Here is a 69660-nt window from a genome sequence, read left to right on the forward strand (position 1 = left end):
TTAACCCACCCCCTGAAATACAGTCGCAACCTTCTTATTTTTGCCTGCCATCTTTCTAAAGGTGTTTGCCCCACCCGCATACTAGATCAAACCTCATTTACCATATTGATGAAACCATCACGTAGTAACCAACCAAGTTCAAACTTGAACGGTGGTGAGTTATTGAACATAGATGGATCCCCCGTATTTAGAAACAAGGGTGTGTGGTCTGAGATTTCACGGGTTAAAGCTTGAACAGTAGAGTGCAGAAACTTAGACTCCTAATCTGTACAGATCAAAACTCTATCCAGTTTTTCATAGGTTCGGTTTTGCATGTTGTTAGCCCAAGCTGTCGGCCAGATAGAGCCAATTCTTTGTAATTAAATGCATCTATAATTGCATTAAATAAGAAAGACCATCTGTCATTGTAATTCAAATTATTCTTCTCACGTGGTCCCCTGATAATGTTAAGGTCACCACCTAAAATAATCGGTAAGGTTTCTTTAGTACATAACTGGACCAGTTCTGTTAAAAAAGCTTCCTTAAACTCCTGTTGTGCCGCACCATATACCGATACTAAATTCCATTTAAAGTCATCCTCTTTATTTCTAGACCTGAGTTCAAACTCCTGTGTCGAATCTTTTTTTCTACATTTTATTTTATCGTTCGAAACGCCAGGAGGCATGGGGTTTTTTGTTTTTTAGCCCTTTTTGCGAAAGATTCTCACAAATACGTTTCTAGTGAAACCAATTCCAAAAATGGACCATTAAGCTTGGTGCCATCCACGCTGGCGCCAAGCTTACACGTCTCAGCGCCAGCCATCCTGGCGCCAAGGTCCATGCGCAGCTGCTGACGCGGGCTAAAAAGTAAAAAAGACGGACCAACATGCCACTAGAACGACCTTTAGGAGGTTTTGCATGCCACAAGAACTCTTTCCCAGCAAAAATACTAAAATTCGAGAAGGCACTTCTCCCTGTTTCCGATAAGGCAATAAAATCCAAATCTTTCTCTTTGGTGAGATCGGATAGGAACCTATATTTCTTAGAATCCCCTAACTCATTATAGTTCCAAAAGATTCCTTTCATTTGAACTAATTTCCTTTCTTTACCTTTTATTTTTGGAACCCGACTTTCTACTATGAAGAGAGGTCTGTAGAGCAAAATCGGTCTCACAGCCCTCATCACTCACACCCTCTACTAGATCCCCACATAAGTGTTCCAAAGTGATAGGATCTAGCTCTTCATTTCCTAAGGATTCTTCCCCATCTTGTATTAACATCTTTTATTCAGAACTAGCAGCATGTTCTATTTCCATCAACCTTTTTAATTCAGTAGACTTTAGATCGCTGAGGGATATGGGTACCCCATGGGTCTCCACCGACCACGATACTAGCCGGTTCTGACAAGTGGGCCCACCCGACCAGAGTGTGCGGGCTAAGGACATGAAGATACTTGGAGTACAAGTTAAGTAGGCCGGGTGATTCAAATCAGTCAGGATATTGTGGGATACATATTGTAATCCGACTCAGATCACCTTCCATGTAACGGCCGAGTAGATTAGATTCAAACTGACTTGTAACCCTAGGTTGTTAGCCTATATAAGGTGGCCAAGGGTGCCTCCCAAAGGCATCCAATCCAATCTGTGAACCACGCACTAGCGCAAAGTAATACAAACCACCAGAATATAGGACGTAGGGTATTACTCTCCGGAGACCCAAACTTGTCTAAACCCTCGTGTTCTCGTGATCACCTTCGAGTTCTTGATCTCGCGATCCTCTCTGTCTACAAATCAACCACTTGGGTAACCCCGGCGGACTGACAGACTACTAAATCCGACAATCGCTAACAAAGCTAGAAACATCAATTGAAGACTCTAAAGATATACCCACATTGTTGATGTTCGGAAAATATTAGACTCATCAAAAGAAGTAAATGAAATATTGGAATTGTCATTACGACATCTAGGTTCTTCCTTGCTTTCAGCTTTGAAGCCTTTTCCAGTGAATCTCCATCGGACGCCGCTGCACTCCGCTTACTGCTGCGGGTGGGCGTGGCGTATGCATTGGCTGGGAGGTTTTTTTATTTGATTGGCTGGTGGGCAACAATACCTTTTTGCCCATGAGGAACTCCCGAAATTGGCTCAGCCATCCAGGAATCATCCGGTCCTGTTTGGGACAGTAACACCTTTGGTGTAGAAATCCCTGAAGTGAGCTGTACAGTCTTGCCAACACCAGATTGCGGTGTATTTGCTGATGCGCTCATGTCGGACTTGTTTCCCTTTTTCATTTCAGGTGGTATATCTTTTCCTTGCGGACCTTCTGGATCCACATCTTTGTTCCCGTCACCACCATCATCCTTGTCAGTCTTAGGGTCAATATCCATATTAATAGGCAAAGGATTATCTGCATTTTCCTCCATCTCAACTCTAAACTGCAGCTCATAAACAAAGTCCCCAATAACCACCTCCACCAAATCAGGGATGAGTTCCGGGTCTAGTACAGCCACCTTTAGTCTTGCAATATTATTTTCATTTGTAATTTCATATCCACCATCTTTGTGACTCCAAGAATAGAGCCCACAGCCCAGATGATAGGAAATTCCCGAAGTTCTTTAGATAAACCTCGAACTTGAATCCAAACCTTTGGTATTTCATATTTATATTCCTTTGTATCATTGCTTTCCTCAATCTCCATGGTTGCCTGAATAGTTTTGGCTTGCACAGGCCCCCACAACACCATCCGTTGTAATTCATCACTGGATGGGAATGTGGTTCGAAATTGATTCTTGCCCTTTTCTACAACAGTCCATGTCCCCTTGTAGCTAGGTAGAAGATAGTCTAGTTCCACTGTGACTTGAGTCACAGTAATTGAACCTTCTGTGACCTTCACCATTGCCACCTTGTTTTCAGACTGTGCCTTTTGTTTACCAGCATATGGAATGTAATAAAAACCGAGCCCCTCTACTGCATAACCACACAGGCTTGCTGTAGGTTTGGCACCCTTCTGATAAGGACAAGCCTTTGCGACATGATTGTCACTGTAGCACATATCACAGCGAATCACCGTAGTGCATTCTATATTAACATGACCCTTTGTGAGGCAACGATAGCAATATGGCTTTCCTTTACCTTTTGTTGTTACTTGCGTGGAATTCCCAACATCAGCATGTATCTCTATGTTCACGTTAGCCATCTCAATTTCCTTCCCAGCCGTAGCACTCCCACCAGAAGCAGTACCAGCGCCTGCACTTGCATTTGTCGGGTGGGCAAACAGGAGCCCCATCTGCTGCCTCCTGCGTCCCTGTCTGTTGCTGCTGCATGACGTCGGAAGAACCGGCCTGCCAACCAGCCGCGCGCCCACGGCCAGCAAACCGGCGACCAGCATCGCCGTAGCCATTGTAGCCCGCTTGAAGACCTCCGTGAAAGCCACCATGATAACCGGGGGCGTCGAAACCACGGCCGCCGTGATGGCCATGCCATCCACCACCGCCCCGACGTCCACGTACCCCGTAGCCGTGATTAGCCAGGTGACCCCGGCCTCCATATCCGCCACGTCCTCAGGATTGAAACCCGGGGTGAACCCTGGATTAAAACCCTGGCCGCGCCCTGCGGCAAACTGGACCTGACCGCCACGTCGTCCGCCATGGTGTGCTTGACGACCGCCGTTGGCAGGTACTCCCGTATCCAGCCGTGATAGAGTGAAAAAAAAACATATGTATTGCATCACCTACATCCCTCTAAAATCATGCCTCTCACACATAAACCACCCAATGCATTCCAATTCCTTTGAAAGTTCAGAATCAAAACCAAGAAATCTTCCAATGACACATCTTATCAATACACGTACATTAACAAAATCACATAATAAGGTAGACTCATAAACTCATGACTGCATTAAAATCATATATGGCGGTTTGTTCTGATCCAGTTTATTGTGGCCGCAGGCCGTGCAAAACAGGGGCTTACACTGCGTATATACAGGAAGCAACGAGCTCACATGCGTGGTTGACAAAGGGAGATCGGAACACAAAATTCTTTCAAGATTATGCCTCAGGGAGAAGAAGGAAGAATCATGTAAAGAATTTGAGGGATGATGGTGGTGGAGTTGTGGAGGGGAGACACCTGAAGCAATTTATTGCTAACCAATATCAGAATCTCTTCTTATCTCATGCAGGTGGTTATGAAAATGTCCATAAGTCCAGGGGCGTGTCACATCGGAGATGAATGAAGTTCTGCTTGCACCCTTCACAGGTGATGAGGTGTGGGCAGCCCTGGAAAGCATTGGGACTTGAAGGTACCGGGTGCTGATGGGATGCCGTCAATTTTCTACAAGCGGTTCTTGCAGCTGCTGGGTGAAAGGGTGAAAAAGGAGATTCTTGATGTGCTTAATGGTGCTGATATGCCACAGGGTTGGAACGATACAATCATTGTGCTCATTCCCAAGAATAAGAAACCAGAAAAACTAAAAGATTTGAGGCCAATCAGTCTATGTAATGTTCTGTACAAGCTTGTTTCTAAAGTACTTGCTAATCGACTCAAGAAAATCTTGCCAGATATTATTTCTCCATCGCAAAGTGCATTTGTTCCGAGGCGCATGATCACAGACAATATCTTGTTGGCATATGAATTAACTCATCATGTGAATAATAGACGGACAGGGGCTGGTGGTTTGGCTGCTATCAAGGTCGATATGAGCAAGGCCTACGATAGAATTGAATGGGCATTCCTAAGGAAAATGATGCGAAAGTTGGACTTCCACGAGCGGTGGACTGAACTGATCATGAAGTGTCTTACAACTGTCTCATACGTGGACTGAACTGATCATGAAGTGTCTTACAACTGTCTCATACTGTATTAAGGTGAATGGTGAGTATACTGACAGTTTTTTCCCTCAAAGGGGTTTGCGTCAGGGTGATCCATTGTCGCCTTATCTATTTGTTTTGTGTGCTGAAGGTCTCTCAGCTCTTTTGCAAAATGCAGAATCTGAAAAGAAGATTGAAGGGATCAGAGTGTGTCGTACTGCTCCAAGGGTCTATTTTTTGCGGATGATTCTCTAATCCTAATGAAAGCAAGAAGTATTGATGCCCATACACTCAAGCACATCTTGAGAACATACGAGTTGGCTTCAGGTCAGGTGATAAATAAAGATAAATCTTCCATTTTAATTAGTCCAAATACAAGTGATTCTGTTGGAGGTATGCCCTAGAGGCAATTATAGATATGATGATATTCCATTGTGTCCATATTTTATATTGTGTTCCTTGAATATCCATTAAAGGCTACTAGAGTTGATTTGCAATTATGTGAATTGTGTGTGAAACTCTTTACTTGTATGGTTATTCTAAAAGTTATCCCTAGTCGGAGTTCATGTGAGGACACACATGAATATTAGACTAGCACATGTATTAGTTGATGACTATGTTTCACAAGTCATGGACATGGAGATGTCAAACTAAAAATGTGGGCACGTGTAGAGACATTTGCTACGACTGACCCAACACGAGTTACATAGTTCTCTATTTACACAACGTGTACGCTTTGTTCTTAGACCTGAGATTGTCGCATGTACTCAAGATGTGGATCGACTTACTTAGGGGCTATCAAACGCTACACCGTAACTGGGTAGTTATAAAGGTAGCTTTCGGGTTTGTCAAGAAGCATATTGTGAGGCATGGTCAGTCAAGATGGAATTTGCCCCTCTCTATTTGAGAGAGATATCTCTGGGCCCCTCGAGTGATTGGATCCGGAAATGCATGGCCATGCTACGTGAGGTTAAGAGTTAATCTAGAAAGGGATTTCGAATCACAGCATCAAGAAAGAGTGGTCGGCTTAGAGCTAGACCAAATATCGTGAGGCAAAGGAAATAGCATGTATGTGATGTTGTGATGGTTCGTCTGATATGATCTTCGTGTGCGTATAGGAGTTAGCATATCTTGCTAGAGGCCGCTACTAACTATTGGCCGAGTAGGAGTACTCGGGCTATATCCATACATATATAAACCTATAGGGGTCACACACTTAAAGGGATGGAAGCCCAATTCGGATATGATCGGAATTAGATCAGGTTGAGCAGTACTAATGGGTCTCAGACCCAGAGGCTCATTAGGAACCCCTATATATTGAGGGGGCGCCCTAGGGTTTAACCCTTTTGGCCGAACCACAGCCGTGCCCCCTCCCATGCCCTCGCCATTTTTGCAACTCGCGGACCTAACAATCCGGCTTGCAACGCTTCCTCCCCGCACGTGTGGATACCTTGGAGGTGTTGCATCTGCAGCACTTGGACGAGCCGCCATACGAGAGCTCCGACGAGGAACCTGACGAGCCGACGAGGAACCTGACGAGCCGGCGCACGAGGAGGACGCCGCTGCACGTGGACGAGCTGCTGAGGAGCTGCTCGATATCGACGTGTGATCGACTACACTGCCCCGACGCGCTTCATCAACTTCCGCATCTGCACGTCTAGTGGTAATCCCGTTATCCATATACGGCAGTTTTACTGGTTTATGCGGTAGAAAAAAAATTATTTTGCGCTAGCGTAGGCTAACTCGTATTCCTACAGATTCCACAAAGCAACAAGTACGATCGATCCTATCAATTAATCAAGAAGCAAGAAATGAGAGATATTTGGGACTCCCAGTTTCAGTAGGCAAATCAAGGAAAAAAGCTTTTGAGTACATCAAACATAAGATTTGGGCACGCATCCATGGTTGGCAGGAAAAGCTACTGTCCAAGGTTTGGAAGGAGATTCTTGTGAAAGAAGTTGCGCAAGCGATACTGACCTATGCTATGTCATGTTTCGATTTAACAAAAGGTTTATGTGATGAGTTGAGCTCGATAATCGGTCGATATTGGTGGAGCCAACAAGACAAAGTGAACAAGATTCATTGGTTGGGTTGAGAGAAGTTAACAAGATCAAAGAAGAAAGACGGCTTGGGTTTTCGAGATTTACATCTGTTCAATTTGGCAATGCTTGCACGACAGGCATGGAGGCTCTTAACCAACCCTGATACACTATGTGGATGAGTTCTGAAGGCAAAATATTTTCCAAACATGAATATCAGGCAATGCACAATGAGAAGGGGTATTTCCTATTCTTGGCGCAGCATTTTGCAGGGAGTCAAGCTTCTCAAACAAGGTCTAATTTGGCAAATCGGGGATGGAGCAAACACAAATATTTGGGCTGACCCATGGATTCCTCGTGGTACTACAAGGAGACCAATCACGCCGCGAGGATCATTGCTTCTTACAACAATTTCAGACTTGATCGATCCTATTACAGGGAGTTGGAATGAACAGCTACTAAGGGATTCTTTTTGGCCGGAAGATGTTAATGTTGTCCTGACAATTTCAAATGATGTTGAAATGACTGATTGGCTGGCATGGCATTATGATCCTATGGGGAGGTTCTTAGTGAAGTCAACATACAAGCTTGTTGTGCAGATCTAGGACCAAGAGTTGGGGAGAGATGCTTCTACTTCGATGGCCGCGAAAAGTAATGATAATGTGTACCAATGGCACAAGATATGGCAACTGAAATTTCCAAATAAAGTCAACATGTTTATTTGGCCTTTTGCCCATAATAGTCTCCTAGAAAGGCAGAACTTGGTCAGGAGAGGAATTGAAACTGACACCATTTGTCCAGTATGCCATCGCCTTGATGAAGATACTGCTCACTTATTTTTCAAATATAAGAAAGTAAGAGGGTTAGAGAGCCATAAATTTGGAGCATATACGTGTTGAATTAGAGCTATGCACGTTCGGAAAGGATACTGTCATGAAAATTTTCAAACTAGAGCAGAAAGAACAGAACAAAGTGTTTTACATGGCTTTGGTGTTGGTGGACTGCACGCAACAAAGCAAATGCAGGTGAAAGAATGTATTAGGAAGTATATGTGTATTTTAGGATATATTTATCCTTTCCTTGTACACTTGATGTATTCCTTGTACTCCAAACCATATTGGCCATAGAGAGGTCACCCCCCTCATTAGGGAGTGTGGTGTTTTCCCATCTACTTCTCTATATGGTATCACGAGATTAGATTATGGGCCTCCTCTCCCTGTGCCTTCCCTCTGCTCCACGCAACCCTAGGTAGCGCCCCCCTGCTACACCGCCACCACCCACCCTCCGCTGCACCTCCCCAACCGGCTCCCCCCCCCTCGGTCATGCGCCATGTCCTCCGCCGACTCCTCTGTGTCCGGCGACACCACCGCTCCTGCTGCTAATCCTATGCTGCCTCTTGCTGCCAACAGCAGTGCATCTATGCCACCACCTGGCACCGGCGGCTCCTCTGGCAGTGCGCCCCAAGCTCCTCCTGCCGGCATCACGCCCGGCAACAGCGGCGGTGGCTTCATCGTGTACCTGGCGCCACCGCTCGCCGTCCACCCCTATGCCACCGTCTCCATCAAGTCTTACGTTTTCGTGACGCTGACGATGAAATCCAACGCCTACTCCAGATGGGCGTCCTTCTTCAAGTCCATGTGCGGCAAGTTTGACCTCAAGTCGCACATCGATGGCACGGTGGCGCCCCGTCCCCAGCACCCTGACTGGGATCAAGCGGATTGCTGCATGTACTCCTGGTTCTTCAGCTCCGTCGATGACTTCGTCCTCGACCTCGCCATAACCGACGATGATCAGACTGTCCGGGATCTTTAGCTCACCATCGAGGGCCTCTTTTGCGCCAACAAGCAGTTTCGGGCGATCTTCCTCAGCCACGACTTCCACTCCATGAAGCAGTGCGACTCCTCCATCGCCGAGTACTGCAGTCGCATGAAGACCCTCACCGACGCCTCCGCGACGTCGGCCATCCCGTTCAGGACTCCTAGCTTGTCCTGAACCTCCTCTGCGGCCTCAACCTACGCTTCTCCAACACCGCCGACGACATCACCAACTCCACCGCCAGCTTCCCATCCTTCACCCAAGCGCGGGACATGCTCGCCCAGAAGGAACTTCACCTCGCCAACGAGGAGAAGATCTCCAACTCCACCGCCCTCCTCGCTGAGACCTCCTCGTCCTCCAACTGTACGGGCGGGCGCGCATCGGCTTCCAGGTGCCCCCTGGCGGCAGCAGCTCTCACGACGACGGGCCCCCACAGCCCACCGGCCCGTGGTTCTGTTTCAATCCAAGGGTCGGCTCCAACGACGCCACGGGCTTCCAGCAGGCTGGCGGTCAGCATTCGTCGGGCGGTAGGGGCTGGCGCGCCGGCGCCCCTGGTCTCCTCGGTCCCTCCTCCATAGGCTCACGCCGCCTACGCCCCTGTTCAGGCACCCACTTAGGCATCAACCTGGGACCAGGCGGGTCTGGTTGCTGCCTTGAACTAGATGTGCGCTACAGAACGGCGGTTGGGTGGTTGACTCAGGTGCCTCCGGCCACATATCATTCTTGGACGGTATTCTTCTTTCCCACCTCCCTCCCTCTCACTCCTCCATTACTGTTGGTAACGGTCACACCCTTGCTGTCATGTGTCGTGGCAACTCCATCCTTACCACTCCCACCTCTCACTTTCGTCTTAATAATGTCCTTGTTGTTCCTTCTCTAATTCGTAATCTGCTTTATATTTGTCAGTTTAATAAGGACAATAACTGCACCATAGAGTTTGACGCTTTTGGTTTTTCTGTCAAGGATTTTCTAACCAGACGCGTGATTCTTCGACGCTATTGATTCTTCGCTGCAATAGCGTCGGTGATCTTTAAACCATGCCTCCAGTAGCCAGCTTTGCAGCACCCCACGCTGGCCTCGCCATCTCCTCCAGTTTGTGGCATCTCCATCTTGTTCATCCTGATCCTACCGCCATCGCCACCCTTAGACAAACTTCATCCATTGCTTGTAATAAAGATAGTAATACTCTATGTCATTCATGTTAGTTAGGGAAACATATGCCATTACCTTTATCACATTCTAGCTCTCGCAGTTTTGCTCCTTTTGAGTTAGTTCACTGTGATGTTTGGACTTCTCCCGTAGCTAACATCTCTGGTTACCGCTACTACCTAGTCATTTTGGACGACTTCTCGCATTTTTGTTGGACGTTTTGTCTAGTTCACAAGTTTGAAGTCGCCTTACACATCACTAATTTCTACGCCTATGCTCACACGCAGTTTAGTCTTCCTGTTCGCAATATCCAAGCTGACAATGGGATTGAATTTGTCAATAAGAATCTCACATCCTTTTTGACTTCTCGGAGTATCCACTTGCGCCTCTCGTGTCCCTACACTTCTCCCTAAAATGGGAAAGCCGAGCATGTCCTACGCACCCTTAATAACATGACTTGCACATTGCTCATTCACACCTCCATGGCCGCTCCATACTGGGCCGAAGTGCTCGCCACCGCCACCTATCTTCTGAACCGGCCCCCCTACTCTACCGTTTAGAATGACATCCCCTACCACCTCCTCTACTCCTAGCCTCCCGAGCACTCCTATTTGCGTGTCTTCGAATGTCTTTGCTACCCCCCAACCTCTCAGCCATGGCACGCCACAAGCTTGCTCCTCGCTCCACAGCCTGTGTCTTCCTCGGTTATCCCTCCTCTCACAAGGGGTACCGCTGCCTTGACTTGTTCACACATCGAGTCATCATCTCTCGCCATGTTGTCTTCGACGAGTCCGTCTTTCCCTTCTCCTCCCATTCTACTAACCCATCGCAGCTCTACTTCCTTTTGTTGACCTCCTCTGATGTTCCTGCTTCCACCTCGGTCGCTCCGACATCAGACGTTGCCCTCACCAGTTCTTTTGCAGGAACTCACAAACAACGACCCCGCCATCCTATTCCACGGGCCGACCGTGTACCCCTCTCAGTATGCAGGCAGGTCGTCGTTCTCCACCGCGCTCCTAACTACTCCAATTGTGGCTGCTGCGCTTTCGACCGCACCTGCGGCTTGCATGGTCACGCCCTTGACTGCTCCGATCACGACCATGCCACACGCGGGTGCAGCCCCGACCGCCACTGCGTCACACGTGGGTGCGGCCCCGACCGCACCGTCCGCACCGGCGCGCGCTCCGATCGGTCGGGCGAGCGCCCTGACCTCACCGGCGTCCACCCCGACTACACCGGTGAGCACCCCGCTTGGTCGGGCGCACACCCCGACCGCGACCGCACCGGCGAGTGCTCTGATCGGTTGGGTGACTGCCCCGACCACACCGGCGAACGCTCTGATCGGTCGGGCGTCCGCCCCGACTGCACCACCGAGTGCTCCAACTGGTTGGGCGAGTGCCCATAGTCCTCCCCCCATGCCCGCAGCGCCCGCGCTCTCCTCGTCGCCACCTGCCCCTCCACGCCATGTCACTCGGTCTGTGACTGGGGCAATCCAGCAGCGCCACTACTACGGCATGACAGCCTCGACTTCTTCTCCGTCCTCTCCGATTCCCGTGAACTATTGCAGTTCCCTGGCTGACGCCAACAGGCATGCCGCCATGGTCGACGAGTTCCAGGCCCTCATCGACAACGACACCTAGCGCCTAGTCTTGCGGCCGACCGGTGCCAATGTCGTGTCGAGCAAGTGGATCTTCCAGCATAAGTTCCATACTGATGGGTCCCTTGCCTGGCACAAAGCGCACTGGGTGGTTCGTGGCTTCTTCCAGCGTCACGGCATCAAGTACGATGAGACCTTCAGTCTAGTCATCAAACCGGCAATGCTACGAACTGTCCTCAGCATCGCCACTTCTCGTGCCTGGCCGATCCACCAATTGGACGTGAAGAATGAGTTTTTTCATGGACACCTCGCGAAGACTGTCTACTACCAGCAGCCTCCCGGCTTCATCGACCCCGCCACCCCAGATTACGTCTATCTCCTGCAGAAGTCCTTGTATGGACTGAAGCAGGCCCCGAGGGCGTGGTACCAGCGGTTCGCCTCCTTCCTTCGATAGCTCGGCTTCATCGCCTCCACCTCCGACACCTCCCTCTTTGTATACGAGAGGGGTTGAGTATTGCCTACCTGCTGCTCTACGTCGACGACATCGTCCTCACCATCTCGTCCTCGACTCTTCTTCGGCATATTATGTGGTGTCTTCACTCTGAGTTCACCATGACAGATCTTGGTGACCTACACCACTTCCTCGACATCTCCATCACACGTTCCTCCCAGGGCCTATTCCTGTCTCAGCGACAGTACGCCCTGAATCTTCTTCAGCGTGGTGGCATGGCTGAGTGTCACTCTACAGCGACTCCCGTTGACACTCATGCCAAGCTTTCGGCACACGACAGCGCCAAGCTCCAGGACGGCTTTGAGTATCGGAGTCTTGCTGGGGCCCTTCAGTACCTCACTCTGACTCGACCTAACCTGGCGTATGCTGAACCTGATCAAGCGCTATGTGAAGGGCACGCTCTCCTCCAGGCTTCACATCGGCACTGGCCCTGTTCAGTCTCTAACTGCCTACTCCGACGCCGACTGGGTTGGCTACCCGGACTCTAAACGCTCCACCTTCAGCTTCTGCGTCTACCTCGGCGACAATCTGGTGTCTTGATCCTCCAAGAGCCAGACCACGGTGTCTCGTTCCAGTGCTGAAGCGGAGTACCGAGCTGTGGCTCATGTTGTGCCAGAGTGTTGCTAGATGCACCAAGATCTTCAGGAGCTTCATGTCCCGCTTGCTTCGACCACTATTGTCTACTGCAACAACGTGAGTGGTGTCTATATGACAGCCAACCAGGTGCACCATCAGCGCACGAAATACATCAAGATTGATATTCACTTCGCCCGTGAGAAGGTGGCCTTGGGTGAGGTTCGGGTCCTCCATGTGCCGTCCTCTCATCAGTTCACGGACATCATGACGAAGGGCCTGCCAACTCCTTTGTTTGCTGAGTTTAGGTCCAATCTGTGCGTTCTGATCCTCCCGCTTTGACTGCGGGCAGGTATTAGGAAGTATATATGTATTTTAGGATATATTTATTCTTTCCTTGTACACTTGATGTATTTCTTGTACTCCAAGCTATATTGGCCATATATATAGAGGTCACCCCCACCCCTCGTTAGGGTGTATGGTGTTTTCCCATCTACTTCTCTACAAAATATCTACAGTAGCTCAAATAAGCAGCTCCATAAATATCTACCTGATGAAATTTGAGAAGCTGGCCAATCAGAGCATAAAAAAGATAGGCACTTCATGTTCTAGATGGAAACCTCTTCCTGTATACTATTATAAGATTAATGTAGATGCTTCCTTTTATGATTCTTCAAAGTAGTGGGGTTGGGGCTTCGTTGCTCGTGACTGTGGGGTAATTTTCTGGAAGGGGGAGCAGGGAACATCCCTAGAGTCGCTAGTGCCTTGCAAGCAGAGACTTTGGGAGTCCTAAGAAGTCTCCAACGAGTTGTCGAGCTGGGAATGACAAGAAGTATATTGGAAACGGATGCAGCGGTTGTGGGAAAGGCCATCATGTCATCAGAACTTGACCGAAGCCCAAATGACTGCTTGTTTAGACAAATACGGGAGCTTATAATGTCTCATTTTGTACACTGTATTGTCACTGTATGCCCCCAGAACTTGTAATAGCGTTGCTGACAGCTTAGCTAGCTATGGGTGTACTTTGGAGCAGAGCTCCTCCAGATATATGAGCCACGCTCCAGACTTTGTATCAGCTGTGGTTTCTGGCGACCGGTCTAGAGCCCGTGAGTAATGGAAGATAACCTTTTCGTTAAAAAAAAAGAAGAGGAAAAAAAACTCCGAACAGGAGGGAATCCCCACCTCTCGAGTCTCGACCCCTCCTACCGTCGTCGCGCGTCGTCCGCGTCCTACGGCCTACGGCGCGTCGCAGGTAACTCGCCGTCTTTATTGATCTGTTCTGTAAGCGCGGAGCCGGGGTACGCCGTGCTACTCGGCTGCTCGTTCCCCCCAGGCCGGCGGTCAGGCTTCGTACATCCGACGAATTTTCTACTTGTGAGTTTGAGATGAGGAACTGCCGAACTGCATCACATGCGGTCCAACTATCCAAGGCATTCTCACGGCAGCAGTCTCTATTCTACGAAACAATCGGCGAAGGGGATCAGGAGTTGAGAACGAGTGCACCGCTGGTCCCTGATCCAGAAATTTTTCTTCCTCTTCCTCTGTAGAACTTTCTGGAACCTTCCTGATTCTATTTTTCTTCTCTTACTACAAGGTCTTGTATCCAGTATCTGGGATCACAAAAACAATACCATAATATATTGCATCACACAACACAGTATAGAAGGTCTGCATTTCTTACCGATGCTGTTCTTAGAACCACGCATTACGCCCATAATGATACACACAGTTTATACAGACATAATAACGTCATACATAATCTTATTCAGAGTTTCAGACAGGGGCCAACCCAAGGCACCCTTCACATACACTACTACTCCTGACGTAAAAAATTTAGAGGTCCCGAGACAGAAAGACAGACCAGATCACGGATCGCGTTCTTCCCTGTTGTGGCCATAAGACGTCAAATCCCAAGTTCATTACGTACTATATCGAATAGTATCAATCCTACTGAACACTCGCTATCCATCATAGCTCGAGGAACACGAACTCCTCGATCGCCGGGATGCCCCCGATCTTCTCCAGGGTCTCCTTTTTGGGCTCCTCGTCGACGCCGATGGCCATGATTGCCTGCTTGCCGCGGAACGTCCGCCCGACGCTCATGAAGCTGATGTTCACGTTCATCTGGCCGAGGATGTTGCCGACCTTGCCGATCATCCCCGGCTGGTCGATCTGCCGGCACAGGATCAGGTTGCCCTCCAGGCTGACGTCTACCTCATAGGGCCCCACGAGGGTGAGGTGGGGCACGCCGTACTTGACCCGGCCCTCCAGGACGATGTCCCCGCCGTCGCTGATGGCGCTGGCGAACTTAGACTGCACCTGCGAGAGGCGCACCTGGATCGACTCCAGGGGCGCCTCGGCGGTCGGGCTGTCGTGCGAGACGCGCTCCTCCGTGATGCGGAGGCCGCGCTGCTTCGCGGTGTAGTCAGCGTTCACCAGGTTCACGAACGTGCTGGACACGGGCTCCACAAGGCCCTTGGTCACCATCGCGCGGAGGAGCCTCGTGTCCAGGTCGTCGGGGCCACGGGCCGTGGTGTACACCACCTTCACGCCCTTGATGCCGCTCTCGCCGGCGACGAGCTGCACGGCCAGCCTGCCGAGCTTCTCTGCCAGGGAAACGTAAGGAGCAAGCTCTGACATGACCTGGCAAAGGCAAGAAAAGTATTAATCATCTCCCTGTACAAGTGTACATTCACAATTGAACGATGCCGCACTGACACGTGACATGTCGCAAGAGAGAGAAGCTTTTCTCACCTCAGCTGGGACCATGGGCGCATTCACCGCTGTCGCTGCGAGCTCGCCCCTCAGCGCACCAACCACAGCTTCCGCAATCTCGATAGCGACGCCTTCCTGAAATTTTGGCGAGTTCAGTGAAGTTAGTACATCATCCGAGACAGCGACAAGTGGTTTGCATCAATGCAGTGCAGGGCGTGTTTTTAGGTAAAGATGCAGACCTGGGCTTCCACAGTACTTGCTCCAAGGTGGGGCGTTACTGTCACGTTCTCATGTAACACCAGCTTGCTGTCCTTAGGTGGGGGCTCCACGGTGAAGACATCAAGAGCCGCCTGTCGACATTGGCAAAGAAAAAAGCTCAGCTTTCAGCTGAATCTATCTTCACATCAATGAGGTAAAATGACACTTGAATTGAAGAAACGTCTGACGATCACCTGAGCAACTTTGCCTGAATCAAGGGCCCTCACTAGAGCATCTTCATCGATCACTCCACCCCTGGCCACATTAATGATCCGAACACCAGTCTTCATCTTTGCAAAGGACTCGTCGTTGAAGATCTTGTTTGTTGTTGGTATCAGTGGCATGTGGAGGGAGATAAAATCGGCTCTTGCTATGGCCTCATCGAAAGAAACAAGCTCAACTCCGATGGCACGCGCCCGATCTGCGGGGGCATAGGGATCATGGGCGATCACATGCATCCCGAGCCCTTTCGCTCGCCGTGCTACCTCTGAACCAACCTTGCCGAAGCCCATGATGGCAAGGGTCTTCCCAACCAGGGAAACCCCCACGTACTTGCTTCTTTGCCATTTACCTGTGTGAAATGAAATATATATATATATATATATATATATATATATATATATATATATATATATATATATCAGAACATTTCTTGGAGAGAATGATTGCAGAGTTGCTTCAAGACTTAACAGGGCATTTCAAGAACAACAGCACAACAGATTTTCTTTTTTTGGCGATGGCATATATCATTTAGTTAGCACAACATGATAGAGTATTTGCTTTTGTATTATTCCTCAGGTCGCAACACCATATAATTAGCATCCGCAACATATAAGCACTTCCCAGTAATGGTTTCAAGTTGGCAAAACAAAAATCATCCGAACCAGGAAGCAAAAAGAGTATCCTTTTGTTTAAAGTAGTCTCCAGAAGTCAAGATATTAAATACTGATTTGGCTTATACAGTTAGCATTATTGTCTGGAAAGTTTTAGTAAATAGCTATAGTCACTTTCCAAAAAGATTAGATTTGACACAAGCGCTTATAGGGATCATATTCTCCACTAAACTGAGGCACCAGGTTCTTTTAAAATAAAAGCTCGATAGGGACATATTACCGACTTGGCAACGTAGTTGTTGGTAGATTCCTCAATAAGCAATCAGCACCTGAATTTGAACCATTTTTATCTCACAGTACACCTTGAATGTCATGATTATTACATGTGTAAAGGTTTGTTGCAATAATGCATTCGAAAGGAAAGAACAATTTGAGGTTCCAACCTCAATCTCCAGGCACACTAACAGCGCAAACACTCAGCCTATCCTGAATTATAATGCATCTCTTTTGGTCAAATTGATAAGGAGGTACTTGTTACCAATGGTAAATTGGTAGGTTGTCATTATCTGAAATGGACTTCACAGGACTTAAAATGGCAATGGACTCTCAATCAACTGCAGCAGCAATCAGGCCAGCATTACAAACAATTAAAGCGATTGAATGTTTCAGTGGGTTAACGGAATCTTAGAAATTGTCTCTTCCATTCGCTAGCACACCCTCTTGTAGGGTCAGTTGATTAGCTGAAGTACAGTTGTCCTTACATGTGTGCAGTATTCAGTAAATAGCTCATCATCAGATCTGTAGTGGACACTTGTTTGGTGTTGGTGGTACTAATGGTCTGTTAGTGCGGTAGAGTGCTATTTGAGTACTTTATTTATTCATTCACCGGAAGCAAGATCCCTCAAATGCCTTGACAATAAATGATCTTTTTTCTTTGTGAAACCAATAATTGAATCTTTACATCAGGCCCATTTCGCTGTAGTTCCTCCACAGCAGGGCAAGAACAGGCCCATTACTCATTTACTCTATACTAGCACATAACACACGTGTTGTATGGACTTGTTTCAGACTTGATTCGCTGTGAGATCTGACTATCTGGGCACAGCCGCACAGGTAGAGAAACTGCCGGAAACCAGATTCATTGAACCTGCCCGTCTTTCAGCCCCATCCAGTGTTATCGGTCTAGAGATTCGAACCTCAATAAGCACACTGTCTAATGGGGACCACTGGAGGGTTAATCACCATGTGGAGAAATCAAGGAAAGGAATCATAGGCTATTATACTCATGAGAAGCACGTGAACCCAGCAAGCTTGCAAAGCTGGTGCGCAGCATGGCATGGTTGAAATGGATCGCACTATCTTAAAATAGTCGCCATTTGTCGTTTAAGAACAAAACTGTAGCCTAAGCTGTGATGCTCATGCACGTGCTTGTCACGAGACAACGTAACAAAATGTCAGTGTTATCCTCTGCCCCTAATTATCCAATGGGAATAATCAATTAGAAGAAAGTTTTGCACAAACAACTCGTTTTGGGGTATCCTTAGCCACCAGAAATTATTTAAGCATCTCAGCTCTATTTTATTGTCTACCTTCGATCTGCCAGATTCGATGGTGACATCAAACAAGTGCCCCCAACTTGTTTAAGACGAAATTGCTGCCTAAGCTGGGATGCTCATGCGTGCCGTCAGGCAACAAAAGCCAGTGCTATCCTCAACTTTCCAATGGAAATATAGTATTATCTAATCAGATGAAAGTTTGTAATGCACTTGGTGTATCACCGAGCACCAGAGAGGCAGAGACTGTCTAGCCGCTCCAGTTTTATTTTATCTGCGTTGCCAGATTCGATGGCGACATCAAACAATGCAACCTGCTCGTGCTGATAATTAATAAACTGGATTCTAGAATGCCCCACTGTTCATTGGTTTGGCCTATCTCTGTATAGCTCGTCAACCCAAGCCTAAACATGATTAACCACCCGCAGCACACGACAAATGAGATGGATGCCAAGTTAATCAACCAACCAACGGAGGAGAGGAGACAGGAGAGAGGTTTGATCGGGGTCACTCACCGGCCTTGAGCGCGGCGTCCGCCTGCGAGACGTTGCGCGCCATGGAGGCGAGCAGCGCGATGCCGTGCTCGGCGGCGGCGACGGTGTTGGCGGTGGGCGCGTTGACGACGAGGCACCCGGCCTCCGTGGCCGCCTGGAGGTCGACGTTGTCGATCCCGACGCCCGCGCGGCCGACGACCCGCAGCCGCCCCCGCCCGGCCTCCAGCACCTCCCGCGTCACCTTGGTGCCGCTGCGCACGATGAGCGCGTCGAACTGCGCCACCTTGGCGAGGAGGTCCGCGGGGGACATGCCGTAGGCGCACTCCACGTCCGCGAACTCCCGCAGCACCGCCAGCCCGGCCTCGCTCAGCTTCTCGGCCACCAGCACCGCCGGCTTGGGCCGCAGCGCGCCGTCCGACCCGGCCCGCGAGATCCGGCGTGCCGGAGACTCAGAGGGCGGCGGCGCCACGGGCGCGGGCGACGACACCACCGCGCACCGGACGCGGAGCCGCGCCGCGGACCTTCCCGCCGCGAACGGGAGCGATGCGGCGGCGGGGAGGCGGGCCCGCGCCCCCGCGGGGCTCGCGCTCGCGTGCGGGGTCGGGAGGAGCGCGCGTGAGGCGGCCATGCTTTTTCGTGGGTGGCTGGTTCGAATCGGGCTGGTGATCTGTGCCTGTGTTTGCTGGCTGGCGAGGACCGTGGAGGAAGAAGGGGATGGATGGTTTGGTTTATAAACACGGGAGGTGATGGTGATGGGAGGGAGGTAGGTGGGGTTATTCTGGGGAGTGGGAGCCCTTTTGTTGCCAGGGTGGGCCCACCCCGGGAATTATTGCTCGGGATCAGTGCGGCCGTGCATCGGGTTCGTCAGATATTTTGCTCTTTGCTCCAGTACCAACGTTGCTGAAATCGAGGCCTTGTTTAGTTGGCCAATTTGGGAGGTGCCAAATTACTGTTACAGCACTGTAGCACACTGTAGCGTTTCGTTTGTATTTGTGAATTATTGTCCAAATATTGACTAATTAGGCTCAAAAGATTCGTCTCGTAAAGTACAACAAAACTGTGCAATTACTTTTTAATTTCATCTACATTTAGTACTCCATGCATGTACCGCAAGTTTGATGTGATGGGGAATCTTCTTTTTGCATAGTGTCAAAGTTGGAAGTTGGGAGTAACTAAACATGGCCCGAATTCCTTCATCGTGAATTCGTGATCAAGCAGCAGGAATCAGAATTGGTAGTGTTTTGGCGTGCATGCTGGAGTAGCTAATTTTGGCGTTGTAGATAAGCATCGAAACATGGATAATGCTGGAGTAACCATTCGGTCTAAATATGGGCACAGATTCTGTCCAGTAGTTGACTGCCTTTAATCCATTCCTGGGGGTTCGGATGAGTGTCCAATGTTTTTCGTTTACGGACGGCCGAGGAGCTCCGAGTATCTCGCCGGTGGTAATCGTCAACTCCAAGCGCACGGAATTCTCGTGGCCCGGTCTGTCCGTCAACAGCTCTCCGTCACCATTTTTACTCTCCAATCCCAGAAACATTTTTTCTGACTCCGGCATCTCAGGATTAACGAAAAGAGAATTCCCTATTTCACACTCAATATATGAGTGGTTTCTTTAATGGTTCTCAAAAAATTTCCCTTTATTATTTAACACGGATTTGAACTGTTCGTAACAATAACCCGTGAATACTTCCACTCTATTTTACTGAACAAAACGACATCCAAATAATCTCTAAAATTCATGAAACTTTTTGTAGTGATATAAAAGATAGAGGTGAACTCATTTTGCACAAAAACACATACATATCATTTAAAATCTTAAAATTAAAATTTACCAAAATACGCTACTTTTAAAGATTATGTGAATTTTTAGAGCATAAAAATACTTTCCATAAAAATACCCAATATTCCTAACACATGATGAAGTAATTTATAAAAGTGCATGTACATGCAGGTTGAGATGTCCACTCTGCCTAAAAGTGCAACAAAAGCGCCGATGCAAGTTGCACGCACCCAAAGCGACCATCTGGTTCACACATCACACTACACTCGAGCAAGTTGCCGCTCGGCAGTGACACCGTGGGTGCACCTGGCGGCCTGGCCCCACTGTTCCGGTCATAGTCCGTCGTTCTCCAAAGCTGGCGCTAGGGGGTTTCTGTTTTACAAGAGTGCGTGGAAAACTGAAAATTTCCCTCCGCTGCGACGGCCAGATCCTCCAACGCCTCTCCGGGAGCGAAGCTTCCCGGCAGCTTCCATCCATTCCATCCCAGGTCGCGCACGCCTCACGTGCGGCCGCAGGCGGCAGCGACCAGCAACAGCGGGCTAGAAGTGGACTTGCCGCCGTGCCTGTGCGTGCTGCCGCCCCGAGATGCCTGGCGGCTCCCTCCTGGTCGCCGCGGGCGCTGGCGGGTACTGGCCGTGGCGGGCCGCGGGCGTGGTGTGGTGCGTGCGATCTCTCACGGGATCCCGTTTCGTCGCGGAGACCTGGAGACGCCGTGCGCGCGCGGAAACGTGGTTCCGCGCAGCCGGGAGGGAAGGCGACGGGGGGGGATGGGGGGATCAGGGGAGATATGCGAATCTGCGCCCGGGGATCACACAGCACAGCACAGAACAGATCTGCTGCACCTGGACACTGGGAGAGAGTGAGAGACCGCCCGTTTACCACGCGACGGGTTAGGTGGGGAGGCGCCGGCAGCGAGCAGACAAATCACGTTGCACGGCGTACTGTCACTTGGCCTCCGCCTCCAGCTCCGGGCGCATCACGCTACAGTGACACGCCTGTTTGTTTGTTTACTCCCGAAGGGAAAAAAAAAACAAGATGCGCAAGCTTGTGGCCGCGTACGCGACGACCGTGGCCCGTGCTTTTCTTTCCACTAATTCCGTCATCTTGTGATGGTGAGATGCACAAACTCTGCTCGAAGATTTCCTTCCCCGGTGGCCAGGCTGCTATGTTGGACTACTGGTGGAAGAAGAGGATTAAGATATTGGACCATGATTGCCCATATTTTATTATCAGTAGTTTACCTATCCTGTTGGTGGAGCAATGGAGCATGAGATTCGGGTCGATATTTTCTACAGTACTCCTGAAAGCAAAGGTCCCGGTAGATCTTGCTTGGCTGCTGCGGAGAAATGGGATGGGAAGTATCCGTTTGACGCATCGAAGAGGCAGGAGCTACCACTACCAGCTGCACATTCCTCCGTCGCCCTTTTCTTGCAACGAGACGCTTCGCAAGAACCAATAAGTACTCCAAACTGCACTTTGAATCAGTGACTTAAAAAACAAAAAAAACAGCTAGCTAAACAATACTCAAGTTGCAGCTACGCTACGCGATGCGGAAGGTTTTTTTCTTTCATTTTGCAGTTTCTGTGAGTGTGCCTTGACTGATGCATCCCACAGTTCGAAAATGCACTTTGTCTACCATCCAATTTATGTCTCTTCGCATCCTCACAAAAATCCAAGAAGGGAAAACATAAAAGGAGCTTTTACGACTGCACTTCTGGCTGTTCGCAAACTGATGTCTCTCCGACTTTCGCAAACATAGATGCAACTGTAAACTTGTAACCTTTGAGCTATTTCCGTTAGCTACCTCTGCTTATACAGATCACGAAAGAATGCCCCTCCCCAAAGTGCACAACAGAAACGGCAGATTGGTATAGCTTCCTCTTATCTCCATAATGCTCTGCTTCACCCAAACTGCATACCCACTTAGCCAGCTACAACTGCTGCATGTATAAAATGTACTCCCTCCGTCCCAAATTACTATTCATTTTATCCCAAATTACTATCCGTTTTGTCTTTTCGGGACAAATTATTATTCGTTTTATCTTTTCTAGATACATAACTTTTATCATTTTGTTTTTTCTAGATACATAACCTTTAGACATAATATAATCTAAATGCATTTTAAAAACTATATATCTAGAAAAACCCAAACGAATAGTAATTTGGGACGGAGGGGTAATACTGCAACAGCAGACACCTTATATAGATATTTATAATTGACAGCTCAGGTAGATCGGTAATCCATACTTGTTTAAAAAAAAACCTAAGAATGTCTCAGTCCAAGCTGATCCTTGTGCCTTCTGTGATTTTATCATATATAGACCAGAAATGCCATGCCATGCTGCCGAACTCCATTGATACAAGTATGATAACGAGGTTACACAAGACATTCTATCACCATAAATCGGGTAACCGCCCATAAAGATAAGTGTTTCATATATTTCCCCAGATCTCTCGTGTACACTAAAACATAGAATCATGACTTTTTACCATCTGGAGGTACCTTTACACCCATAAGTCCAAGCAGATTCGAAGCTGGACCGGGAAGGCCTTGTTGAGAAGAGTAGGAGTTTAGAATGCTCTCCACAAGGTTCAAATCCACGTCAACTGGAGTCATCTCCCCATCAGTGGCTGCAGCATTTGATGGACCCTGCAAGGCTCCACAATGTTTTGGATCAGTAAAATCAAACAACACTTCTAGCAAAAATCAACAGAGTGCCTAGTTTCTAATTAAGAGTAGAATAAGTGAGAACCAGAAATATGGAATCGGACAGGTTAACTGATCATGAGTAAGTTGGATATGTAATCCAGACTTTGACTGATTTTGCAAATGATAGGGGAAACCAGTAAGAAAAGCAGAAACATGCCAATCCAAATTAAATAAACGAATATGCAGACAGATTTCACAAAAATGAATAGGAGATTGTATACATCAATTTCTTCCTGCGCAGATTTATAGAGAAAGATGCTAAGTGATAAACTTCTTCAACTTCAAGATTAGATGACCATATTTAACTAGTCAATCCAACTATGTCAGTAGCAGATCTACAACACGGCAGCACCCTTGGAAATTTAAAACATGGCACACAAACCTTGAGTTCAATCAAGGTATAATGACTAGGACGGAAATTTAAAGCCAATGAATATGGGGAGTCATTATGGCCGTTGGGAGATCATTAGGGTTCTTGTGGAAACTTCATGACATAAGATGGTCCTCATTCCGACCTCAACATGGGAAAAAGAATAGCAATTTAGGGACACTTTTTCCAAAAGAACAATATCATAGGACATTTTAAGAACCAATTTAGCTAACACAGTGATATACAGTTTATCAACTTTTCCTATTCTGATTCAAGAGTTCAGGAGGCAGTGCCCTATCCTAAACACAACATGAGAAAATGGAAGCAGGCAAAATCTTAAATAGAAAAGGGTTACCTCATCGATGGTGCCTGTGCGTGGTGCGCGAGCAAAGCTTTTCTCAAGTGTGGTGCTGCTTAGTTCTTTATTTAAAGCATCTGAATATGAATCCATAAAAGAATCACCCATATCCTTGTCATCTAATTCCTCATCAAAAGCGTTTTCTTCATCAGAATCATCTGTACCACAACAAACATTCTTAATCAGTAACTTCCAGTTCATACTGAAGTCCGAAACTAGGATTCAAATATCATTTAAGTAGCAGAATGAAGAAATAAAAAAGTTTGAGACATATACTGAAGAACTGAAAAATAACTAGCACTGCATGAACATATGAACTGGAAGACAGTACAATATAGTTTATACTGTTTGACCAATTCCAAAAATATCATAGTTACTTTACAGCCTCTTACCCTGTTAACTATCAGGCACATTTATTCAGTTTCCATTTAACCACATAAGAAATCAAACATTTAGTATGTCAGCGATTTAATCATCATATCCAACAAAAGACATGAGCAAGTAATAGAGGATCTTAGTTAGATCTCAAATCAAGCCATCCCCACTCCAAAAAAAGAAAAAATTCTTCACGGCATGGGATGAAACGATCCAACATTAATAACCTTTTTTGGGAATAGCCAGCACTAATAACTGACCATGTGACATAGGTAAAAGAAAGTAAGAGAAACAAACAGCTCTTGAATGACATGAGGAAAGAAACAGATACCAAAGTCCATGTCAGATGATGAGGATTTTCTATCAAACCCGTCATCACTGCCAGCTTGCTCTCGTGAACTTCCACCAAAAACCGACTCCATGGCTTTGAAGAACTGGTTGACATCTAGGTCAACTGATTTCATCTCTCTCCTGCATGAGAAAAAAAATGAGTTGATGAACACCAAAAGAACCTTTTTACTTTTTAGTAGGAAGATGCTCAGAGTTAAGTAGATATAAAAAGAAAATGTTAAATCACATGAAATCATTTAGCCATTTAGGTAGCACAAGCACTAGCAAAACAATCCAATTGCAACTCAGATGCACACAGAAAATAATGCATCATCTGTTTTTGCTCTACCTTTTATCTATTAATAAAATGATTTGAATCTTGCGAGTATCCTTCAGTCTCAACTCCCAACTATTAAGGCTATAACTTAAAGCCACCCGGATCTAGGGCAACATGCATAAACCTATACTCAATGCAATAACACTGTATGCAGATAACTGTGAGATCAAGACATTTTCGGGTTATCCTCATGTGATAAGGGCATAGGGCCATCACACAATGCTCATTGATGTATTCTTAGATATTACTGTAGGCACGAGCTCTGAAAAGATGGACTACAAGAAGAGTCTCAAACACAAGACACAACATATAGGAAGGTACCTACTTGGCAAACAAATTCACATACCTAGTAACAATATAGATCAATCACCCGTAGCAAAAGGCACAGAGATGACAGAAATTACAGCTGACTAGCTGAGAGCTGATAAATTTGCAACATAGTGTCCTTGGGTTTACTTGTTCTGCAGTCGGATTAAAAGTTTTTCTGGAGTTTCATAACTGATGTTCTGCTTACAATCTTGTATGTATTCAGTCATTCCAGATGTAGTGGACATTTAGTGATTGCAAATGGACATGAGAAGTTTGGACATGAACTGTCTATATCTTATAGAAGACAGATGCCAGCAAACAATCGAAGAACAAAACTAAATTTCTGAAGCACACGACCAAATGACAAGTTTGATCAGTGATACAGTTAATCAAAACAGATACCTATGTTACAAAGATAAATAAGTCTAGAGGAAAACCTGTTTGCAGGAACTTCAGCTCCCTCGAAGCTGGACATATTGCGAACAAAATCTTGCATGGACTCTGTAATCTCTCCAAGCTTAAACTGGTCCGCTTGGGATTTAGAACTGCCAGAGACACTTTGCTTTTGACTTTTTCTGTGTTTCTTTGCAGCTTCATACTCTTCCAGTTCTTTCTGCCTTTCACGGAGTTCTGCATTTAACTCCCCCTCCCCACCATATAACCATGATTCATCATCACTGGGAGGAAGATCAACGCCTTTAAATTCTTCAGCTGAGTATGGCATTGATAGGATTTCATCAATTCGACGGACTGGTTCACTTAGTATCTCCCTGTGACATACCACAAGAGTGTTATAACATTGAGAAATTGTCCCTGGTAATTTAGTTCAAAAGATATTATTAATTGGTCCATTAGGTGTTTTTGACACAGTATGGTAAAGCTAGCCAGGTAGCCTGAAGAATTATCTGGAATGCCATTCATGATTCATTACTTTCTTATCATTTACCTGGAGAACATGGCTATCTATGACTGCACTTCAAGAAGGAACAGATAATGAATATAGCCAGATAGTTTTTTCTCAAAGGTAGAAACTAAACAGTTTATGATTGGAATGGTTGCATAATCACATTGTTTGGCATAAAAACTATATAGATCGCAAAATCCACAATGTTAAAAAGGACAACTCGACATACCTAGTTCTTGAGTACAAAGTGGAGCTCTTGTAATATTGCATTGCATTCTCCATAACCCTCTTATACTCCTCTGAACCAGGAAGCAGCCCCTTGAAGCACCCAGTCGCCTCCAAGGTCTTCCTGTAAATCTCCCACGTGCTCCCTTTACCTTCTTCCCCCTGGCGTCGTCTCTCCTGGTACATCATCTCGAACCCGCAGGCAATCTTCATTCCAAGCTCTGCCTCCATCCATTTCTCCGGCCCCTCCTCCCTTCTCGGCATTGGATAACCCCTGGGCGCCTGGAAGTTCTGCTGCACGAGCTGTGCGTACATTGCTCGCGTCATCCGCACCGAGGTTCTCACCATCTCAACGCCCTCCCCACTGGGCCCCTTGAGGAACTTCTCCATCCTCGCCGCGTGCTTCATGGTGTCTATGTCCCGGTCATAGAACCCCTCGACGGCACGCGCGATCAGGCAGGGCTCCTCCTTCAGCACCTTCGCCACTGGCGCCGGGACGTTAATGCGCGCTGTGTGGAGGTTCTCCGCCGCCCTCTCGGGCAGCCCGGCTATGCGGCGCTGTATCGCCGCCTGGACGGCGTCGGGGGCGCGGGTGTCGATGGAGTCGTCGTGGACGGCTGCGAGCGCGGCCTCCAGGGACGGGGTCTCCGGGAAGAGGGAGGGCGGCAGGATGTGGAGCTCGCCGCGGAAGATGAAGACGCGGTTGGGGGCGGATTCCGGGTCGAGCCACCGCGGGAGCGCGAAGGCGGCCTCGATGAGGAGGAACTCTCCGTCGGAGTCCCAGGCGCGGGCGGCGATGTCGGGGAACGCGCGGGTGAGCGCGAAGAGGAGGGAGGCGGCGAGCCATTCGTCGGGGAGGGAGTCACCGAAGCGGAGCGCGCCGTGGAGGTGGGGCACGGGCGGCGAGGCGCAGAGCGCGCAGGGGGCGGCCGGGTCGGACGGGAGGGAGAGCGTGAAGGGGTCCCGGTGGAAGAGGTGGGAGGAGAGGAACGGACCGAGGTGCGATAGGAGGGTGAGGTGTAGGGACTGCAGCGTGGCGACGAGCGCGGGCGCGGGAAGCTTGGTGGGGAGCGGGAGCGGGTAGACGGCGTAGAAGAGGGTGTCGTCCGGCGGGCGGCGGGAGGGAAACGGGAAGGGGTTGGAGGAGGAGGAGGTGGAGGCGGTGGCCGCCATGGAGACGAGGCTAGGTGAGGACTGGAGATGGAGAGCGGCGCGGAGTTGGGGTCCGAGAACGGGGTTTGGGGGGATTTCGGTAGAGACGGACGGGCCCGGACGCACCGCGGCGGTGCGGGAAGGTGCTGGATTTGTGGTGACTTCTGGTGGCTCCACGCAGGCCAAACACCAGGCGGGCTTTGGTCCTCAGCCGAAGCCGCTAGGACCCGATTCAGGAAAGCCCAATAAAATTTTCGCACTTCGGCATAAGCCTCGTCCGAAGAGCGACGCCTTTTCTCCTACTTTCATGGCAAATTCATATTTTTTAAAACAGCACATTGCAAACAGAAACTTGATTAAGATAGTGTAAGCATGTGATGTATCACTTGAATATTGCAACTTTCAGTTTGCATGCCAATAGAATCAGACAAGAGACATCTATTTCCAGCAACATCTGTTGACTAGCTTAGTTGTGCAATACATACAATTATACAAGGGTATGGTACAGTTGGACGAGCTAGCATTGCTGCTGGAGGACGATTAGAATCTGGGGCTCTGCTCTGCGTCTGCAGCACACGGGCCTAAAGAATCAACCACATTACCTGGGACAGGAAACTGCAACCTAGAAGCAAAAAAATTGGCCAAGGCAAAATTGAATGATCACTGATCAACAAATTGCGACAGCGACATTCGCCAAACCCACAATGCAGGTTCCATGGGCTACACGATGAAATTGTCCATCATGTGGTTGATCACGTCTGCTCCATCCGAGTTTAGCCAGTAGCTTTTCACCTAGCATTGGCAGTGTAGAAGATTTTGTTATGGCCATGTACCAGGCATACACAATTTTAGGATAAAAAGCGTAGAGAAAGTACAATGATAGTTTCAAGCTAGAGCTAACACAAGCAATGGCAGTAAACATAAGCCTCCGATTATAGGTATCCTAGCTCGTTCTGCTAGGCGTCTCTGCCCCCACGTCGTCCGTACGGGCGACTCGGGCGGCGCTCGCTTCTACGCGCTGCCAGCCCCCTCCCGCATCTCTCCCGTCCTGCCGCTGCCGGAGCACGCCCCCAAAGTCCGGGCAGCCGCGAGGATGGCGGTGGCAGGGCACTTCTTCTCCCCACGTGTGTGGACGTCAGGAGATAGGCCATGGCGGAGGTGGGTTCTTGGCCGTGGGGATCGACGGACTCTGGATCTACTGCCACTGCAAGTGGATCCAGCATCTCCCCCGGCTGATCTACGCTGGGCCATCCCGGTGAGCGGCGCGGTGGCCTGGGTGTGGAGGGCGAGGTTGGGGATGGGTGGCTAAGCTGCGGCACCTGCTTGCAAGGGTGTGGCGGCGTGTGCTCCTGGCCCGTGCAGTGGCTGCCTCAGCGCGGGGGCCCTAGGGTGGCTCTTCGACGGTGACACCGGTGGGGGCCTCTGGGCTAAGGGCCGAGGTGGCGACAGCCTATGGGCGCCTGCAGCTGCCAGCCCGCTATGCAATTGCGCTCGGGTGGCGGCGGCGTGGTTGCTGCAGCACCGCAGTGGGGTGGATGGCGTGTGCGGTGGGGGTGACCTATGGTGGCCAGCGACAGTCGGACTGGAGGCGGTTCTAGGGCGGGTGCTGCAACGACAAGTCTGGGCCAAGCAGCGGCTGCGATAGCGACCGGGGTGGCCCTGCTCGAGCAGCAGCTGCGAGGGCAAGGAGGTGGCTCCTCGACGGCCATGTGGAGATGGTGCGCGTCGGGGCGAGCGACACGGCCGGGGGAAGCTTAGCCGTGAGCAGCACGAGGTCCCAGTGGCGACTGCGGCATGCAGGCCGCACGCGGGGCTGGAGCCTATGGCGAGGTGGATCTGAGGTCGGCGGCGAGCACGGGGTGCAAGCGTGCAGTGGCAGCGGATGAGGAGGCACGACAACGCGAAGCAAGGAGGCGCAGCGGCGCGGCGCAAGGAGGCATGGTGGCGCGACGCGGCGCAAGGAGGCATGGCGGCGACGCCGCCTCGGGTGGGTTTTCGATGACCGTGGTCTTGGTACTGCCGAACTGAGGACGTGCAGCAGCTAGGGATGTGATGCTCCAGGCGAAAGCCCTTACCGGCAATCTTGATGGTGGCGATGGTGACAGCACCCTTGGGCGTCGTTCTCCCCATTGGGGGCGTCATATTGGAGCTCTATTCCTGCTGCACGGGGTTCTCTGGGTGAAAACCCTGTCTAGTTTCTGGACGAGCGACGGCAATGCTATTGGCGTCGTGCCCTTCTTGGAGGCGTCATTTTTAGGGACCCAACTCGTCTTCTAGCAATACTGGTGACGCCGATGATCATGGGAGGCTGCGGCCGGTGGCGGCGGTCTCGTCGTGTCGGGCTTGCGGCGTGGCAAGCCGGCATGGTGCAGGATGGCAAGCTTGATGGGGGTTGCTGAGCTCACGTGGAAACGATCATTGTTGTGGTGGCGGCCAGGGGTTGCCGCATGTTTGTCAGGTTGGCTGCTTGCAGCGGACCGCGGCGGCTAGTGCTGCTGGGCAACTGTCAGTGCAGCGTGGGACTGCGTCAGTGGACGGCGCTTGCGGCAGCGACATCGTGGGACGACTAGGTTTGCAGCGGACTGCGACGGGTTGCTCAGCTTTACTGGGCTACTCCAGTGCGGTACATCGTCGGAAGACGGTTCAAGCGACTTCTTTGGCTTGCTGGCACGGCGGCGAAGGCTATGTGCACGGGCTGAGCAACGTAGTAAAGTCAACCTGCGGCGGCGGTTTGGCTATTTGATGGAGACCTTGGGAAGCAGGGCAACTGACGGCGACTAAAGAAACAGATCCGTGACATGGAGCACTGTGACGGGCGTGGCGAGGCCCCGCGCACAGCGTAGCTTCAAGACGACGAGAGCGAGGTCGAGTCCAACGGCGGAGGTGGCGAGGCCTCATGCGTTGTGTTTTCATGCTGGCGACTACGAGGCAGCCTGCTAGAGTCCAGATCTAGTGGTTTCACTCTGTCGGGTGGAGTGTGGTGTTGCAGCGGCACTACGGCAAAAGATCCCGCATGGCGGTGGCCTTCTCGGTGCGGTGCTCCTTTCGGTTCCCTATCGACGCGGAGTCACGCCTGCAGGTTCGGCGACTACATGAGCGTGAGACCGTTGGAGGGTGCCTTGTTGCGCGTCGAGTGATGTTGTGTGCTCTGTTACCGCTGTTTGAGTGGAGCAGTGTGACCGCGTTGATGTCTCAATCCAATCGGGCGAGTATGTTTTTTTTCCTTTACTTTTCTTTTTCCTGCCTATGGCCTCCCAGGGTTGTTGTCTTGCATTTTTTCTACTATATCAATAGAAACTCGCACTATCTTGTGTTGTTCGTTAAAAAAACACAAGCAATGGCATCTTTAATAAATGAAAAAAATGCTTTCCCACTTACCAGGATTCAAGGCAGCTTTAATAATGTTAGTACCAGAAAATCTGACATCCGCAAAGATACTAATAATTAATTTACTAAGCTTGTAAGGTTGGTGTGTAACATAATACTACAATAGAAGCAACTGTAGAAGTAGTGAAAAGTCAAGCCTGCAAACAAGAGGTAGTATACTTTGCCAATTTTTTTCCCCCTTTAGCATGTATTGTATCATAATTTACTAGGCATATTGAAGGTATAATAATGCTGCCACCGATACCAACAGATAAAAGGATTATCCTAATAACATTTGAACTCGATGAGCGAAACAGACAAGTTCCATGCAACCACTTATTGGTATCTTCTAGGAAGTAGGAATACTAGATGCAACACACAAAATACACACATTAGTGAGCCCTCTATGTTCTCACATTCTATGGCATCCATCTGAGCTGCCAAAGGAATTTCAGATGCCACAAAATGGAAGTCATCCAGTCAAAAATGTGAACTTAATCAAAAGACACTGCAATTTGTTTTTTTTTTTAAAAAAGATGTACCTGAATGGTGTTATGCGCAACTAATCTTTGGCTGCTTTTCTGGAAGCTCACATCAACACGTTCCCACGGAACTTGCGTAAGGCCTCTTATCATCTCCTCTGCATGTAAGAGGGAATTCTTGTCAGCTGTTATTAAACAATCAATTTAAGGTTTTGGGATAAACTAACAGCTTAATCTGAAGAAAATGTACGCTCAACTAAGATAGGGTATGCAGGAAGTTGAGAAATATATTAAAATCATTAATGGACAGCATAAAAACTAGTCCATGTAGCAAACTTGACTGAAATGGTTGGAGATACAATCTTTATAACTTCGCTTCAGAAAAATATTCTCTTGTTACTATGCAGAAACAGAGGTTGAAGATGCAGTACTACCAGAAGACATGCATAATTTTCTTGCATGTGATTCATTTTTCTCTAGGCAGCCAGGTGTTAGCCAAAACTACTCCTTCCATTCCAAATTGTAGGTCGTTTTGACTTTTCTAGGTTCATAGATATTATTATGCACCTAGACATACACTATATCTAGGTGCATAATAATATCTAAAAAGCTAAAACAACCTACAATTTGGAACGGAGGGAGTACAAGGTACAGGACACAGCCATGAGGGAACTTAAAAATTCCAGCAAATGGCTCTTCATAAATTTCTCATCAAAAACAGATTCAATGAGAAGTCAGCATACCTTCTGGGTCATAGAAATCAGCATGGGCTTCTGTTTCATTATTGTTTGTAACTTCCTTTTCAACATAGACAATATGTGGATACTTTTCATCACGAACAAGAAGACGATGCTACAGGTGTTGAAGAAGGTAAATCAGTTCAATAAGTTTCAGTCTATTTATTTACAAAGCAAAAACTATAAACATGAAAGTACTGCTAACACATACTTTTGGCAACTCGTGTTGACGTCGGATTGATGATGTCCTCCACCCAACCATATCTTTTCGTTTAGTTAAGTGGATACCATGTCAGAGGTAAGTGTAACTCAATATGAATAAGTACAGAAACAAGAAATGAGGATCTTAAAGGATACGATCAAAATTAGCATTAGCATATGCTACACGCCGTTTGAAAGAGCGCAACGCTGATCTGCATAATAGAATATACTTTACTTAGACGACACAACTGAAAAAATAATAAAAGAACCTGATGTCCATACAAACGCATATTATCAACTATTTCAGATAGAAAAGAGAAATGTACATTAAATAACCTGAATTGTAAACCATCACAGTCATCAACCATTCGAAGGAGGAGCGGGCGTCTACCATCATCATTGTCTGTTAGGAATAAATGCTTTCCAGTTCTCCCAACAATCAAGTGTGCGGTTTCTGATGCTCTTCTCTCAAGGAAAGGCAGGCCACATAAAAAAGGTAGCTGGTGGAACAATCTGAACATGAGACTAACATTACTGAAGAATTTGAATGTTCTTGCTCTACTTCAAGTGAAATCGAAGCACTTTGTGATTATACATAATGCATAGGAAAATTATATTTGCATAAATAACATGAGTATCCATTAAATTAGCAGAAATGACAGAACAAAGTTCTATAAAGTTGCATGGCTGGTTAACTTGCACAGATTTAACTAGAACATAAGATCCCAAGATTTCTAATAATTACTTTAAACCATGGTAGGGTAGCGGGTAGCCATGTGAAGTTAACACAGGAAAGAATAAACTGGCTGATTTTTACTCTTGTTATAAAAACAGTGAAAGGGATCAGTCTTACCTGTTTGTTTCCACTTGAACCCAAATGTGGTGACGCAAATGTTATAAAATTCATAGGTTCTAAGCCAGCAATGAGACCTTCCAAGTGCTCAACGTCATCTCTGCTCTTCCCGGCATAAGAATTACTTCTGTTATTAGGTTCATAAAGCCTTCCTATAGCATATCTGGCAACAAGACCACCAAGAGAGTGTGCCACAAACGAGATCTTCTTCACACCACTTCTTTGCTCTACAACCGATAGAACCTATAATAATTCAGTTAGATCCCAATATGAAATGATAAGGTTGAAAATATAGTACTTCCATACATAAAAAGAGGCCCAGATGCCATCAACTTGACACAAACTAACACACGCTCGACATTATTAACTTCAACATGGATTGTATATAATAACAAACACCATAGGTTGTCATTAATTTTACATAAAGAGAGACAAATTTGATGGATTGGCCAAGCATGCACATGCAGTTAAATTCTATCAATCACAGAAATGATTAGTCAAAACAAAATATATACCTCATTCGCAAGCCTTTCACCCATTAAGTCAACACCATCAAATGTCTGAGTGGCAGAGTTGCATTGACTTCCTGCACAAAAAGGTTTAAGTCTAAATCTATTTACGCGAAAAGGCAAGAATCACAGAATGAAGAGGAGATGAATGCCAATTGCAAAAGGGATTTCATAAAACTAAATGCACACTTTCAAGCTATAAACAATACAATACTTCTATGAACTTATTTCAAGAAAGCACTCTTCTAAAAACAACTGCATTTTTAAGGGCTGGAACAGCAATGACAAGTGTGGTTGACTAGGCAACAAGACAGTTCATCCTAACACCATTACACTGCAAGACTAACTTGCCACACAGGCATGATGTCGCCATGTTTTAAAAGTGGCATTTGGGAAGAAATAGTGCAGTCCAAAACTAGTTATTACAAGTGCAGTTCTTTGATAGTTTGAGTACAACAAGTTCAGCTGCAAGTGCCCGTTCCAAGAAAATAAGGCATAAAAGATCTATGTTCTTGCAGAGTTCCTTTGAACTTAGACTTACAAGAGAATTCCTATTGGATTATAGCCACGTCATGTCAACTGAGACTTCTCGGATCAAGATTCAAGATTCAGCATGCATGCAACTAGCTAACTAGGTGATGCCACAAATGCATCTTACGATTGCACAGGAAGAAAGATTGTCACAAACTAATAATGGCTAATACAGACTCTCATATTTAACCTTTTGCTAAGTGATCTTAGGAGGGCACAGTTACTTCACCTCCATGCCAAGTTGTGCTGCACATCTACATCACTGTCTCCTAACAGATTTGTCAGAGCACTTAGTCACACTATGTGGTGGATCAGCTCACAAACTCATGTTTCTCTTTCAAACAGTAGCTAGCGTAGTAAATAGGATGAGAAATTGAGAAGTGCCTAACCTCCCACTTTCTCGTCAACTGGATTGCAAGTTGCCATGGACTGACAGACACTCAATCTTCCATAATTATTTCATATATGTCAACAACATGTTGTCACTTCATCTAAAAAAAACTTCATGTTTGTCACCATCATGTTTGTTCTAAGCTTCTAAGCATACCTTCAGTATGCATCTACACTCTGCTTCCTAGATAGTCACTATATTTTATCCTTCCAAAATAGTATAATGAATTGGAATATTAAACCAATATCCTGATAACCCCCCCCCCCCCCCCCCCCAAAAAAAAAACGCACAATTGCTCGAATGAAGGTGTCTTCTAACTTAGCCTACAACTACATTTAACAATTAAGCATGAAATGGAATTCGCAGTGGATTGGGTTTACTCACGGTGCACAATCACCTTGTCCGGCATCCGCCTGACGAACTGCTCCGCCGCGAACTTCCAATCGTCCGCGCTGCAAAACAAAAACAGGCGAAAAAACTTCAGCCACAGCGAAGCAACCCGCGCAAGCGGAGCAACCAACTACGTTGCAGCGCACGCGGATCCACCTCCCGACGAGGCCATTGACCATGATGACGAGGTGCTCGGGGAAGCCCCCGCCCTGCGCCACCTCCGCGTCGGCATCGGCGCTCCACACGTCCTCCCCTCCGCCGCGCGCTGGCTCCACCTCCACCTCCGGCGGCCTCCCCTTCGCCTCCTTCACCGCCGCCGCCCCCGCCGCCGCCGCGGCCGGCGACGGCGCCGGTTTGAAGCACGCCATCCACCGCCCGCTCCCGCTCCCCGACGCCGGCGCCTCCGAGGAGCGGAGGCGCAGCCTCGCGACGGCGCGCGGCCACCGCGAGGACTGAGCCCCGGTGGCCGGAGTCGCGGCGCTGCCCATCGAGACGGGGCCGGCGGCGATCATCCGGCGACGGAGGAGGGGAGGCTGTACCGGCCGCGTAGACCCAGATGCGGCGTGTGGACCGACCGGTGTCTAGTGGTGGTTACTTCGCGGGGAAGGTGGGGGCCCGAGGGAACGTGGAGATGAGGAGGGAGGAGAAGCTTCGGGGCGAGGGCGAGGGCGAGCAGGGGAAGATGACGACAATGATTGTACTGTGCCAATGGAGGTGACGAGGGGAAAACCAAAAAGCAGGCGAAAATGTCTTGTCGAGTTCACGCCTTCACGGGCTGTAAAGCGCGTAAAACCAACCAGGCTGATCCGGTGGCTGACGATTGACGACCAACCACCACTCGGCTTCATGTTGCAAAGCTTTCGTTTTGTTATTATTTATTTTCCTTTTTTAGGGGCAGGTTGTAAACTTGTAACGGATGGATGCTCCCTTGATAAAAAGCTTCCATCAGTACTCTATACGAATAGGATTAAATTATGTTTTGATCGAATGAATATCAGTAATGTTATGTGACGATGTTCCATTAGCATCGGACACCACTAAGCTCACCACCTACCTCTCCTATCATTTATTCATCAGCCCACCGCTTACCCCTCGTGTCATTTATTCTCATACATCCATTTCTCTCCTACTAACAAGCGACATCGCATCATTATCCTCTCTTCCCTCCATGTTTGAACTGCATCCCCCTGCTCCTCTCCTGTGCTGCCCAGCTACATGTCAATCTTGTCAATCTCTTCGCTGCACGCTCAAATCATGTGCGAGCACTCGCTCTGAGTTTGGTGTGAGATAGCCATGATAGCGGCAGGGCAGCCCCCGTTCCCCTCACAGAGCTTCTCTCATGGAGAAGGACCAAAGGAGCATGGGGTTCAAGGTGAGGAGAATGGGATTTGAGGTGATTTGAGCGGCTGCAACTCCTCACTGGAGGTTCGCAATGAGGACGACTACCATGCCCTCCTTCAAGCTCTAGCAGCGTAGTGCGGGTGCAACTGCGTGGAGCTCAGGTGGTCAGTGGTGGCGATATCCTTGGTGGTGAAGGAGGTTGCCAAGAAGCATGTTCTGCTCATGTTGATTGAGCTGCAGAATTTTTGTTGCAAGAGCTCTTGTTACTTGTTGCAATAGGTCTTCCAAGATTTTTCAATGGATCTATTTGTTTCAATTAGTGTTTTTTATTTGTTTCAAGGCCTTTTCATCTGTTGGTATACCGAGACGTTGCAGCAGTTGTTTTTATGTTACATAATTTTGATTCAAGATGTTGCAACGTTTTTTAGTCATTTTATTGGAATTGTTGCAATGATTTTTTTTATGTTGCAAATGCTAATCTTTGGTATTACAATAGATGATTTCCATGTTTCTAAAATAACTTGGGATGTCGCAGCAGATAATTTCGTATTGTTTGGGATGTTGCAATAGTAGAACTGAGATGTTCTCTTATGATATTTTTAATGTTGCATGGTTTGATTTGAGATGTATAACCTCTTGTCTACTTTCTGATGTCTCCTCACCTTCACTCGCAAGACGGTGCTGTTTTTTTCCCCATCTCTTGATAAGCGCTACATGATGGGAGGACTCGTTCATAAGAAATATTTCAGAACGTTCAGATGTTGCATGCAACATTTGCGGTAGGACTTTTCCCGTCGCCAAACCATCCGAAGCTAGCGTCGATCCGGACGTTCGGACGCTAGCAGCTACGAATGAATATACACTCAGCAACCAACGGATCCAAGCCACCGTACAAAAAAAAAAGACTCTCTAGTGACAGTAGGGACTAATAAATCCTTCAACTTTGATTTTGACAACAAAAGGGTTTCGTAGCAAAATTTTCTGTTACTGAAAAATGCGACAAAGCTCAAAGCAGGGACTTCCCATGGCTGACTTCAGTTGCAGAGCAGACGAGCGTCGTCGTTTTATTGCGTTTGTACCGTCATGTTCATTCCAAGCTTCAGTCTGGACCAGACTGTCTGGTGTCTGGTCTCGACGACTCGACTTGAACCCTGTTTTAGCCTATTCTCAGCTCATTCGAGCTATGCAGATTGTGATAGCGCTTAGATGACATGCTGCTTGGTGCATGCATTCTAGTTAAGCCCAGACCTTTCGCGATCGCTGACACAAGATTGAATATGTATAACCCACTAGATGTGTTAAGCTAGTAGCGCACGTGTATATTCGTCAGAGACGGAGGTTAATGTCTTAATCGGGCACTTACCCATTGACTTCGCAACGGTTGATTGACCTCGGCCTGGATTTGTTCTGGCGGATAAAAAGCGTGCGTTCAGACTAGACAACGATGTCTCAGCCAACGCTTTAAACTGCAGGAGTGCAGGTCTCTGGCTCTTTCAGTCTGCCCTTCTGCAGAGTGGCTCGGGTTCCCGTTCGCTCCTGTCGCCGTGCATCCTGTTGCGCGGATCGCGACATGACTCAATCGACTTGTAATTGTAATTCAACCTAATAAATAGGACTTTACTTAGAGTTAGGACTGCGAAGAACCGAGAAAAGGAGAACGATTCAAGAACGAAAATTCAGAGAACACGAAGTGGTTATGGAAAGGGTATTAGCTGCAAGAACTGAATATTCCGGTAGATCTCAGTACAAGCGCCGCCGGCAGAGACGTCGAACTACTGTTACTACTAAACTAGCTAAGGTTTTACCAGTTCATGTTCTCGATGCCAAACATGTCCAACTCGTTCCCCTTAGCTTGAGCAGCCTGGAAAGACTGCAAGTGATAAAAGGAGACATTAACTCGAGGAAATAACAAAGTTAAAGACACTTGGACGCTAGCAAGGTATATATTACATGTTTGCCATTGGATAGTTGGTAGATGGCTTCAACTGAACTTGGCGAACCCGGTATCCTCACTCCGACGAAACTGGATGCAACTTGAGCTCTGACGAAACTGAATATAGCTGTATCTGGATGTTCAGGTTCATGACAGGGAGGCAGGTCCAAGTAACTGTCAGTATTGGCAATTGACGCAGGCAACCAGCCAACCACACGATCCGATGGTAATGGTATAACTGAATTATACGCAGGTATAAGTATAACCGAATTAAAGGTAGCCAACAATATATACCATCAACTGCAAACTACCAGATACTGTAATAAGATGTTATGAGCATGAGGTAGCCCAATATCAAGAACAACATTAACAAAAGATGATCTAAAAAAGAATAGATTAATTTGTGAGCTAAGTTTGGTACTTTGTGTACAACATACAGGCCGTGAATTGGTACATACACATGCAGGCACAGAAAAAAAAACATGATTTTCTCTACCTCAACTCAGCGACAGTCAAGGAACCAACCTGACTGTAATGCTCAATGCAACGAAGCAACAGAGAAAACAAATACAATCCTCTGCTGATCAATGTACTGATAAAGGGCACATTGGTGGAAAAACAAGGTTTCATGCGACTTGCATTTTTCACTCGTGATATTTGGTGCGATTTGTCCAGCAGACCAGCACATAAAAGCTTTCAGCATCGATCTGCCTGGCTGATATAGCAGCAGAGCACAATTTTTGCTGCTGTGCATTTCAGGGCTTCGAATGATCCACAGGTTTATCAGGGACTGAAAGTTCATCTTTGAGCATAAAGGACAGATCATGCATCTGAGCAAGCAACTGTTCTACACTTGTATTAACAGATTCTTGTTTCCTAATAGCATTATTATTAGTTGGCCATAACAAAGATAGTGGATCAACATTGTCCATATGCTGCATTCCATTTGTGCTGCACATAACATAAATGTGTGAATAGATAATATCATTAACAATAATATCACTCGATATAAACATTAGATAAGCATTATATTACACGAACCACGAGTGGCAAAAACATCTAATGAACAATCATCTCCCAGTTCCAATTTCTGGCACATGACCGAGACAAGATCAACAAAACTAGACATGTTACTGGGTGCAGTACTGGGTGATCATAAAGTTTTGGGTGGGTTAGACAAGTCCACTGTAAAGGCTTAGCTTGGACCACTTCTACAATAGTTTCCTTTTTTGGCTACATCTGCTACACCTTAGGTTTTGCCCTAAAACCCAGGGAAAATAGATAAGAGAGGATCAGAAGAGTATAGCAACCTATAGCACCACATACACTGGTACCAAGTCCTAACCAGTAACCACCTGTTGTATTTGCCTTATTAAATTTTATACATGGACATAAGGTATTTGTTTTTAAAGAATTACAATAATCCCCCTAATTCGGCAGCATAATTTGGAGGCTTTCAGTTTCTCTAGCTAGGTCCTTGGGTTAATATGCGTGAAGTTTAAATATTGGGTGATTGGGTCATTAGTTAGAAGTATTTATAATTGATAGCCTAGTTCCTCCCATACCATAAACAACAAGGTTCACATGATCATAATCTGTAAATCACTAACCTTTTCAAGTGTTCATCAGATGGAACTGATTTTGCTTCATTAGAATCCTCCTTTTTATCCTTTTGGTTTTCAGATGAAGCTAGCTGCAAAATACTCCCAGATGCTAGCCCTCCTGAAGCATCAGGCCTAGATGCTGAGGGTATATCAAATAATGAAGCATCTGAAGAAACTTGTAGGTTTGTTTGCTGCGGACGGGAATTTTGGAAATCTTGCCAGTCATCAAATAGATCATTGTTGTCACTTATCTGTTCAAGGTTCATTTCATTAGCATGACTCGAGGCCCATAAATCCAAAGTTTCAGTTCCTGGAGGATTTTTCCCCAAGTGCCCTTCTCCAGGAATTTTAGTACTTGTCTGAGTTTGATCAAAACTGGCAAAATCCTGCCATCCATCAGATGAGGCATCAATTCTCCCAGCACCTTCACTGCTTTTAGATTCTTTGAAGTTGCTGGTTAGCCATAAATCCAAAGAATCAATTTGTTTAGCTGGCTCAGGTGAGACACTAGTCACTTCTCTCCCAAGATTAGTCACATTTTCTTGCAGGTGGCCTGATTTAGTAAAATCTTGCCAAATATCATATGTGTCGTTTTCTACATTTGTTGAGGATGTCTTTGCAGCTTCCTTATTGCTGTCATGCACCCACGATTGGACAGAAACAGTTCCTTCTTGCTGCTCAGACAAAGCACTCATCATTTCCCCACCTGTGCTAGATGAATTTTGCTGTGCTTGATCTGAACCGGTGAAACCTTGCCAATCATCCAACATATTATTTCCATTCACTATACCAGTATTTCCTGGCTCCTTAAAATCTCCCATGAACCATGAATCCATGTCTGTTTCTTTGTGACTGGCTTTTGGGACTTCCATCATGTCTCCAGTTTGATTCAATGAAATGGCCTGCACTTTACTAGAGGTAGCGAAATCTTGCCAATCATCAAAAGAATCATTTGCTTCCTTACCCATTTCTGCAGTGTTTTGGGCTTTATCATTGCCAACAGGCCACAAATCAACAGGATTAACTTCTGAAGAATGTTCAAGCGAGATGCTGCTCATTTTCTCTCCAAATGAACCCACCAAATCTTGTCCGTGACCACTTGTTGATCCCTCCACCGATTTGACTATATCTCCTCCTTGACCAGAAATAGAGGCAAAAGCTTGCCAATCATCAGAGGAGTCTTCATTAGCATTGTTAGTTGATTCCGTGGTACCTACTGGCAAGGGATCTATTGTTTCTATTTCAGATGAATCTCTCTTTAAAGGCTCCACTATATGTTCTGCATTTGATAGGCTGCCCTGATTACCACTTCCTGCAAAATCTTGCCAGTCATCAAAAGCTTCATCATCATTGACTCCAGTATCATCCCTTCCAGGCAATTGATCACTCTTAGCAAAATTCATATTAAGAGAGGAGTCAGTGAACTCAAGAGCATTATTTTCAGGAATGGTTCCACTGTTGCTCTCCAAGATAGGGGCAACCTTTTGATTAGAAAGGTTATCATCAAATAATGTACCACTTGCTGAAGCCAAATCTTCTGAATGATGTTCTAGGATGGCACTTTTCATATTTGTTTTATTTTCAGTACCTACTGCAGGGTTAATGGCAATCACAGGATCTGGGAAACTTAAAGACTCGGCAGCAGAAGAGCTCTTAAATAGATCAGGTTGATTGGAGTCTCCAGCAGCACTTCCTGAGCTAGCAGACTGAAAATCAGCATCCCAACTTGCAAAAGCTGGATTAGCTTCTACTTGGTTTGTTCTTTGAGAACTCATTAATCCTTTGGATGCAGCATGCACCTCTGATCTTGAAGATTCATGGCTTTTGCTATCTGTTATTTTCTTTTCCTGCACCACAGTATAAGTTTGCGGAAGAGGAGCAGCTGCAGAAGTCATCTCTTCTTTTCTTTCAATGAAGAATGAGTCTAGGTTAGCAGCTGATAGATTCAGTGAATCCACAGAAGATGATTGCTCCTTTGTTGTGGAACTTGTAGATGCTTCCTTATTCTCTGGAAGGCAGGTAAGTTTTAAGTCCAGTAGATCAGATATGATCATCCCACTGTTTGGTGCTTCATTGCTTTTATTTGAACCCGTAGTATCACTATCAAACTCTACAGACTCCTGAATGAAAAAGAAAAACAAAGAAGGAAAAAAATCCTCCATCAGCTATGAGTAGAACCAGGATTAAGCTTCAGATATGAGACTACAGTTCCGGCCTACTTTGAATTTAAAGAAAATACTGGGACAGTGATACAAATTCTGAAGAATTAAGTACTAAAGCCAAAGATGTGTAACCTAAATTCTATTTGACCAAAGGATCAATAAAGTCTACTGGAAGGTTAAACCTTACTAAAATTAATCCATAACTACAATGTATGCAAGATGCAAAATTAATTTTCCTTACGGCTAAGCAAGTATGCATGCATATTTACATTGAACACGGACTATCCAACATTTGAAGCATTCTCAACAAAAGAAAATGCATTCTCTATCCAAATCAGTGCCACATCAAATTTTGGTTAATAACACATTTGAATCAAGATTTGGTACATACATTAAGATTTTGCTTCCCTGCGGTTAAATCAAGGCAGTTAACTTCTAGCTTCTAGGTAAGAAAATAGCCCCCCCCCCCCCCCCCCACGGGGCACCGTTTGGCCAGAGTAAATGAAATTACTTCAGAACTTGAGTCTGATTCTATTTTTCTATTCGAGCCTTTTTTCCTATTCTGTTGCATATAGTTCTTGATACAATTCCGTATTTTTTTATCTTCCTGTAGACCTTCAGACAATTCGAAATACCTCGACTTTTTCAGAACAGGTCCGAGTCAAATAGCAATGATTCGAAGCACTTCTTTTTCCATTACACTATTTTGGAAACCTAAGGACTCGATCGTATGGATATGGAAAATACAGGATTTCCGATCCGCTCCCAAACACAAAATACCTCCTTGTATTCGACTTTCATAGAATGTGTGGTTGTAATGCACTTGCTACCAAAAAGCTATTGAGATTTATATGGTAAGCTCGATTATATGGTGGCTAGATCAGAAATCCAGATTTCTTGTAAACTAGTTTGGTAGCCTCAATGAGCGCACCTGGTAACCAAGAAAATTCTGAGCAGGCTACTCAGAACACACCAAAAGAAGGGTGCATTTGATCTCAGCAAGGTCTCGCTCAAAGTCATGAAGCCAACTGAAAGGGGGCTTCTCAACAAAACCTAATTAAATTGCTAGAGCCTTGATAAGCAGGAAATAAATCCTTTTGATGAATTATTTAAATGAATATCATGTGAAAAAATTGATGAAAAGAAACAAACTTTAAGGTGAGGTCCTAGTTATAATGTCCTATTATATCATAATGTGCATTTCATTTCCAGTTCCTTTTCTTTACATTAGCAACATCTTCAGGAAAACGGTGATCATAACGTTTGAATTAATTGATGTTTTCACTAATAGTAAGTTTATTGCTTTAAAAGCCAATTAGTATTTGAAATTTATAAGCTACAAAGTCCAGACAGATTTAACTAGGATATGCTTCATGTGTGGCTCGCTCCTGCCCAAATAGCATGATAAATCTTCTCCTGTATTGTGCTTGCTACATAACTCAAAATCCTAGCCATCTTTCATGACTCTTGAGTTTCAGAGTGATCTAAATTTCCAAACATATGAGCCACGATATATACTGTTAAGAAGGAGTACAGACCCATTTACAAGGGACAATTCTCTAACTACATGTTACTTCTTCGGAAACAACAAAATGCTGCATAGTAAGTGAAAAATGTGCAATAGCACTTCCACAGACAAGTATATTATAAGTTCTCCAGGAGCACAACATCCACATGGAGAGAAATCCTAATTCTCTTCCTTTAGGCTAAATGCCTGTGCTCAGCTTTGCTAGAAGGAAGAGCTCAAAAATCCTAAGCAACGAAACCCAAACGTAGATATTCTTAGCGCCAAATAATGTAGGAAGGAGAGCTCACGGATCCGTCGAGCCCCAGCGAGCCGAGCAGCCACCGGTAGGCCGCGCCGTCGCGGAAGGCGAGGCCACCGCCTTCGGCGTCCTCCCCGCGCCTGGGGCATCCGCAGTAGACGCAAAGCGCGGACTTCGCGCCGCGAAGGAGCCCTCCCGCTGCGCCGCAGCGCCCGCACCGGACTTCCGCCGAGGCGGCGCCGGAGTCGAAGGCCGCGACGGCGTCGGCGACGGAGGGGAAGGGAGGGTCGGGCGCGGCGTCCGTGTCGGGGGCGCCGGCGGCCTCGCGGAGCGAGGACTGGATGCGGTGGATGACGGCGGTGGGGATCTCCATCGGCGGCGAGGAGCGGGGGAGAGAACTGTGCTCGGAATTCAGATCTCTCCAGGTCCCCGGCTGTGTTGGGCTTGGGCACAGTTGGTGTAGCCGTGTAGGTGCTTCCGCCCCCGTCTCTCTTCCCGGTGGGACCTGATGAATTACCGGTGTGGCTGGTGGTGGTTTTGCTCATTTGCAGCAGCGTGCCAGCGCCCAGCGCCCACTACAGTATGGCCTTGATAAAAATTGAAGGAAAATATTCCGTGTTTTGAAAAAAAAACGCTAGTGTAAGTATCTACTCCGTAGAACGGTCCGTCAAACTTTCTGTGTTTTCAGATGGGCTTAGAAGGTGTGGCTAAGTAAGAAATGTGCAAAGGATAAATTGCCTATTCAAATGGTAATTCATATTTTTTATAATGAAAAGAAAATCATAGCTTCAACCACCTTATATAGCTGCATCAGTCCACAACTATTACACGTAGTAGCCAGATGATACACGATCTCGAGCAGTTGTTTAACAACGTTAAAAGAGTTTATAAACCAGTTGTTTAACAACATTAAAAGAGTTTATAAATCAATCGGTACAGTAAACAAAAGGACCATTCATGGAAATTGAAAATAATGCATTACCGACTGCTCCAACATTTAGCACATCTGGATTAATAGTTCAGAGATGTATATGGATCACTTAACGAGACGAAGATCGTCATTTGTCACTCCTTTGGTGGGTTGTTCATCTAGATCACCAGCCATTAATTTGCAATACGGAAGTATTTATATATTGATTTCTCTCTTTATAATTTTTTTCCAACTCAAAATTTGCATGTACATAAATGATTGCCTCTTTGTATTCATCTATATGTTTTAAGATTTTTTAGAGGCAAAATAGGTGTTGTCGTCCCTCAACTATCGATCGTGGGTCAAATTCATCCCTCAACTTTCAGTTAGGCCAATTTAGTCCTCTAACTTATCATTTAGGGTCAATCACATCTCTTGATCCAGCTGGCCGTCCATGTTGGCGTGCCACGTCACCCTATACGTGCTTAGATGTCCTAAATGCTCCTCGTTTCATTTGATTGCATCATCTTCTCTCCTTCTCACCTGTTAATGACTTGTTTCATGCGAATGGTATGCGTCTACTTGTTGTACATTTGTATCACCACTCTTGCTTACTTCTTACCTATTGATGATTTGTGACCTACCGCCCATACACGCCTCAGGGTTCTCAAGTGTGACCTGCCTAGCATGTCGATAGCACTTTTGTTTTATTGAAACTATACAACAAGTAAACTTGTAACTTCCTTCGGTCCATTTACTACTTCCTTTCTACCATTCGGTAAACTGGAGTGCAAACAATGTTTCCACGAAAACAAAGAAGCAGCGATGGATGAAGGAGAGAAGGGGATGCAATCGAATGGAACAAAAGGTATATAGGACATCTGATACTGATAATTCAGAGGAAGACACGTGTAGGGTGATATAGCATGCTAACATGGGCGGTCACTTAGGATGAGGAAGAAGATTGACCAAAAATATAAATTGGAGGACTAAATTGACCTTCCTTTTCAAAAAAAAAGATATTGATCTAACTGAAAGTCGGGGGACGAGCTTGACCTAAGGTGATAGTTGAGGGACGACCATGCCTGTTTTGCTTTTTTTTTAGAGCTCTTTTATGTATCGATTCATATGCTACTTTATTTGATACTACTTACCTCGTAACACTTTTGACTCGCCGCTCGAAATATACTAGAGGTGCTCCGATCTGCCACTACCATGCGGCATGCGCGGATGCGCCCATGCCAGACACTTTTTCTGCCGTAGTTCCGTGGACTCGCGTACGAACAAATGTCGTGCAACACGGTTCTCTCGGCTCCGGGATCAGCTTCCGCCAATCCCTCTCTCCGTCTCCAATGCATGGCCTGCCGTGCGCATCCGTCATTTCTAGTATGGCCTGCCAATGCATATAAATCACCTATTTAAATGGTGATTCATATATAGATTGTTCTTTAAGCGAGAGTTGCATCCGTCATTTCTCACCCCCTTTGGTGGACTAATCATTTAGATCATCCACTAACCTGCTATTCGTAATTATTCATATGAAGATTTCTCTCTTTTAAATCCCTTTGCAGTTTTTTTTCAAACTCTCAAATTTCATATATACATTGATGATCACATCTTCTATCTATCCATATTTTTGTTAGAGTTTTTTATATATCGAATGTACGTGCTACTGGATAGCACGGTAACACTTTGGGAGTGTTTGGTTTCTCGAGCTAAAGTTTAGTCCGTGTCACATCGAATATTCGGAGGCTTATTAGGAGGACTAAATATAAATTAATTATAAAATTAATTGCACATATAGAGGCTAAACGACGAGATGAATCTATTAAACCTAATTAATCCATCATTAGCAAATATTTACTGTAGCAACACATTGTTAAATCATGGACTAATTAGGCTTAATAGATTCGTTTCGCCGTTTAACCTCTATTTATATAATTGGTTTTGTAAATAGTCTACGTTTAATACTTCTAATTAGTATCTAAACATTCGATATGACGAGGGTAAAATTTAGGGAGGAACCAAACACCCCTTTCGATTCAGCCGCTTGTAATATATCAGAGGTGCTCCGATATGCCGCTGCCACACGCTTTTCTGCCGCAGTTCGGTGGACTCGCGTACGAACAAATGTCGAGCAGCACGGTTCTCTCGGCTCCGGATCAGCTTCCGCCAATCCCTCTCTCCCTCTACAATGCATGGGCTGCCGTGGCGAGTAAACGTTACGCCTCTATTCTCTCTCGCATGGTTCCTATCTCCAATGCCCATTCCCCCCTCAACCTCCTAGCGACCCGATCCCAAACGCGCGAACGCCATGGGGGAAGCCCTGATAGGCAGGCTGGAGGCGGCGGTGTCCCGGCTGGAGGTACTCACCGCTGGGGTTCACCCGTCGATCGCGCCACGCGGCCTGCCCGACAATGCGTCGGCCCAAGACCCGGCGATCTTGGCCTTCGACGATCTCGTCGCCAGCGCCCTCGGGAGGGTGTCCGCGGCGGCCGGCAAGATCGGCGCGGAGGTCGCCGAGGTGACGCGATTGGTGGAGAAGGCGTTCTTGGTTGCCAAGGACCTTCTTGTCAGGACCAAGCAAACACAGGTGCCCTTCTTGTTCCTCTAGTCGTTCTCACTGCGAATCCACATAGAAATCTCAACAAATAAATAGCATAAACTGTGTGCACATTGCGGATGTGTTTATCGTTGATCTGATTAATAGTGCTTTCGTATGCTTACGTGCATGATCGATTTGGCAGAAACCAACAATGGAGTCCATGGCAACGTTCATAGGGCCTCTGAATGAAACGATCTTGGAGGCCAATACACTTGCGGAGGGAACGAGATCAAGCCATGCCAACCATCTAAAAGCAGCAGCCGGTAGCCTGGCCGCTTTGGCGTGGATTGGGTACACCGGCAAAGGTTGCGGTTAGTATCAAGTTCCAACCTTTTGATAGGTTTATGTGGCAAGGCAGAAACACATGCCAAGGTCAGTTGCACATGCACGCTTAGTTGGGATCTAACTGTTTCGTGGATCTATCTTCAGGTATGCCTCTTCCAATGGCGCAAGTAGAAGAGAGTTGGCAAATGGCAGAGTTCTACAGCAATAAGGTATGCTAGGCTGAGTGACAATTTTTGAAGTGACTACTTCAAAAAAAAGAGAGACAATTTTTAAAGTACCATAGCCCATAGGTTAGGCTAGTAGTTGAATGTTGGAAATGGACCATCCAAATCAGGGATAAAGTTCTAGGACAAAATTTGTAAACAACACCTTGGAAATTGAAGGCTCCCTTTAATAGAAAAAAGAAATAGGCAAGACATGTTTCACTTTGTTATCAGAATTGATATTAAAAAAGAGCGTGTTTGTTTTTGCAAGTGAAAACGACTTAGTTAATAATTCAAAATGATCAATTGCTTAATTAGGATAACACCACTAATTTATTGACGCATGGCGCCTAAAGTCCTCAGCAGATCGAGCTTATTCAGAAATTAACTGTAGTAGAGTTGATTTCTTAAGCGTATATAGGCTAAATCTTACTAGTGTTAAATAACAAAATCATCAGGTGCTTGTGGAATACAAAAATAAGGACCCTGATCATGTGGAGTGGGCTAAAGCCCTAAAAGAGCTTTATGTGCCCAATTTGCGTGATTACATAAAGAGGTTTTACCCATTGGGCCCGGTGTGGCAACCGCCAGGAAGTGCAACAAACAAGGCACCCTCAGCTCCATCCCCTCCTCCTGCATCTCTTGCAATCTCTTCAGCCTCATCATCCCAGCCAAAGTCTGGAATGTCAGCAGTATTTGCTGAAATCAGCTCAGGAAAACCAGTGACACAAGGTGAGATGGATATTAGTTTTCATTTGACTTTTGGTTGATCAACTTGTACACCTCCCTATTCATGCACTAATATGTTATGACTTCTGCTTCACCTTGTCATACAGGCCTCAGGAAGGTGACAGATGACATGAAGAGCAAGCATAGAACGGACAGAACAGGTGTTGTAACTGCTGATGGAAAAGAAACTCGCAATGCACCTTCCTTTGGCTCAAACAAAGGTCCTGCTAAATTGGAGCTCCAAATGGGTCGCAAGTAATTACCATTTTCCTTTATATCCAGAAAATGGACCCTCATAATCACATCTACGACAACCTCACACAATTCATGTTGTTATCCATCAGATGGGTTGTTGAGCATCACATTGGGAACAAGGGCTTAACTATTGAAGATTGCGATACCAAACAGTCAGTGTATGCATATGGATGCAAAGATTGTGTGCTTCAAATCAAAGGTACTTTCTCCTGAATGATGCAGTCTTTTTTGTAAGAGCAAACAAGAACCGACTAAGTGTATTTGTGCATATTTTCGTGCAGGAAAAGTGAACAACATAACAATTGATAAGTGCACCAAAGTTGGAGTCTTATTCAAGGTAAATTTGTTGACAAGTAAACATGTATTTCCAAGGAATTATTGTTCCTTCGTTAACTCATCATGTATTGTTATCAGGGTGTTGTAGCAGCTTGTGAAATTGTAAATTGCAACAGTGTAGAGGTCCAATGCGAGGTAGATTTTCTTCTGAACATAGCAGCCATGTGATTTTGCTTGCATCAGTTGATGAAAATATCTTATGTTTCCTTAATTCCTAATGATACTACAGGGCTCGGTTCCAACAATATCAATAGACAACACATCTGGTTGCCAACTTTATTTAAGCAAGGAATCTTTAGAGACATCTATAACAACTGCTAAATCAAGTGAAATCAATGCTCTTGTTCCAGATGCAAACAGCGATGGTGATTGGGTGAGAACTCTCTTAACTTCTTTTATTTAGCTTTCAAGACACTCCTATTTTACTTTTAAAACTATAAATACAATGGTTAGAATAAAAGTTGGTTAAATTAAGTACTTGGAAATGTGGTTTACTCCTTTCTTAGGGGATGTTTGGCAGCACTCCACTCAAAATTTTTTTACTCCACTCCACCAACTCTAGAAAAATACTGAAGCTGTTTACATGTTTAGCATGGAAACATGAGACCTTCCTGTCATGAAAAGTCTATTATACCTCATGATTGGGGGCTTAGGCCCACGTGTCAGTCACCCTTTACTTCTTCCCTTCCCTCTCCTCTTCGCTTTAATCCACCACCGCCAGCCCCTCTATTTTTTTCCCCCTCTGATTACTTCACGCAGGAAGCAATCCAACAGTCTGCCGCTTTCTCTCTCTTGCTTAGGCCATGTTTAGTTCCCTCCAAACTCCCAACTTTGACACTATGCAAAAAGAAGATTCCCCATCACATCAAACTTGCGGTACATGCATGGAGTACTAAATGTAGACGAAATCAAAAACTAATTGCACAGTTTTGTTGTACTTTACGAGACGAATCTTTTGAGCCTAATTAGTCAATATTTGGATAATAACTCACAAATACAAACGAAACGCTACAGTTGTGCATTTATGGCAAAATGCCAATTTTGCTACTCCCAAATTGGGAACTAAACAAGGCTTTAATTCTTCACCGGACAAGCAAGGAGCTTGCTCTTCTTTCCAAATCCGGACAAGCACCGCACCAGCCCGACGAGCGGAGCATCAGGCTGGCGCGAGCGGAGCAGCAGCCCGGCCCCGGCCAGCTGCAGCGGCGCAGCCCGAGGCCCCGCGGCCTGCAGTACCGGCGCGGCATGGAGCGTGGCGGCGGCGGCGCCTGCAGTCCCCTATCCATTTTCGCCGGAGATTAGGGCCGGCGGCGCCGAATCCACAGGGGCGGCATCCAATCGAGGAGGGGGCGACGAGAGGAGGGGAGGAGGCGACGGGAGAATTCTCTATGAGAAGTCGTGAAACAGAGTTTTTTGAGCACCCTTAGAGGTATAAAGAAAAAGTAGATCTGGCTGGAGTTGGTGGATTAGAGTGGAGCTGTTTTTTCTGAAGTGGATTGATGCCAAACACCCTTTAATGCAATGGTCTGCGGTTCAATTGTGGTTTCTTTTTTTTTTGTTTCAAGGCCCTAAAAAATTTGTAACTTCATATTCAACCATCCAGCATTTACACGATCATTATGATAAAACATGAAGAAGTTGAATTATAAGAAAATCTTAGTTGTTTTGTATATCTGATAGAATATATGCTAGACTTGATTTTTTTTATTAACCCTTGCAGGCCGAGCATTCCTTGCCCCAGCAGTACATTCACGCGTTCCAAGATGGACAATTTACAACATCTCCAGTATCCCATTCTGGCGCTTAATCATCAGCATGGTTGCCCATTTGTTATCTTCGTCTGCTTATTTCATCAGCTAGCTTACCTGTCGTTCGGGCTTGGATGTTGTTGGGACCAAGGTAATGAGATATTAGAACAAGTGGATTTTGATCATTTGACTCCATATTGAGCCTTTTCATGTATCCTTTTGCCATCCTAGCTAGTGATAATGTCGTCCAAACATTAGTCAGGGTGTTTTTGGGCAGATCAAGTGATTGTTTGGTTCTTTCAAAGAAATGAATGTTTTTCACCGAAGTGTAACTGCATAAGTGACTTATCAATGTAGTAGCAAAAATCACAGCTTCCATTTCTATCAAGATAACATACTTTGACTTCTTGTACATGGTTGACTGCTTTTGCTTACACTCTTTTCTGTAATCTCCATTTAGCATGATTAAAATAAAATCTACATGTTATTTTCGTCTGTTTACATCAGCACTTACCTTCTGTCTGGGCTTGTACATTGTAGGGACCAAGGTAATTAATGTGGTATTAGAGCAAGTCAATTTTGATTATTTGACTCACTTATTGAGCCTTTTCTTCTCCTCTGAATGTCTCCTTTTGCCGTCCTAACTGCTGATAATGTCAACCAGATATCAATCAGTGTTATATACACTTTTGGAGCAGATCAAGTGAATTGTTTGATTCTTCCAAAGAAATGAATGTTTTTTTCACTGAAGTGCAACTGAATAAGCGAATGATCATATAATGCACTAGCGAAACCGCAGCTTTCATTTCTATCCAGATAACATACTTCTTGTACATGGTTGACTGCTTCTTACTTAATTAAACCTTTTCCGTACACCCTTTTAGCAAGATCAAAATAAAATCTACTAAAGCCGGGGTTGCTTTCGCACAGGAACAGCTCAGGACCATCAGCACGCTGCCAGCTTGGCTCTCAGGTCCTTCCTCAAAATTTTGCCAGATGGCGCCTTAGGAATAGTCTCCACAAAGAAAATCTTGTGCAGCCTCTTGTAGAACACAACCTAAATACAGTAAGAACGTTTAAAGAAATTAAAAATTAACACTGCTGTTCTCCTCGATGATAAGATTTTGAGAATTATCCTTTGCAATAATCGTTAGCTTATCTCACCTGTTTTGCCACGTACTGCTTGATCTCGTCCTCGGTGATCTCGGAGCCGTCGGACCTCACGACGAACGCCACTGGGATCTCGCCGCAGGAGTCATCCTTTATCCTGCATCAGATTAAGTAAGTAGCAGGTGAGCATCGTTGAGAACATGTGCAACTTGAGAACACGTAGGGAAGTTATTGATGGCAGGAAGTCCGGCGAGCATAGAGGTACTGTAGCTACTTACGGGACGACGGCGGCGTCGGCGATGCCCGGGTGCGCGATGAGCATGGCCTCAAGCTCCGCGGGGGCGACCTGGAACCCCTTGTACTTGATGAGCTCCTTGAGGCGGTCCACGATGAAGATCTCGTCGTCATCATCGACATACCCAATGTCGCCGGTGTGCAGCCACCCCTCCGCGTCGATGGTCTTCGCCGTGGCCTCCGGGTTGTTCAGGTACCCTGCGTACCAAGACCGGCAACGTTGTCACACCTTCAAGTTCTTGCTTGGATGTTGGATCACAAAAACTTTGTTCGCTGGTCGGTGCTTGGAAAATCAGGTACCTTTCATTATCTGCTCGCCCCTGATGCAAATCTCCCCGGGCTGGTTGCGGTGGAGGGACAGGCCGGTCTCCGGGTCGATGATCTTGAGCTCGGCGTTCCTCACCACCGTGCCGCAGGCGCCGGACTTCACCGGCGATGGCTCCTTGGCAAATGCCATGCACATTGACAGCACCGGCCCTGCCTCTGTCATACCATAACCCTGTTGAGAGTGACAAAGTCGTATGCTGTTAGTCAAAATTCTACGCGTCTTAGTCATCGTTTGGTTGCGTGTTTGGCCAAGGGTAGGCACCTGTCCGAGCACGGCGCGAGGGAGCTTAGCGCGCAGGATGTCCTGCAGCTCCTTGCCCATGGGCGCGGCGCCGGAGATGACCATGCGCACCGAGGAGAGGTCGTGGCGGTCGATGGCGTCGGTCTTGGCTATCTCCACGGCGATGGGCAGCACGAGCGGCACGATCGTGATGCCGTGGCGCTCCACGAGCTCGAACATCCGGACGGTGTCGAAGCGCTTCATGATCACGAGGGCCGCGCCGGCGCGCATCCCGCAGAGGAGGATGGAGTGCAGCGCGTACACGTGGAACATGGGCAGCACGCAGAGGACGACGTCGTCCTCCCGGAGGTGGAGGTTGGGGTTGTCGCCGTCGACGACCTGAGCCACGCTGGTCACCAGCCCGCGGTGCGACAGCATGACCCCCTTGGGCAGGCCCGTCGTGCCGGATGAGTACGGCAGCGCGACCACGTCGTTCGCCACGTCGATGGCCGCCTCCGGCAGCGCCGAGCCGTCGACGGCGGCGAGGTCGGAGAACGAGACGCAGCCCTCGGCGCCCTCGCCCGTGGCGACGACGGCGACGCCGGAGAGCCCGCGCACCTTGGCGACGAACGCCGGCTCGGTGACGACGACGGTAGCGCCGGAGGCCGCGGCCTGCTTGGCGATCTCGGGCGGGGTGTGGAGCGGGTTGGCCGTGGTGGTGGCGGCGCCGAGGCGGGAGCAGGCGAGGAACGCCAGCGCGAACTCGACGGAGTTTGGGAGGAGCAGCATCACCGTGCCGCCGGGGCGCACGCCGAGGGAGGCGCGCAGCCCCGCGGCGACGCGGCGCGACAGGCGGTCCACGTCGCCGAACGTGAGCGTCTCCCCCGTGGCGCCGTCGATGAGGCAGGCGCGGTCGCGGCGGTCGGCCAGGCGCTCGAACACGTAGTCGTGGAGCGGGAGGTGGTCCGGGATGGCGATGTCCGGGAGCGTCGATCGGAACACCGTCTCGGCCTGCGGCTCCGCCGTCAGCGAACCCATCTTCTTCCTGGCGGAGGCGTGTCGCGCTGGAGTTCTGTGCAAGCAAGGGCAGGAAGCTTTGCGCAGGAGTGCAAGGGTGGAAGGATGGCAGGTACCAGCTCCTGAGGAGTGGAAGGAGCTTCAGAGCTGATCTGATATAGGCAGTGGTGTTTGGTGGGGAGCTGGAACCGGAAGATTTGGAACTGGTGGTGTTCTACTAGAGGATGATTTTACCTGGACCCGGTCGACAGGTTTGCTGAGAACTTTAATTTACTGTGCACAGGATGAACGATATGATTCATTTCACACTATACAAAGTGACAAACCGTATGCTCTCGAAACAACAAAAAAAAGTGACAAACTGTGTGATCAGCACGGTAACAAATCACACTCATTGGTTATTACCGGATCAACGCTGAATGCATATACTGCCGTGCTCCGCGCATCTGCGTCGTGGGCCCTACAGGCAATGGACCTGCTCCATTGACCATTGGTGGCGATGGTTGGTGAGCATTTGACCGAGCTGGGGACGAACCCACCCATGGACCATGATCGTCGGAGTAGCTCTGTGGTCTGCTCACCATCAGTCCATCACCAACCATGTGTGCGTGTGAAGCGTCTACGCCTCCACGGGCGCGCGTCCCGTGGTCTGTTGATCGAGGCGGGTACCATGCCACCGGCGCCGGCGTCGTCGTGTCTGAGCGCGACTCGCGGGTGGCGTCAGCGGCATGGACTTGCCGCGCGGTCGTGATTTGGTGGGTAAGGAGGCGCCGGCGGTGGTCGGATTAGGGTCGTGTCCAATCGTGGCCGTCCGAATTGGGGCGTGAGTCAAGCTCGTGCGGCTCCGACTTTCGTATGGTTACCAACCCACTTTGGCACCTCCCTTTCATATTCTACTGCAGCATAGTCAAGTAGTTTTGGCGTGTTTAATGTGCTGGGAAGGAGGGTGCATGCACACTCGTCTTGCACTCTCGGTTGTTTTATCGAGTAGCAAAAAGTACGGATTGGTTTTGACTTTTGAAGAGCTTAGCCGCCTTTTGGTGCTATGGAGCAAGCAAAAATTGCTGATCAAATGAAATGTGTATTGTTTTTTTAACAGAGTATATTACATTTACGGCTAATTATTATCTCAGTGATAGACGACATGTGCACCAATAATTATATATCTGTGATGACCTTGTCAGCCTTGAATCAGTCTTGAGAAGATGTTCATAAGGATATGAAGTGCATGAATACGTTTATAAATATTTGAACTATTGTATTCTAAAAAAAAATATGTACCTTAAGGTCCTATGTCAATGAGTCTTGCATTTCCATGGTTTTACTTCTCACTTATATGCTTCTTCAGATGCATTTATTTTCAAACTAAACAGTTGTCGCTCATTCGTGTAGCATTCGTATTATACGTGGACTCATTTCCCTTTATAAAGAGGTTGGAGACGGATACTCAACTCTTTTCATTATAAAAAAATATTTTGCTCACCGTCTGCATCAGCGATTGCCACTTGCATGGTTGTGCCTCCTTTCATTATTCCACTACTCTCTCTCTCTCTCTCTCTCTCCTTGATTGAGTTGATTCCTCTATACCCCTGCCGTGTGCTTGAGAGTTGAGAGTATCAAGGGAGGTGAGGATAAAATAAACTTTTTTCTTGTTGAGTGTTACTGTATCCTCCATTGTTTTCCTTTTAATGCTTTAAGTGTTGTAAAAGACCAGGATACTCTGAAAAACCATTTAAGATGGATATATAGAAGTTACATACTATATTTTCCATTACAATTATCTTTACGGAAATTTTTTATGACTAATATTGCGAAATGCGCAGCTGAAAAAAAATAATGGTCAACTGCAAAGGCCCAAAAAAGGGACACTCAGATACAGAACGTAAAGGTATTGTGATTGGGCTTAATTGTCCGTCTCTATTTGGGCCAGAACTTCTAAAAATTGGGCTAGAGTTAAATGAACTTTTTTCTTTGCGAAGTAGTAGAGTTAAATGAACTTTATAGGCCTGCTCTCATTACTTGCACCTTAGTTGGGGAAGTTAGGCCTTTTCCATTCATCGTTTGCAAGCCTGAAAGAAAAGTGTACCCCATTTGTGTCAGCAGCGAAAGGGTCTGGGCCCATAAAGTAAATGGGTCCCGAGTATGTGGAGAGTGTTCCCATGATCGATTAGGAGCCAATTGATTGATAGTACCTCCAAGTCCCAACCGTTAGATTACAGGTAGACGATCTAGAGCTTAATTATTTTTAATGGGAGTCTAATTTACAGTACGCACTCACTAGACATGCACACTAGTACACTACTATCAAACTCGGAAACATCCAAATATGTGGTTGTTAGGATTAAGCCCTAGTGTATGTAGTCATGCACTTACGATCTTACCACCACACACCAACAATGCTCATCTATAGTCTCCAACTATCTCCTTTCACCTTGACCAAAAAAAAAAAAAAATCTTCCACCCGTTGCTCCTCAGTCCTCACTCGGCATCTATACCTCACATCTTCGGCAATTCTCCTCTCTCTCTTTTTTTTTCCTTAACAAACAAGCACGAGGAGGTGCTTATTTGATTGATCCAGAAGGAGATCTTCAGCGACTCTTACAACGCCAAAATTTAGGCGTAAAATAGAAGTTTTCCTCACCCTTCATTACTCGCGTAGCTCCATCTTTAAGCCTTAATTTAGTTGCTGTCAGACGCGTCACCCTGCAATCCCCTTTGAAGCAACAGCGCCCCCCGATTCGCCACAAGAGCATTATTATCTGAAGCGTTCAACACTCTGTCACGTACGGTCTGTCACGTACGGTTCGTTATACTCTATTCTCCAGCTTAAACTTTTCAACGTGAGGGACCGCCAGTTAGGATGAGCGCCCCTCGCGCTCCCAACCCCGGCGACTCCTCCACCCCTCCTTCTTCGTCCAAGGAATATGCCGCCGCAGCGTATCCCCGCCTCTCGTCCAAGCTCCCGCCTCTCCTTCAGCTCCCCAGCAACGCCCTCCCCTGCTTCACTTCGCTGGGAGCAAACATTCCGCTTCCTTGTCAGTGCCAACTAAAGCAGGCGTCCAGATTCAAGAAAGGTTCGACGCCCCGTGCTGTTGCTGAAGGGCAGACACCCTCCTGGGACCGCAACCAGCGGCAACGATGCTCGTAGTCACTCTGCCGCGGGGCGTAGGCCTACGCCTCCGCGGCCATCCCCCACCTCGGCTGCTCCAGGTGTGTCCTTTTGCAACTCGGCTCTTCTGAACTTCCACGCCCTCGTTGTCCCGGCAACTCGCAACACCAAGCTTAGTGAAGATGCGGTTTTCTGGATACGGCCAGCTCCGGATTCGCACCTGCTTCTGTCTGTGAGGTCAAGAACATGCTGAATTTCTGTTTCTCCGTCCCCCCTTTCTGCTTCGAGGTTCGCTAGGCTTGCCCTGAGTCTTCTCGACTGCGGCCGCCAGTGGAAACATCGCTAGGTTCATAGTGACTAGGGGGGCGATGTCGACTTGGGAGATTTTCCCTCCTCCTCTTCCCCTCCCTCGCCGCCACCATGGCCGCCGGCGAGAAAATTCCTGAAGAACGTGATGTCGTTGTTGACGACGGAGAGGTGCAATTCAAATTTCAAACTACAGAGCGCGGTAACTGGGCTGGCCCATCCAGTGCTCATGAGCCGGCTGCCAAAACCGAGGCGGTTTTCCCGGATGGCCCTCTCCCCCCAATAGACAATAGTTACTCCCTCCCTCCCTCCTACCCCATCTGATCTTTCTGCGCTGAATGATAGCGCCATGCCATTCATGGTGACGGTCCCCACACGATCTTCCAAGTCTTCGACCACCTGGATTGCAGGGAGAGCACCGATGTCGAAGTGCATTCACCGCTCAGGTGTGCCGAGTCGTTTCGCACGCCGAATGGTGGTCAGAGTCAAACTGGCGTGCGCAGCGACGATCACCACACTATAACCCATGCCTCTATCCACCTGGATGGTAGAGAGTTCACTGACGTCGGAGTACATTCATCTCTCAGAGATTCAGGGAGCGCCAACGTGGTGGCAATGCATTCACCCCTCAGCGATGCGTCATTGCTTCAGGCGCTGAACGGGAGTCAGCTCGGGGAGTTCATCAGCCGTGAGCCATCCACTGCTCTGTCACATCTGTGCGCAGCGTGCCTATACCTACATGCACTCCTCTCGGCCGCACCGGTGCCTATAAAAATGGCTCACTGCCTCTGCCACAAACACAGTGCTTCGGTGCCTTGCATCTGACCATGTCATCGCAGCGTGCTGAGATCCGTTTCGCTGTCGGATGTGCCTCCGGTACGACCACTGGTGCCCCTCCTGCTCGATGGCGGGCTTGTTCTCGCGCTCGCTTTGGTCATGGGGCGCTGGGCGCTCGACATCCCGTGAGGGCACTCCATCACCCTTGCGCCACGCCACGCCACGCCACCGTCGTGGGGTGCCGGGTGCTCGCCGTCCTATGAGCGCTCGGCTTGGCACTCCCATACCATCGTTCGCCAAGTGGGCTGCGCCAGCACTCCTCCACCTTGCCCCCACACCACGCTACCACTCTCGCTCCTCTCCAGCACGCCATGGACACGATGGCTCTCCTGCCGTTCACTTTGCCCCCGCAACCTTTCACTCTACCCATGCCGCCGCTCACCAGCACCGACCTTGGCGTGCCACTACTCCTTTCATCCCCCGCCATGCTTCTCCCCTACACCTAGCTCCCGTCGCAATTCCTGACATCATCGAGGTGCACATGACCTTTCTAGACATGGAACCAAGCCGCCACCTTGCCTATGCCTTTGTCGAGCCCGCATGCAATGATCCCGGGCTCTTCATCCGGCTTGCCCTCAAGCAGCACGGTGGTGACCCACTCTGCAGGTTGTCTCCTTCTTCCCACGGCACCATGATGGTGGTCTTCAACCACCCGTTCTTCATGGAGGTGGCCATCCGGCGTGGTCCTATCAACATGGGTGGGCACTAGCTATGCCTTGTTTGCCACGAGGAGGCCGACTTCCATGTTGTCTGCCACTACAAGCGCATGGTGGAGCTCGCTGCCACCAACTTCCCGCCGGAGCACTGGAACGAGACTAGCATCTGCACGGCTTTCCATGCCTTCGGGTAGGTCTGCTGTGTGGCAAAGAGCTCCTTGCGTGAGGTGGAGGACTGCCGCGGCTACGTCATTGCGGACTATTCCGTGGTGCGTGTGCTCATCCTCCTCGACGACAAGCACAAGGTGACCCCAAAGCTCCTAGTGCGCAATCCTCGGGGGGAGATTGCCGGCATCGCCAACATCAGTGTGGTTTGAGAATGGCCCCATGTGCCAAGAGCTCCGCTGCCGGACGACCACGAGTTCTCTGATGATTCAAGTGATGGTCCACCCTAAGCGGACGACTTCACCCCGTGCCACTCTGGCACAGGTCTGTACTAGGCATCTAGCTCTCGCTCGCAGTTGACTCGCTCTGGTTTTGCTAGTACGCCTAGGCACAGAGGCACATGTCGCACCCTGGGGAGCATGCTCTACCCCTTTTGTTCCCCTGTGGACGTTCGCTGCTGAGGCACTCTTTGCGCTCCCACGCACACTGTTTTTGGCCGGGGTGCCAAGAGTGGTGATCCGTGACCTCCCGACTCCGATGTGCCCCCGCACCCCCGTCCACCACCTACCCCACCTGTGGTGATCAGCGACACTGAGGTTGAGTCAGCGCGCCACCAGCCTCGCTCCGGGATTCCATCCCCGAGTGAGTTGCTGGAGGAGTAGCATGAGGTGAGCATCCGGTGCAGGCGTGTTCGCCGCAAGCGTGCAGCGGACAGTGTGTCCAAGCTGCACTGCAGCCACTAGTTGGCAGCCAAGGAGATTCCATTCTTCGTCGGCACCACTACTAAGGCGTCTCACGTCAAGGAGGCGCAGCTAGACTTAGCAAAGGCATCCGAGCGCATGAAGGATCTTCTCTTCCTCTGTCTGATCGGGAGGTAGTCATTGTTAAGCTAGTTTGTGTGTGCGCTTTGCGAAGGGAGTTCCTCGCAAAAGCTTTTCTCCCTGCCTGTTTTATGGAGCTTTGTGAGTCCTTGTGGTTGGGGTCTCGGTTTAGAGGTGGCTGGTGTAATATGTTCACTCTCATGTGCGTGATGTTATCAATGTTAAGTTTGTTTCGTGAATTGGTGTTCTTCTCATTTTATGTTAACTCGCTCCCTTTCCTTTCTCTCGTGGAATGTCTGTGGAGTTGGACAAGATAGTAGATGTAAGGATGTTCTCGCTGAACTCTTAACTCACCGACCCACCTTTGCTGCTTTACAAGAAATGAAACTTGCCACTCTTGAGCCAGCGAAGAGAAAAACCTTCCTGCCAACCCGTCTGTCTAACCGCATTACGAAAGATGCCAATGGTGCTGCCGGGGCAATCTAATGGCTTGGGATGGAGCATCCTGCTCTATGCTCAATTACACTGAACGGGAGTACTTTGTGACAGCAAACTTCTCCCTCAACGCTTACAATAGCACCTTCACGCTTACAAATGTCTATGCTCCCACTGCTTACAAGGACAAATACGTCTTCCTCAGCGATGTCGAGGACATTGCTCGTTCTGTCACTGATCCTTGGATCCTCATTGGCGATTTCAACATGACTTGTGAGCCTGGAGATAAGAACAACGATTCCTTCAACACTGGAGAGGCGCAAATGTTCAATGATATGCTCAACTCCCTAGCGCTAATTGAGATCCCTTTGGTTGACAGGGCCTACACTTGGAGTAACAAGCACGATAACCCCACATTAGTACGCTTAGACAGGTGCTTTGTTAATGTTCAATGGGACTCCACCTTCCCTAACACATCCCTTACCTCCCTGACACGTTTCGCCTCTGACCATGTTCCTCTTCTCTTTTCGGTCTCCACCAAGGTGCTGAAGAGCTCATGCTTTTGGTTTGAAAATGCTTGGCTGCAGCACCCCGCCTTCAAGGAGATGCTGAATACCACCATTGACACTGCGGTCAGTGGAACATCAAGCAAGGCCTTTGTTAAACGACTTAAAAACTGTCGGCATGCTTGCTGCTCCTGGTGCAAGCGTCTCCACCCCCAAGAGCAACGTGAGGCCAATACAAAAATCCTCATTGATGCTCTTGACCTGCTTGAGGAAGAATCGTTTAGTTTATACTACTAAATCTACTCTGCTTCATTTAGCCATCTAGGACCTCCAATCAATCGCCAACGCTTTAACATGCGGATGGCGGTTGAGTGGGATGAGAACTCATGTTTTTTCCATGCGGTAGCAAAAGGTCGCTGGCGGGGGAACGCAATCCCTTGTCTTGAACATGATGAAACCTTTTACATTCACATGAAGCTAAGAGCACAATATTGTTTGATTTCTATAATGAACTGTTAGGGGGACTGAAGTGGCCACCTCTTGGAACTTCAAGTTACATGATCTCTACCCCAACCTGACGGTAGATGGGCTCAATTTGTCTGATCCTTTCTCTATCGATGAAATTTCGATGGCCTTGCTTGCAATGGATATGCATTCTAGTCTCGGGCCGGACGGGTTTGGTCCCTCCTCCTATATAGCTTTCTAGGCTAGAATTCGGCAACCGCTGCTGGATCTTTTCTGTGACTTTCACTTGGGCCGTATTGATCTCAATGGCCTTAACAGGGCCCCATCTTGTCCTTCTCCCAAGCAGGAAGGGGTCAGGAAAGCAGACGCTTTTAGACCCATCTCGCTTCAAAACTGTCCGATGAAACTATTCTCCAAAGTCCTAGCAAATCGCCTCAAGACAGCCATTCCCACCATCATTGATGCGGACTAGACTGGCTTTGTTCATGGACGGAACATAGCAGAAAACTTTGTTTATGCTACTGACCTGTTGAGCTGCTGCCACAAACGGAATGCTCCCACTGCCGTCCTCAAGTTGGATTTCAAGAAGGCCTTTGATTCGGTGGCCTGGAGCAGTTTGGATAAAATCATGAGTGCCCGGGGTTTCGACTCACGTTGGCGAAGCTGGATCGGCAAGATTCTTTCCACAGGCAAAACGGTGGTGATGCTCAATGGCGTTCTGGGACGATGGATCACCTGCAGGCACGGTTTGAGGCAAGGAGTTCCGATTTCTCCTTATCTGTTCATCATCGCCGCAGACGTTCTCCAACACCTACTACAACGTGCCTCGGTTGACGGCAGACTGGAACACCCTATAGACACCTCGCTCCCATGCCCGGTTCTGCAGTACGGTGACGACACATTAATCGTTGTTCGAGGGGACGTTCCATCCATGATAACCCTAAAATCCATCCTGGATGCTTTCTCTTTGGAGACAGGGCTTACAATCAACTTTCACAAATCCACCTTCGTCCCAATGAATGTCCCAGCTGATACAGCTACTCAAATGGCTGATGTCTTAGGCTGCTGAATTAATTGCCATCTTCCCTCAAACGTACCTAGGCCTCCCACTTTCTCCGCAGAAACTAAAGCCGTCTGATTACCGTCCTCTTATCTGCAGTTTTGATCGCTACCTAGCAGGATGGAAAGCTCACCTACTTAGCACGGGAGGACGCCTGATCTTAGTTAATGCGGTCCTTAGCAGCCTGCCTGTCTACTTCATGTCATCCACCTTGCTGCCGACGTCTGTTCGCGAAGCTCTTGATGCCCGTCGGAGAGCCTTCCTTTGGACTGGGGAGGAGAAATGTCATGGCTCACAATGCCTGGTAGCCTCCTGATGAAGTTCATCCATAAACTGCATGATAGCCAGACCTGGCCTTGGAAAACATGGTTCCTAAGTCAACATCGCCAAGACGTGTGGGGGTACAATCCTGACTCCTTCATCGCTAGGCTTTGTCCAAGAGGAAATTCAGCGATACCGCTCACTGACAGCCTCGCGGGTTGGAAACGGCAAAACCATTGCATCCTGACATGACCGCTGGCTGTTCAGTTCAACTCTGGCTGAAACCTTTCCGGCACTCTACTCACACTCCATCTGGCTGAACATTTCTGTCTCGGACACTTGGCTCTTCCCGCTGGACAGGCAGTTACAGCCACGGCTCACTAGCTGTGCACAAGAGGAAAAACGCATTCCCAAGACTGTCTATTCCAAGTGGTCCTTTCAGACGTCCCGGACTCACGTTATTTGTCACACTCCGCGAACGATGTGTTCAGCTCCAGCAATGCGTACCATGCTCTCCAGGCAGACGATCAGCAGGATCCGGATGCGCTACGTCTCTTGTACACGAAACTCCCTACTAAACTCAAATTCTTCAGATGGCTCATGCATCATGGGCGGATTAATAGCAGAGCTCACCTCTACCATCGAAACATCAGAAAACTGGAGGAGTCATACTGTGAAAGATGCTCCGGAGTGCTTGAAACGGCCGACCATATCTTCTCACAGTGCCCGAACGCAGCGAATGTTTGGCAACTAATCGGTATCACGGTCCAAGCTAATGAATACAAGGATCCCTGGATCCTGGGTAAATAACTCTCCCTTCCATCCCATGTTCATCTTGACGTCATCATGATGGTCCTCTGGCAGATCTGGAAAGCACGCAACTCTCTCATTTTTGACAGCAAACCTTCATCAGCGCACGAGGTGGTGCGACGGATCATCAAGGACTTAGATGCATGGAGGTTTAGATACAGGAAACATTTGACTCAAATTCTGTGCTAACGAGACTACCTGATGGCTCTGTTGTAACTCTCCCCCTTTAGCTTTTGTAGCTTCCTCTCTTCTCCTCATCTCATTGTATCTACCTGTTATGCCAGGTTTATTTGTGTAACTATGCCATATTTTGTTCAATGAATGAATGTAGGTGGGGATCTTCCCCCGATATTGTTAAAAAAAACTTTTCAACGCAAACAGTTTCTTTTCCGATGGGGAAAGCGCACATGATCCTGTATGCTCAGTCCGGGACCCGACCCTTTCTCCAGTCGCCGCCTGTTCTAGAATAGTGAAGGCTCGCTGCTGCCGATGTCGGTAGCATCGACGTATCGTGCTGGCCGCTTCCAGCTGCACAAATCTCTTAACCAACTCGCCGACGCCGAGAGCGGGATTTATTAGCTGGTTTCGCGGCAAAAACGTGCTGATTTGACTGGACTAATCGACCCCCAGGCCCCGGCTCTTCTGCGTACCTGAGATGAGAAGCGCGGCCAGGTTGGCAGGTGGCGCACGCGACCAGCTCTGTGCGGCCCGCGCGCAGACGCACGCGTCGGGGCCGACCAGAGCAGAAGCAGAGCACCCCCGCTCCGGCGCTCCGTTGCCGCTGGCTAAAACTTGGCGCCGAAGCACTCGTCGGGTCGCCCAGCCCTGCAGAAGTCGTGGTTGGGCGGTGGTGGCGTGAGCGTGCGTGCGGCCGTGCGCCCGAGCGGGGCAAGCGTTTGACCTGGTTCCGCGTCGTCCGGCGCCGCACCCAACGTGTTGCGACGCGCCGTCGTCGCGTCCGGCACGTTACCGACAGCGACCGCCAACTGGCCCGTTCAACCTCCGCTCCAGCTCCAGCACGTTTTGGGTGGATCGGGGAGGGCGAGAGGCTCACTGCCGATGCCGTTGGCTGTTGTTCGTTCTAACCGTTGCCAAGACGCCGCTGCGATTCCTTTTGATGTAAGCAATGATTGCACAGTGCTGATCTGGTCACTGACATAAACGCAGCCACTCCCTACGTGTACGCGTCTTACACAGGTGTTGAGGTGTAGTATTTGCGGACGCCTATACATTCCCTGCAGTTTCTTGGCACCGAGTAGCTTGCTGCACTGACCAACGAGCGCCGGCGACCTTTCAACATCGGCAAGCCATATAGGCTCGCAGGTCGCAGCCAGCGCACAAGACAAGCCCCTCCTGCTTTCCAATTCGACATCGACGCGCACCAGCCAACTCGCCGGCTGCCGGTTGCTCCACTCGCATCGCCCGTCACAACTCCAACTCTGCTCCGGCGCATCGACAGGGACGAGGAAGGGAAAGAAGGCGCGTTCTTGGCTTCTTGAACGCGCCAGCGCAAGGAGAAGGTCGATCACCAATCAGCTCCTGCTCCATGGCCGTCTCGGGGGTCCGTCCGTCCACGGAGGAGGAGGAGGCGTCGAGGAGCAAGAGCAAGAAGCGGTCGTCGATCCTGGGGACCCTCCGGGAGGCGATCAAGAAGGTCCGGTTCCTGCTCTCCTTCAGCGCCACGCGGTGGATGCTGCTCACCTCCGCGGGCGCGGCCAGGGGGGCGGGGCCGGCGCGGCGCGCCCTCAGCTTCGACTCGCGGCCGCCGGGGCTGCTCGACGTCGAGGGCGGCATCGTGTCGCCGGCCTCCTCCAGTTCTTCCAGGACGTCCAGGTCGGCGAGCATGGGGACGGCGACCACGCGGAGCCTGTCGCGGGCCAGCAGCGCGGCGTCGCCGTCGCCGCAGGTCTTGACTAGGGCGTCGTCCAGCGGCGGGTCGCCGGCGTCGTCGTCGGCGGGGGACGACGACATCGACCAGCGCGCGGACCAGTTCATCGCCAACTTCTACAAGCAGCTGGAGATGGAGCGGCAGGTGTCGCTGCAGCTGCGGTATGTCAGGGGGAACAGCTGGGACAGGACTCCTTAGGCCTTCTCCTTCCTGGTGATGATCCGATCCTTAGGCGCGTAGCAAAATAGGATTGCGAGGTAGAGATCCAGTAATCCAGAATTCCAGATCCTTTCATTTCCAGAGGGCGCTGGGAATGGATTTAGATGGGTATTTTCCCCCGTCATTTCTCTGCACATTCTTTTATTTTGGATAATACAGTTTGTGATTTTTTTTGAACTGATGATGATTGAGAGTGTGAATACAAAGTACTAGTTGGCATTTGGCCGGCAATATTTAAGCAGATGTTCAGTTTTGTTTTTTGGTTATGGGAGGAAAGAAGAAGCATGCCCAATTGGCAGTGTTTGTGTTCATTTGATTGATATGTTACAGCATTCAATTCAGATGCCTCATAAGAGAAGAGCCAGAGAGCATTGCTAGCACTTGTGTTGAAATAGGAACTCTGTCATCCACATTTGTAATTCACCTTTAGCCCTTTAGGCTTTAGCCACGTTACACAAGTGCCTCATGGTCTGAATCCAAATGATGAAACTGTCTAAGTAGAAGGCATTTATCTGCAACTGCATGAGTATCTCCTGAACTTAACCAAAATATTTAAATTGTCTAACTAAAGGACACAGCCAGTGCTTCACAACACAATGATCACTTGCAAGAACAGCTTTCATTTCTTCACAATGCTTGATTTCTTTGCCTTGGTTGTTACTTTCTTGCCCTTGGTACCAGTAATTATGCTGCTCTGGGATGACAGAGTAGGCTGCAGTTGTCGTCCATATATCTATGGGCCCACCAGAAGGATTGGACAATGCTAAATCCGAAGCTATACACTAAGACGTGTCAGACATGGAAACTATGGTGCAGGACGATGTGGTCAATGTGAAGAACAGGGACTAGTCGAGGATAAGTAAACTACTCGTAGCAATTAGAGTAGGACTCTCTAGTCGAATCTGACTAATATTTTTGTAAATAACCGACCTGTAACTCTGCCCCCGGCAATATAAGGCGAGGTAGGGACCCCCTCCAAACAAGTTCAATCAATACAATCCAATCAACACACAGGACATAGGATATTACACGACATAAGCGGTTCCAACCTATCTAAATCGTGTGTTCGAATTCACCTTCGAGTTCCTGATCTTGGTGAGCCCCATGCATAAAACACTACCTTGGGTACCCCCTCGGTAGGTTGTCGGGTCTAAACACCGACAGCTAGCACGCCAGGTAGGGATCTCGTTGAGAATCCGCTGGCGAACTCGATGGCTCAAGTCATCATCAAGCCCACCTTCACGTTCGAAGCGGGAGCGACGTTCATCTTCGGCTCCTGGGTTTGCGTCGCAGACGGTGCTGGAAACTTCCACCGGCACATCCCGCCGGCCCTGGAGGAGAAGCAGTACGACATCAACCTTCATCGCCAAGCTTTGGAGGATTTCGTTGCAAAATTCAACCAAATTTTTGACCTCTTCCGAGACTCGAGGGACGAGTTCGAGTACAACTCAACTTCTCCCACCAGTCGGACTGTTTCCCACGAGCTGGCACTCAAGCCATCGTGTGAATCGATCTACAACATAAGTCGATTCCCGTTCGAACTCCAAAACTTACGTGCGGCCTACTAAGCTACACTGTCCAGATCGCAATCCAACTCAGATTTGATCGAGAACCTCGACTACTACTCGGATCCGGACGAGGAGACATCATTATCAGTTCCACAATGGGGCCTGGTCATCATGTCTACTCCACAAGGCAAATTCGTCTACTGGTCCAACATTAAGCCACCTACTCTCGCCAAGGATGACGAGTAACGCCTTGTCGCCTATCTTGACACTCTCCCATACCAGGAGAGGACTCCTCTGTCGCCCATTTATGAAGAAGACGGTTGCACAGAAGTAATTACATCAAGTTCGGGTAGTTTCTCTTCAGAGCGGGAACTCCTCGCCATCGTCGCTGCACAAGAAGGCGACGGTGAAGAATCACCAGAAAGGAATTCGCGACATGAACATCACCCATATGACGTCTTGCAGGATGAGCTCACCACCAACATAGAAGGATAAGAAACCAAAGCTCAAAGGAATCGATGGGGAGCAAGAAATGCTGCAAGAGCAGATCATCGCCGCCGCCTTGTAGCTGACTTACCCATCATGAACTTGGATCACGCGTTTGAAGAAGTTCAATCGCATCAACACCATACTCCTCTTGCCACCATCGCATCTGTTGACTTGATTACTCAGGCAATGCCACAAGACAAGTACACTAGGCAACTGGCCTAGTTGGCGGAGCGCGCGTACGAGCAACTTGAGCAACAAAGCCAATACACTTAGTTCGACGCATCTCATCCCATCATCACAGTAGCCTTAGACAGCCAAGTTGTAATGAAGGCACCGAACCAAGTCGAAACGAGGGTCCCAGGAACGAGGCCCCCAAAGTTGAAGGCGCCAGACCAAGCCAAAACAGGGCAGAGGGTAGTCGGGTGGCACCCTTGGGAGGCCGTGGCCACCATGGGCCCCATCCAGAATCTGAACCTCCAGTACATGACCTCCGTCAGAAGATCAACAAAAGCCGCGACGCCCGTACAATCATTGATGGGTGCTGCCGCGAACGTGAACAAGAAGTCGAGTACCTTGGAGAGGATTCTGACAGGTTCCCCTCCTTCTCAAAACGAGTATGGAAGACGATCCTACCCAACAAGTTTAAACTTTCGGGTATCACCAAGTACAATGGCAAGCAGAACCTAGTCCAATGGCTGCGGTGCTACTCATTATCAGTTCAAACGGTGGGAGGAAACGATGACACCAAAGTCATCTACTTCCCCATCTGCATGGAGGCAGGGCTACTCACATGGCTCGAATCTCTAGAAAGGAACTCCATTGACACATGGAGTTATCTCAAAGCGGCATTCACAAACAACTTCGCAGGGGCAATGCAGCGTCCTGGCAACAGGATCGACTTGTCTCAAATCAAATAGCAACAAGACGAGACCCTGCATAGCTATCTATGCCGTTTCTTCAACAAGAAGGCCACTATTATGGACATCATGGAGCGGGACGCCATAGATTGCTTCCAGAACGGTCTCTATGACTGCCGGATGTTCCAAGATTTTGGCAAGAGACACCAAGAAGATATGAAATCTCTCAATATCATGATACAAGACTGCGCGGATGAAGGCAAAAAAATTGAACGGTTCAAGTATAGTCGTAACAGAGGCCAGAACAATAACAATCTAACAATCAGAGTAATGGCCAACACAATGATAAGAACAGTAACAATCGCCCCAACAATGACAACCGAGGCAACTACTCGGTTGGTCAAAATCGCAAGAGGAAGCTAGACAATATTGTCGCGGCGATGTCCCAGACTTCCAAAAAGGACGACATAAATCAAGAAAGGACTCCATTCACAGAACTTCTGAAAAAACAGTGCCCATGGCACCCACACTCCAAGCACTCTGCGATAGACTGCTATAGCCTACGCAGTCATGAAAGATCTGCTAGAACCTTTTGGAGCGAAGGATAAGGGCAAAGCAAAGGAAGACGAAGATGATGGCAACAATGGAAAATTCCAGAACCCGTCTAACACCGTCAACGTTATCTTCGGCGGCACACCGGGTACTGCCACCAAGTGGTCCCGGAAACAAGCCCTCCGAGAGATTATGTCCATCGAACCAGTGACACCTACGTTCCTCAAGTAGGCCAAGGTGCCAATCACCTTTTCCAGAAAGGATCAGTGGACTAGCTTCTCTGACCTAGGACACTATCCTCTCATCTTGGACCTAGTAGTCGCAGGCTCTCGACTCACCAAGGTCCTCATTGATGGCGGCAATGGTCTCAACGTACTCTTCGTCAAGACTTTGAGGAAGATGGGCCTAGACATTATAGATATGCTCACCTTGATGAACTCTTCGTTCTACGACATTTTCCCAGGCAATGCAGCTGTACCCCTTGGTCAGGTGGTTTTGCGAGTTACCTTCGGGACCAAAGAACATTACCGGCGGTTCGAGGTAGCTAATTTCGAGACTTCGTATCACGCTATCCTCATAAGACCTGCACTGGCCAAATTCATAGCCATCCCGCATTACGTGTACTTAGAACTCAAAATGTCAGGACCCAAGGAAGCACTCTCCCTATGCGGAGACTTAAAAAGATCATACAACTGCGACACAGAAGCCATGGAGCTGGCAGCGACTACTCAAGTACCAAATTCAATGATGCAAGTCTTCGCCGCCTCCAAGAAATTGTCCTCAACAGAACTCGAGATTCAAGAGAAGAAGTCGAGAGCAGCCAAGGTCAAGCCGGCAAGCGAAGTTGATATCAAAGCCATGGACCTTGAGACTGGTGATAGCTCCAAGACAGCGCTATTTGGCTCAGGGCTGAACCCCAAATAGGAAGACATGCTCGTCAGCTTCCTCCGAGCCAACCGAGACATTTTTGCATGGAAGCCATCATATATGCTAGGGGTGCCCAAGGTTTTGATCGAGTATTCACTAATTATAGATCTCAAAGCTACACCAAAGCGACAACGATTACGCTGATTCGCCCAAGACAGAAGAGAAGCAATCAAAAAAGAGTTGGCCAAACTACTTGCGGTTGGCTTCATAAAAGAAGTCTATCATCCAGAGTGGCTGGCTAATCCTATCTTGGTCTGAAAGAAAAACAACAATGAGTGGAGGATGTGTGTCGACTACACGGATCTCAACAAGCACT

The 69660-nt window shown here is 47.9% G+C and overlaps 6 protein-coding genes across 6 annotated transcripts; 1 reads left to right on the plus strand and 5 right to left on the minus strand.

Annotated features, from left to right (window-relative positions):
• Positions 1-14090: 14090 nt before the first annotated feature.
• On the minus strand, positions 14091-19030 carry LOC101762755 (D-3-phosphoglycerate dehydrogenase 3, chloroplastic). The gene is made up of 5 exons (XM_004973525.4): positions 18337-19030; positions 15630-16006; positions 15417-15527; positions 15217-15312; positions 14091-15105 (listed from the first exon to the last, which is right to left on the minus strand). The coding sequence occupies exons 1-5, from the start codon at positions 18941-18943 to the stop codon at positions 14431-14433; spliced, it is 1866 nt and encodes a 621-aa protein (XP_004973582.1). The 5' UTR covers positions 18944-19030; the 3' UTR covers positions 14091-14430.
• Positions 19031-22301: 3271 nt separating this feature from the next.
• Positions 22302-27415, minus strand: LOC101763162 (protein ecdysoneless homolog). Its single transcript, XM_004973526.2, has 5 exons — positions 26021-27415; positions 25325-25657; positions 24243-24382; positions 23534-23694; positions 22302-22748 (listed from the first exon to the last, which is right to left on the minus strand). Exons 1-5 carry the CDS (start codon positions 27187-27189, stop codon positions 22575-22577), a joined length of 1977 nt encoding a protein of 658 aa, XP_004973583.1. The 5' UTR covers positions 27190-27415; the 3' UTR covers positions 22302-22574.
• A 120-nt stretch (positions 27416-27535) lies between these two features.
• On the minus strand, positions 27536-35370 carry LOC101763567 (putative lipase YDL109C). The gene is made up of 10 exons (XM_004973527.4): positions 34785-35370; positions 34623-34690; positions 33323-33393; positions 32808-33050; positions 32291-32454; positions 32111-32166; positions 31965-32017; positions 31760-31868; positions 31077-31174; positions 27536-27960 (listed from the first exon to the last, which is right to left on the minus strand). Exons 1-10 carry the CDS (start codon positions 35138-35140, stop codon positions 27889-27891), a joined length of 1290 nt encoding a protein of 429 aa, XP_004973584.1. The 5' UTR covers positions 35141-35370; the 3' UTR covers positions 27536-27888.
• A 2898-nt stretch (positions 35371-38268) lies between these two features.
• On the minus strand, positions 38269-43899 carry LOC101763972. Its single transcript, XM_004973528.2, has 3 exons — positions 43484-43899; positions 39513-41626; positions 38269-38853 (listed from the first exon to the last, which is right to left on the minus strand). Exons 1-3 carry the CDS (start codon positions 43805-43807, stop codon positions 38658-38660), a joined length of 2634 nt encoding a protein of 877 aa, XP_004973585.1. The 5' UTR covers positions 43808-43899; the 3' UTR covers positions 38269-38657.
• Positions 43900-46658: 2759 nt separating this feature from the next.
• Positions 46659-50860, plus strand: LOC101764785 (cyclase-associated protein 1). Its single transcript, XM_004973530.2, has 10 exons — positions 46659-46937; positions 47092-47260; positions 47379-47443; positions 47896-48169; positions 48274-48421; positions 48511-48620; positions 48703-48758; positions 48836-48892; positions 48987-49130; positions 50478-50860. The coding sequence occupies exons 1-10, from the start codon at positions 46659-46661 to the stop codon at positions 50562-50564; spliced, it is 1389 nt and encodes a 462-aa protein (XP_004973587.1). The 3' UTR covers positions 50565-50860.
• A 417-nt stretch (positions 50861-51277) lies between these two features.
• Positions 51278-53658, minus strand: LOC101764384 (probable 4-coumarate--CoA ligase 5). Its single transcript, XM_004973529.4, has 5 exons — positions 52499-53658; positions 52210-52408; positions 51894-52107; positions 51670-51772; positions 51278-51562 (listed from the first exon to the last, which is right to left on the minus strand). The coding sequence occupies exons 1-5, from the start codon at positions 53492-53494 to the stop codon at positions 51452-51454; spliced, it is 1623 nt and encodes a 540-aa protein (XP_004973586.1). The 5' UTR covers positions 53495-53658; the 3' UTR covers positions 51278-51451.
• Between the last annotated feature and the right edge of the window lie 16002 nt (positions 53659-69660).

The sequence above is a fragment of the Setaria italica genome, chromosome VI (assembly GCF_000263155.2).
Source record: "Setaria italica strain Yugu1 chromosome VI, Setaria_italica_v2.0, whole genome shotgun sequence".
Lineage (NCBI taxonomy): Eukaryota > Viridiplantae > Streptophyta > Magnoliopsida > Poales > Poaceae > Setaria > Setaria italica.

Excerpts from the sequence above, each read along its gene's own strand:
- LOC101762755 (XM_004973525.4), bottom strand. The coding sequence starts at position 18,943 with ATGGCCGCCTCACGCGCGCTCCTCCCGACCCCGCACGCGAGCGCGAGC. Across the intron at positions 16,007-18,336 it reads GGACGCCGCGCTCAAGGCCG|GTAAATGGCAAAGAAGCAAG; the intron begins GTGAGTGACCCC and ends CATTTCACACAG. Across the intron at positions 15,106-15,216 it reads CGCCCATGGTCCCAGCTGAG|GTCATGTCAGAGCTTGCTCC; the intron begins GTGAGAAAAGCT and ends TGCCTTTGCCAG.
- LOC101763162 (XM_004973526.2), bottom strand. The coding sequence starts at position 27,189 with ATGGCGGCCACCGCCTCCACCTCCTCCTCCTCCAACCCCTTCCCGTTT. Across the intron at positions 25,658-26,020 it reads ACTTTGTACTCAAGAACTAG|GGAGATACTAAGTGAACCAG; the intron begins GTATGTCGAGTT and ends GGTATGTCACAG. Across the intron at positions 24,383-25,324 it reads GCTGAAGTTCCTGCAAACAG|GAGAGAGATGAAATCAGTTG; the intron begins GTTTTCCTCTAG and ends TTTCTCATGCAG.
- LOC101763567 (XM_004973527.4), bottom strand. The coding sequence starts at position 35,140 with ATGATCGCCGCCGGCCCCGTCTCGATGGGCAGCGCCGCGACTCCGGCC. Across the intron at positions 33,394-34,622 it reads GGACAAGGTGATTGTGCACC|GAAGTCAATGCAACTCTGCC; the intron begins GTGAGTAAACCC and ends CTTTTTGTGCAG. Across the intron at positions 32,167-32,290 it reads TGTGATGGTTTACAATTCAG|ATCAGCGTTGCGCTCTTTCA; the intron begins GTTATTTAATGT and ends TCTATTATGCAG.
- LOC101763972 (XM_004973528.2), bottom strand. The coding sequence starts at position 43,807 with ATGGAGATCCCCACCGCCGTCATCCACCGCATCCAGTCCTCGCTCCGC. Across the intron at positions 41,627-43,483 it reads CGCTGGGGCTCGACGGATCC|GAGTCTGTAGAGTTTGATAG; the intron begins GTGAGCTCTCCT and ends TTTTTCATTCAG. Across the intron at positions 38,854-39,512 it reads TCTGATGAACACTTGAAAAG|CACAAATGGAATGCAGCATA; the intron begins GTTAGTGATTTA and ends TGTTATGTGCAG.
- LOC101764785 (XM_004973530.2), top strand. The coding sequence starts at position 46,659 with ATGGGGGAAGCCCTGATAGGCAGGCTGGAGGCGGCGGTGTCCCGGCTG. Across the intron at positions 47,444-47,895 it reads CAGAGTTCTACAGCAATAAG|GTGCTTGTGGAATACAAAAA; the intron begins GTATGCTAGGCT and ends CAAAATCATCAG. Across the intron at positions 48,893-48,986 it reads GTGTAGAGGTCCAATGCGAG|GGCTCGGTTCCAACAATATC; the intron begins GTAGATTTTCTT and ends ATGATACTACAG.
- LOC101764384 (XM_004973529.4), bottom strand. The coding sequence starts at position 53,494 with ATGGGTTCGCTGACGGCGGAGCCGCAGGCCGAGACGGTGTTCCGATCG. Across the intron at positions 52,108-52,209 it reads GGGCGAGCAGATAATGAAAG|GGTACCTGAACAACCCGGAG; the intron begins GTACCTGATTTT and ends CTTGGTACGCAG. Across the intron at positions 51,773-51,893 it reads GCCGACGCCGCCGTCGTCCC|GATAAAGGATGACTCCTGCG; the intron begins GTAAGTAGCTAC and ends AATCTGATGCAG.